This window comes from Oncorhynchus masou, chromosome 1 (genome assembly GCF_036934945.1).
Source record: "Oncorhynchus masou masou isolate Uvic2021 chromosome 1, UVic_Omas_1.1, whole genome shotgun sequence".
NCBI lineage: Eukaryota > Metazoa > Chordata > Actinopteri > Salmoniformes > Salmonidae > Oncorhynchus > Oncorhynchus masou.
This window is the reverse complement of record NC_088212.1, coordinates 74,842,925-74,915,013: the sequence shown is the minus strand read 5'-3', so window position 1 is coordinate 74,915,013 and position 72,089 is coordinate 74,842,925. Positions and strand designations below refer to the sequence as shown.

The 72,089-nt window shown below is 43.3% G+C and overlaps 1 protein-coding gene across 1 annotated transcript; it reads left to right on the top strand.

The window, feature by feature from the left end:
• The first annotated feature begins 16,822 nt into the window (after nt 1-16,822).
• Nucleotides 16,823-42,543, top strand: LOC135550563 (rhombotin-1). Its single transcript, XM_064981497.1, has 5 exons — nt 16,823-17,134; nt 17,543-17,701; nt 34,728-34,941; nt 40,173-40,298; nt 41,994-42,543. Exons 2-5 carry the CDS (start codon nt 17,680-17,682, stop codon nt 42,097-42,099), a joined length of 468 nt encoding a protein of 155 aa, XP_064837569.1. The 5' UTR covers nt 16,823-17,134; nt 17,543-17,679; the 3' UTR covers nt 42,100-42,543.
• Nucleotides 42,544-72,089: the final 29,546 nt, after the last annotated feature.

Below are 72,089 nucleotides of genomic sequence, written 5' to 3'. Positions count from 1 at the left end.
TGAAGTGGAGCAGGTTACTTCAAGTTCCTTGGTGTCCACATCACCAACAAACTAACATGGTCCAAGCACACAGACAGTTGTAAAGCGGGCACGACAAAACCTATTCCCCCTCAGGAGACTTAAAAGATTTGGCATGGGTCCTCATATCCTCAAAAGGTTCTACAGCTGCACCATCGAGAGCATCCTGACTGGTTGCATCACTGCTTGGTATGGCAACTGCTCCTCCTCTGACCGCAAGGCACTACAGAGGGTAGTGCGAACGGCCCAGTTCATCACTGGAGCCAAGCTTCCTGCCATTCAGGACCTCTATACCAGGCGGTGTCAGAGGAAGGCTCTAAAAATTGGCAAAGAGTCCAGCCACCCTAGTCATAGACTGTTCTCTCTGCTACCGTTTGGCAAGCGGTACCGGAGCGCCAAGTCTAGGTCAAAAAGGCTTCTAAACATCTTCTACTTCTAGCCATAAGACTTCTGAACATCTAGCCAAATGGCTACCCCCCCCCTCCCTCTCCACACCACTCTCTGTTGTCATCTATGCATAGTCACTTCAATAACTCTACCTACATGTACATACTACCTCAACTAACCGGTGCCCCGGCACATTGACTCTGTACCGGCACACCCTGTATATACTGTTAATTTTTTCTGCTGCTCTTAAATTACTTGTTACTTTTATCTCTTATTCTTATCTGTATTTTTTTTTCAAGTGCACTGTTGGTTAGGGGCTCGTAAGTAATCATTTCACTGTAAGGTCCACACCTGTTGTATTCGGCGCATGTGACTAATAACATTTGATTTGATTTGAAAGAGAACTGTTAGTGTGTAGATAAAGATGCTCTCAGACCAGGCTAGCTCGTCTTCTTGGGTCTCACGTTTATTCAAATGGAAGGTTCGGAAGATCAAGGTTATTTCCTCTCAGAATAAATCAGAGTGTATTGCACATCCCACTATCTTTGAGAGATACACACACACGTTTATTAGTTGCCAAACACTTGATGCGTCACCCCATCGCCCCGGGCCCTCCAAAGTCCTTGAAACGAGGAGCTGTTAAAAACATACTTTAAGTTTCATCATAGCCACAGTTCAGATGACAATTATGGCAGCCCAGGTTTAATCGTAGCATCAGGTAGTTCATTTTCTCAATGTCAACATGAAGCCCTGTCAAAAAATGAATGCCCTCTTTCTCTGGGCAGATAAGCAAGCTTCAGTACACCAGGCTCATTCAGAGGAAGAAAACATGCAAGTCGCTGCCTTGTGACGGGCAAGTTTTCATTTTTTTTCTCCTCCCCCTCTTCTTTTTTCAGAAAGCCACCCAAGAAGAGATTAATCATGAAGGGAAAACTCAACTTCACCCTCTAGCTGCAGGTCACAGTTCTTATTTCGTGTGGAATTGGCTTTGGGAAAGCAGAAGGCCTGCCGGGGGGCAGGGACCTGATATGAGAGGAATTTGAGAATGAAGCAGAGGGGATTGATTAGCCCACTTCATATCCCACACTCCGTAAGCACACTCCAGCTGCAATCTAACACACCGCTGAGCTGAATAGACAAGAGAAATTGGATTCCTTCCTAATATTTAACCTTCAAGTCAGCTCTAACAGCTGTTGATGGGTTGCTCTCCCAGGTAGTTACAGGAGCACATTTTACACGCCGCATAAGAGAGAGAAAAACAGATATGTGATGACTTTTCTAGAAGTTATTCAATTACAATGGTGCAAAGAGCTGGCATGCGGTGGATACAGGACACCTGCAGATGACTAACTAACAAATTGATGCTCTAAATAATTAATTCCCCTAGACATGTGTGAACGTACGCAGGCATGCATAAACACAGACACACGAGCACAGACATTTCAGTGCGTGTGTAATTAATACCAACAGTTAGGATAAAGGACGGATCTCACATTGCTGTAATGACCCTGGTTTATGTTCTCCGAATGGGCCCATTTTTAGACTGAGCACAATGCTTTAGAAAACATCTACTGTGGCATTCCAACCAATCATCACATTTCACTGACAGATATCAGAACAAAGCATGATGGGATCTCGCCCCTCACTCTTTAGTCTCAAGTGTAACTACTATTTAAGTCTGATTTCCAAAGGCATTGTACATGAATTTGACTTTGCCCAGATAGACTTACCTCATTCATATTTTGATTGATCAGCAGTGCTATTCGTAGGCACATTGACATATGGGGGACAACAATTGAAATCTAGTGACTTCATTTAAAGTTCAAAGAGATGCAGTCTATTCATATCCCCCGTAACGTTCTCTATGGCAGCCTTTAGAATGTGTTGACGGGAGTGGAGGAGGTAATCATGCTCTTTTCTCAGCTCATTAAGTCAAACAGTTTATTCCAAGCAAAGTGTTGCTCATTTGAATGGGCACAAGAGCGGATGTCTTATGATAATTTAGTGCTTAGAATGGCAGAATATTGAAACGGATTCATTAGTGGAGTCACACGCTTTAATATTAGCACCTTCTGTTCTATTACTGCAGTAATGCCAGAAGACATGGAGAGAGAGGCTCTCCTTCTCCTCAACCAACACTGCAGGCCACATAATCGGGGCAGGGATGCAGTACTGCTCTCGGCCTGTGGCACAACATGGATTACCAGAGTGAATTTGAAGTAAATTAGCTATTAACTGACTTTTTAATTCCCTAAAATGAGTTTGTCGTTTCCATTTTTAAAAGCATATTATAAGTGTGAGAAAGTACTTCAATAAAGTGGTCTGGTACAAATCTATACTTAAATGAAGCATTACATTCAATTACAGTTCGGCTTTTATCTTTGCCTTTAGTTGATATAACCAATTAATCATACTGAGATGTTCTTAATTCATTATGGGTTCTCTTCTCTATGTTTGTCAGTGTGTGTATGCGTTCACGTGAGAGAGAGAGAGAGAGAGAGAGAGAGAGAGAGAGAGAAGAGAGAGAGAGAGATATTAAGGCGAAGAAATGGATAATGATCTAAGTTCTGAAAATAAGATGTTGACAACGTGTTGCAAAATTTCTTTCCCTACTTCACCTTTTAACAATGACTCTCACTACATCCATTACTTAATTCTACTGAGTATATCAAATAAATGCTAACTCTATCTTGTAGAGACACTATTAAGGTTTTTAAGGAGGATGCTCATCCAGACATGAGCTGAGTGCATAACAGTAACAAAGCAAAGCCCAACAAACAGTCCCCTTTTCCTGGAGTTTCCAAACAATGACTATCGAGCAAACACACAAACACCAACTCACTGGGGAGCCTGGGCACCAGAAAACTATCTCACAACACAAATTAATTGGAGAAAGAAAATACTAATTCTGACATTCCCTGAAGAGAGTCTTTCATCTTATAAATAGTGGCTGCAGAGTAACACAGCCTAGCAGATGATGGGAGTCATTTCCCTCGGTCCCAGGGGCCCAGCATCACAAAGAACACTTGTTTAGCGACTTGCCGATTGGGTCCCAACACAGGCTGTGACTGTGCCCAACTTCACCTAGAAACCTGCTCTATTTACATTCTGCATCTCCAGACGCCCGCGCCAGGCGCCTTCTGAGGGGATGCTACATCCCAGACATGGCATCAGAAACACACACATAAATTAGTCTCTCTCCCCTATCTCCCCCTCCATCTTTGTCTGCTCCTCTCATCCCTTTAACCCCCTCATTTGTCCCATGGCTTCTTCCTCACATCACAGTTCACGTGGAGGAGAGACTCTGATTCAACTTTTAAGTTTCCATGTTTAATTACTCTCTGTATTTCTATTTCCTCAGGCTGAAGTGTGAGCTATGCTATGTTCTTTTAAGTCCTGAAACTTACGTTTAATTGAGGGTTGGATACGTCATTTTGAATAAAACAAGAGTGTAAAATAAAGTTCACTTGAACTTACACTTGAAATCCCAGAGCTGCATCCATTTTATAAAACGTAGTGATGTTTTGAGTTGACCTTACGTGTGGTATCGTCTCTGACTCTGCTGAGGCGCTCTGTCAACCTAATTTCCCTGTCACATTCATAGCACATGTTTTGGATCTGCTCCTGTGCCTTTCATTCAGTAGACTAGTTGCAGTAGACTGGTTGCAGTAGACTGGTTGCAGTAGACTGAAGTGGAACGGGGCCCAAAAAGAGGAAGAAAAACTGTGCCTCCCAATCTGCTCATCTGTGAGAGGGGAGAAGACATAGCGACACTCCACGGTTGACTCTTTAAACTCTGGCCCCCAACCTCTCCTCTCCTTGTCTGTCCAGACAGTCACACTCCATGCTGGCACATCATTTGCTATCGCTCCAAATGCCCTCATTCATTTATCGTCCCCCGTGAAACCTCATATACCAATCACTGACATTTATTTTATTTTTCTAATTAAATATCATTTTGAAGCTCTTTAAATCCAGCTTCATCCAAATACACTATCATTTTTTTTCATTTGCTTTTGTACATGATATAAGACATCAACTCAATAATTTATTAAATTACTTTTCCCATTCATTTCCTTCTATCTATAATTGATCTCTTCAGTCGAAATTCTGTTGTTCCTCTTACTCAGCCAGTCTGCGGAGAGGCTGCGTGATATCACTGTGAACACTGGACCGCCAGCCCCCCTCCTGTAGCCCCACCTCACACAGAAACACTCCATTATTCTGGACCTCTGTTTGTATGGCAGGGTTAGGGATGGGCCTGGGGCCTGATTTAGACAGGGTGGTCAAATGCAATGGATCTACCCTCTACCAATGTTACTCTTTCGGATATGAAAACACATTGGAAGATATCTTCTATAAAGTCAAATAGTCTGAGGTGTAAATATGGACCAAACCTTGAACTCCAGGAAGAGTAGCTGCTGATTTTTCAGTAGCTAATGGGGATCCTAATAAAATAAATAAAATAATATTATTTTTCAAGCATACTGCAAAATTCCTAAAGAGACACATCATATTAGATACTTTCTCTCCTCTGATTTCACTGGTATTGTCATGCCAACGTATATAAATATGAATAAGGAGTTTTCAATATTGATGTTGCTGCTAGACACTTCTATTAAGTGCTCCCATCCAAAATATGACACACAATTATCTATTTAGGGTTAAGACTCAATCTGGCTGACGGAATAGGAGGGGGGTTGTTATCAACATAGGAGATTTCCACATATCTTCTCCCTCTTTCTCCTCCAATTGAGACCCTTCAGTTGAGAGTGCAACGGAGACAATGTCAGGGAGAAATATCAGGAAATAATAACCTGGGTTGTGAACAACAGCGATGAGTATTAAGCTCTGCCCTGATCCTCTAAGCATTCTCAGCAGCCAGCTTTCAATAGCAGCTGTGTAGAGGAGAGAATTACTATATTACTGAGAGAGAGAGCGAGAGTGAGAGAGAGAGAGAGAGAGGGGGGAGAGAGAGGAGAGAGAGAGAGGGGAGAGAGAGAGAGGGGGAGAGAGAGGGAGAGAGAGAGAAAGGGGAGAGAGAGAGAGAGGGGGAGAGAGAGAGGGGGGAGAGAGAGAGAGAGAGCTAAACAGCCTCTGCAAATTGGGCCATAATTAAATGCTTACAAAATTCCATGCTTAGCTCATTTTAAAATTCAAGTGCTTCTTTGAAGCAATTTCCTTTCTTTAATTACAATTTCCTGTCTAGTTTGACATTTACAATGCAATCTTCTGGAACGTGTTTGTGATTTATTATTCCTGCCTCTATCACAATGTCATTCGGAAGAAATTAGTTTATAAAATAAGAACTCAAATTATTATGGCCTTTGACCAATAAAGCTGGCTCATTATTTCAGGCCGGAGAAAAGATGAACATTTCTGACAACCAAATAGAGGGGGGATCAGTGAGGGAAAGCGATTGTTCAATTTTTCCCCCAAAAAGTGCCTTTTCTAATAAGAAAACGGAAAGTAGGGGATATAAAGCAATCTCTTCCAGGAGAAAAAGAGAGAGTTGTTTGATGGTATCCAAGTTCTCTGAATGTGAATGTCTGTGTGGTTCTCACTACAGCTGGTCCACATTTGAGAATATTCATGTGGTCATGCCTGTAATCTCAGAGAGATCCGACAATGCCTGGATGTTGTGGGAAATGAACACAGAGGTTCTTAGCTCCCCAAAACAATTGGCCCATGTATCCCCCCAGCCAGTGAAACAATGGAGGTTCTTGGGGGATGAAGGCATCTCCCGTTCTCTTGGGTTCAATCTGACTAATACTAATATTTGCCAAGGGTCTGAATATCAAACAATATCTTTGTCTGAGATAATATCCTTCCTTCATCTGAGACTCACTGTGAAGGCCTGAATCAAGGACCAGGGATGATCTCAGCCTTCATCCTCTCTTCACCAGCAACATCAAACCTTCTCCTCAGATAGGCCTAATGACATTCCCTGCCACATTCACTACAGTTGTAAGAGATCTGAGCTCAGCTCCCATAATGTGTTACAAATCTCTTCACAGGTGTTAAATTATATTAAGAAATTTCCTGAAAAATATTAGCTCTTAAATACAGTAAGTGAAGCTTTCCCATAGTGGATATCCATAGGAATAACCCTTTTCAATTAAAGACAATTCCTACTCTAAATAAAGAAGCTTTGCCAGTATTTCCTATTACGTCATGTGGATGTGAACTGCCATCATGCAAAGTGCATGTAAGAAACAAACAGGTGGGCTTATCTTCTTCATACAAATCAATATGGTCTCTCTCTGAGTCGCTCTGGTAGTGCAGTTTCCTGTGGACTTCCTCACTCTGGACTATGGCTCATGTTTTAACGCCACACACATCCATCACCAGCCTAAGAATCATATCAATACTCGCCCATTTTCCCATTTGTAGGAGGATGAGTAGATCAATTCATGTAAAGAGAGCCAGGGCTCGACATCCGTTTTAGAGATTAGAACATATATTGGCTACTTGTCTAATGGAAGGCTGAGGATTCATTAAGTCAATGGAAACCTTAATCAATAGGTAAACTTCAAGTAGCCCTCCTAGTTAGTGCTGGGCCCAGCTGACTTCCTACTGCACATCACAACCATGCAGTGAGACTAAAATGCTCTGCATCTGTCTTACAGCGTGCTCAAAAGTTATTCCTTTAATTTGCCATAATGCACCGATGATGGATTCTGATGTATGATTGTCTCTTGTTTCAACTTCTAGTAGAACAATGTCAACTACCGTTCTCTTTGAAGGACACTGATTCAAAATAGAAACAAAGACAGATACAGAAACATGACAAGTCCTCTCTGTGAAGGATAATGAGAACTGCTGGGTTTCACAGGCCTCAATCAACCTAGTCTATGTTAATCACACAAAATATATTTTCCTTCCATTTCTCCTCTACCACATTCTAACTCAATGCCACATTCCCCCTGTGATTCTTGAGTGTCACTTGTGTCCACCTGAATTATTGTTTGTGTGTAATGCAGAGGAAGGAGCTGCGCTATGCCCAGCATGCAGAGGGAAGTGGCCATGCCCCCCTGATTGATTGTTAAGTGTTGTCCAGGAGCCCATCGCCAGGCTCCACTTAACGGCCTGCACCGCAGAAAGCAATCAGTGGATGTTACTGAGAGTCTCGTGGGGACGGCCTCAGCCATGATTGATCTTCAGCGGACCTCTGTGGATGTCTGAGAGAGCTGGGCTACGCTGCAGCCTGCCGTCCCTCCATCCGGCCACAGTGGGTCCAGAGTAGCACACCCTCAACCAAGTGATAGTACACGGCAGCACAGCATGTCTCCACTGATGCCTGGGATTCCCATACCCTGAATCAGTGTGAATGTCTGTGGTGTCTAAGAGTATTATTGGTCTTGTACTGCCATACTTGTCCTTGTGGACGTATGTCTCCAGGCACTGTACCTGAAGGCACACCTGAGACACACACACAGACACACACCCCAACTCTCCAGCGGAGTGTCACAGTGTGCCATAGTATTCAGTGACCACAACGTGTGGTGTTAGTCTCATTACAGAGAGTGCAAAGGGACATGGGCAGTAGGGACACACTCTGGCCCGCAGAGAAATGGCTCCTCTTCTAATCTCAAAGGTCACGTTTGGTCATTAAAATATAAAACTGCATTACATCACGGCGACCCCTATGACCCTGGGAGATTTCTCCGGCCTGTTGTTTTAGGTTAGGTCACTGTACTATAGTGGGACAGCTAAAGTGAACTAAAGCTTAGTAGAGGACATATCAGACCTGGACCACAAAACATGTGCTTCAGCAATGTCATGCTTGAGAGAAAAGAGAAACATTGTATTAGGTTTGATCATATCTGGGGTTTGACTTCAAAATCAATATACTCCACGTCCATGAGTCGGTAAATTGAAAATGTGGTAACAACATACAGTTGAAGTAGGAAGTTTACATACACTTAGGTTGGAGTCATTAAAACTAGTTTTTCAACCACTCCACAAATGTCTTGTTAGCAATCTATAGTTTTGACAAGCCGGTTAGGACATCTACTTTGTTGTTTACAGACATATTATTTCACTTATAATTCACTGTATCACAATTCCAGTGAGTCAGAAGTTTACATACACTAAGTTGACTGGGCCTTTAAACAGCTTGGAAAATTCCAAAAATGATGTCATGGATTTAGAAGCTTCTGATAGGCTAATTGACATCATTTGAGTCAATTGGAGGTTTACCTGTGGATGTATTTCAAGGCATATCTTCAACCTCAGTGCATCTTTACTTGCCATCATGGGAAAATCAAAAGATATCAGCCAAGACTTCAGAAAAATAATTGTAGACCTCCACAAGTCTGGTTCATCCTTGGGAGCAATTTACAAACACCTGAATGTACCATGTCCATCTGTACAAACAATAGTACGCAGCCATCATACCGCGTAGGAAGGAGATGCGTTCTGTCTCCTAGAGAAGAACGTACTTTGGTGCGAAAAGTGCAAATCAATCCCAGAACAACAACAAAGGACCTTGTGAAGATGCTGGAGGAAACAGGTACAACATTATCTATATCCACAGTAAAACGAGTCCTATATCGACATAACCTGATAGGCTGCTCAGCAAGGAAGAAGCCACTTCTCCAAAACCGCCATAAAAAGCCAGACTACGGTTTGCAACTGTACATGGGGACAAATATCGTACTTTTTGGAGAAACGTCCTCTGGTCTGATGAAACAAAATAGTACTGTTTGGCCATAATGACCATTCTTATGTTTGGAGGAAAAAGGGGAGGCTTGCATGCTGAAGAACAGCATCCCAACTGTGAAGCACGGGGATGGCAGCATCATGGTGTTGGGGTGCTTTGCTGCAGGAGGGACTGGTGCACTTCACAAAATAGATGGCATCATGAGGCAGGAAAATTATGTTGATATATTGAAGCAACATCTCAAGACATCAGTTAAAGCTTGGTCGCAAATGGGTCTTCCAAATGGACAATGACCCCAAGCATACTTTCAAAGATGTGGCAAAATGTCTTAAGGACAACAAAGTCAAGGTATTGGAGTGGCCATCACAAAGCCCTGACCTCAATCCTATAGAACACTTGTGGGAAGAACTGAAAAAGCGTGTGCGAGCAAGGAGGCCTGCAAACCTGACTAATTTAAACCAGTTCTGTCAGGAGGAATGGGCCAAAATTCAACCAACTTATTGTGGGAAGCTTGTGGAAGGCTTCCCAAAATGTTTGGCCCAAGTTAAACAATTTAAAGGCAATGCTACCAAATACTAATTGAGTGCATGTAAACTTCTAACCCACTGGGAATGTGATTAAATAAATTAAAGCTGAAATAAATCATTCTCTCTTGGAATGAGGTCAGCAAACCATAGAGCATGCTCTTTGACTCTCCAAACAGATCATCGCACTGAATTACTCCACTACAAAGTCAACTGCTGTTGGATCACAGGATTTTCTTTGCATGGTTTTATGCTAGCCAAGTGAATGGCTGGTATTTGAGAGGAGAAGTGCAGCATGGTCTTATGCTGCCCAGTTTCTGTGTGCCCTGGAAGGCTACCTAATATACACAACCTCTATCCTAAACAATGGCCCCAGGTCAGAGGTTAAGCAGGGCAGAAGTAGAGGGGACCAGGAACAAGATAAAACCTAGGGACTTCCCCTTCATATGCTTCTTCTAGAATAAGACTGTTAAACAACAAAGAAAGGAACAGAGATGCACCAAAGCATGGGTGATGGTGAACACATTCATGTTGGGGAGAAAACCCATTACATTCACTATGGCAATAACATAGATGACTTTGGGAACCAATTTTGTTTTTAGTTTACAATCATGTGAGAGATCCATTGGATAATAGCACTGGTGGTAATAATAGCAGCAATGCTAACAGCAGTTCCTCAGGATCCCAGCAGCTGTTCTGCACTCTATATTGGCCGGTTCTTCAACGAGAGAGAGAGAGAAAAAACTACCTAGATGAGAATTTTGTGCTTCAGTGGCTATTGAAAGATGAGGCAATAAACTGCTAAACTTGAGTAATCACGCACTCCCCGAGGAATACCTCAAATGGGGATGGTCAAAAACCTTGAAATTCGAGCCCCTCGCACGCGGCCTGGGCTTTAACATTTGATGAGATTCATTATTGTCGGGAGCTGAATACAAGTGTCTTCTCATTACAGAACCCTCCATTAAAAGGTCCCACCAGTGTGCATTTCCATGGTGGAACGTCAATGGGATTAAAATCTCAATTCACCCCAGTCAATTCTCCAGTAACAAGATTTCATTAAATGCAGGCAGGGAGGAAAATGGACTCGAAAGCACTGAAACAGCTGGAGTATAAATTATAAAAATGAGCTTTCTGCTAACTGAACACACCTTCAGCTTGCACATGCATTATTATTTAATGTTCAGAAGAGCTGGTTTTATGTAAATTGGAGTCTTCCTTTCTCTCTTGTCCCCTTCTCAATGCCAGGTACTTTGAAACCATGCACAGGGAGAGATTATGCAAACCAATTAACATATGAAAATAACCTATTAATATACTGTCTGTGAACTGTATCCAATCAGTTCCTTTTCACTGGCGTGTGTACAAAACAATTACAATTAAATTTATACTGCTCTTCCTTAACATATTCTGCAGAAAATGGAATCAGTAAGCAAATGCTGACAAAAGTTTTACAGGCCTGTGTTCTTCCTTAAAGGCACAACGACTATTTACACGAGTCCACGCTAATAAATTCCCCCCTTGTTTCTCCCTAATGATGTGTGCATTTCAAACAAAGCAGTGAGATCCATACAGGTAGCAGGTGTTAATGAATGACTTACATTATGCTGTCCACTAATTATTGACGTACCATAAATAAAACACAAGACAATCAATTAGTGCAGGACTTGTGTTTGTTAGTCATGGGCAGCAAGTTCCTCCAGGCCAAAGCTTTGCTACATGGGGTCTCTTCAGGGTGTAATGTTGAAATGGGCAGAGTGAGTTCAGATAAATCACATTTCGAATGTTGCTACTAAAAGCTCTTCAGGCAATCCGCTTTTACTCACAAGGATTACAAGTAAATTAATACCTATGCAATTTCAACCCGAGAGGAAAGCAAAACATTAGCGTAAAGCTGAAATTCCTTTTCCATGAGCGCATGTTAGACAAAAGAAACAGACAGGCAACCATCACTGCTTTTTAGAAGGACTTTGCAAATAGCCCATCTCTTCCAATTCATACAAAGATCCTCCAGGTTCCCAATCACCAACTGACTGACATATCACACTTGATTTTGACCAGAGTAGGAGAAATCAATGCATTTAACACTGCATGTAGAAGGTACTAACTGAATGATCCTAGCATTATGCGGCCTATGGCCTGGCCCTATCTGCCTAGTTTGATACACAATTACTGCAATTTACATTTTAACACAGGCTCCAAAGTAAACTGATTAGTAGATTGTTATCTGATAATGTACTGAGAAGACCCACATGTCACGTGCATGCAGGCAGAGAGACAGGATTACACATGACAAGGTTGGCCTCCCAGGAACACAGACAGACAGAGAGTCGCCCCAGCCTCAGCATCAGCGCCATCCCTGTAGCCACAGCCCCATGCAGCCCCAGTCTAATGCAGCCCCAGCCCTAGCTCCAGCTGCCTGGTCTGGCCTGCCCAGGAGGATATACACCAGGGAGAGTCCTCCCTTCAGATGTAAATGACTGTCATTCAGGTTTGCCAGTGTAACAATTCTGTCTAACAGGATCCATCTTTATTCTTTAGTTTCAAGGACCTTCAAACAGATCATACAAATAAGAGTAGAAACCTTAATGATAAATCTATGGGGTATAACTAGAGATGGAAGAGGAAGTGAGACATCTCAGTCGCTGTTTTTTTATGGTTCAATGAAAGTCAATGAACTAAGTAGGTCAGACCCAGCTGCTATTGCACTGGTGTCTATCGGAGACACACCCAGTTAAATAGACTGGAATTGACAAACAAAAAAAATTCAATGGTAAACGGCCAGAGAGAACTATCATAATTTATCCACCATCTTTGGTATGACTAAGCCTGCCTGCTTGCCTCCATTTTGTTTTCAGACCTGAGATCACATGGTACATTTCTTCAAGAAAATTAATGAATGCATAAAGTTTTGAGAGCAATTACTCATCAGAGACGTTTTAGCATTCAGTCTGGCATCCAAATAAACATCTTTACAGTATTTCTAGTCCGTCAAATGTCTTTTATCTCCGTCCCGGCAGAGTTCCCTCTTTTTCATGGGACAAATTAGTCCTCCAGAAGATGACAGAAGCCCTTTAAAAAAGTGCAACAGAGTTGCAGTCCCATGATGCAATGCTCCCAGTGGTTACATCTGCTCCATTCTTTCATCTCTCTCTATTGTTAGGCGGGAGCTGTCACATTAGGAGAAGAATCATGGCTCCTTCCCACCCCCAAGTCCCCCTTTTCTCCCATTCCAGCAGTTGGCAGGGTGGCAGGCCCATACAAAGGAGCATGCACCAGGAGCACAGAGGGGAGCACCGTTAGAGGGAAAACAGTTTGGGAATTAAGGTCATTAATTTTCCACTTTCAAGGGCTGCCACACAGACGGAGATAAAGTCAGCATAAATATTCTGCCCAAGTTTCTCCTGTTTTTCTCCTCTCCCCTTTTTCATTGGCAGCCCATTTATCTCCATGCTGTCAATTAGAGGCAAAAGCAAAGAACTAATTAGGAACTGTGCAATTTTAATTAGCTGTTTTGATAATTAAACTAATTGGTTCCCTTGTGTTTCTGCAATGTGCACCGAGTACTTTTTTGATATCTGGGCTGCAGATTTCCCATCCGTTGGTTAATTAGTCACTTTTGCATTAAAAAGGAGCCTTTCTTAATAGCCTTAATTTGCAGTTGAAAAGAGAATCTACCGTCAATAATTTGTGTAATTGGTAACCGTTTGATTGTAATTTAGAGGCACGGCCGGACAGCTCGGCATGTCTAATTCCTAATGACTGGGATTAAAGTTGGATTAAATGTTTGGGAAAGGGATTCTCTCTCCCCTACCCCCACTCCTCAAATGACACCTCATCTATTTTAGATTGGTTCCTAAATTCTAAATGAGTAGGTGTACAGAGGTTTTTACTCACTGTGTATTACTGCTGGCACTGTCAGTGTGAGAGTCACGTTACCACTCAATGTGCCCATACTGTGTAAATTCCTTCCCCGACAATCTTCTCCCAGCTTTTGAGCTCCCAGGACAAAGTGGAATGTGGCTTTAAGCGTTCTCAGGAAACTGCAGAGTGAATTCAAAACATCCTCAAAGACAAGTTTGTGTGTAAGAATCAAGTGACAAAATACAATGTTCAGCCACTAGGAGGAGCTGCACCTTAACTCTCTTCAGAGACCAAAACAAATGTGGGTTATTATGGTTCTGTTAAAACGTTTATTTGAATTACGTACATTTCTAGAACATGACAAAGTATAGCAACTGCAACATACAGTGGCAGTGAACAAATCAGTTCAACATCTCACCAAAACACCCCGTTCACTAACACCTGCTGGAGTAACTAAACCCAGCCTTCCCCTGGAGGCCCCAGGGACAAGGGGATCTATTTACTGCATATGACTTTTGTATTTTATACCTTAAGTGTCTTTCTATGAGTTGATCGAGCATACAACCTCAGCAACATATCAGTAACCAATCCATACGGAGATGATGAGAGCAGAAGGATGATGATCTAAAATGAGGTAGGCCTACAGTAGATTTCACAATCTTCTCCCAATCTTAAACATGATGTAGCTAACCTCTTTACTGCTTTACTGAACAAGAGAAAAACACATTCTGGATGCGCTGGAAGTGTTTTGATTAAAAAACACTGTTCATCCGACCTAGACAATTTCAAATCAAGGGCCGGGCCACACCCCTGAAGCCTTACCCCATCACACATAAAAGGAGAGCACTCTCCATTGAGGCCACCCGGTAAACTAAATACCATGTTTGATATGAGGTTTTAATCTGCTTAGCCATTCTGAACTAGAGAATGGCTCATCCTCTCTCTGAAACCTCCATCCAATGGTGGTGTGCCTGAGGACGAATGGGAACACAACACTGCTCCTCTATCTGATTAGGTGGGGTTAATTACAGAGCAATGTTTTGTAGTGGCTGCATGTGAGCTGCCGGTAAATAGATGGGGCCCGGCTAATGCACATTCAGAAATAAATTTTAATTAACTCTGTATCTGAGAAGCGAGCCACTCAGGGGCTTGTTCCCAGCCATCACTGACCCTGCTGTTGGCGCTGGAGTAGGAAGAGTCTGCACCGTAGCCCCCCCTGTAGCCCCCTGGAACAGAGGAAACAATAGAGTGCTCCATCGCCAGGTGACCATTATTACATGGGGAAACATGATCTGTGTCATAGCACAAATGCAAGTCATTCATAGGAGAGCTTAATCAGGGGAGAGCTGTGGCGTATGGGCCTGTGCCTGACATGTCCTTCATGCCTCCATCACCTGATTAACACCAAAGTGGGAGCTGAAACTACCTGCCAGTCACATATGTCTGTGTCCCAAATGGCACCCTATTCCCTACATAGCGCACTACTTTTCTGGTCAAAAGTTGCACATATAGGGATTATCAAATCAAATCACATTTTATTTGTCACATGCGCTGATAACAACAAGTAGACCTTAATGTGAAATGCTTACTTACAAGCCCTTAACCAACAACGCAGTTTTAAGAAAATAGAATTAAGAAAATATTTACTAAATAAACTAAAGTATAGTGTGCCATTTGGGATGCACTATGGTCTCAGCAGCATCCTCTTTGTCTATCAGTGTATCAGAGTTTTGTTACTTGTCATGTTTTGTTTTTGTGTGGACCCCAGGAAGAATAGTTGCTGCTGCTTCAAAAGCTAATGGGGATCTCAATAAACCAATCCACCTTGGTCAGTCAGTGGGAATAATTTCAGCAGTAGCCTGACCACAACGCTGTGTCGTTACACAGTACAAATATGTTAACATGGAAACCCGTACAGTTAGTGTGACGTGGTAATAGTTGTATCATTCCAGTCTCTTCATCTTTTTCTGTTACACACACATACAGACTAATAACATTCTTCTTTCTCCATCTTTCTGAATGTTCTTTTTATCGTGATGTGTTTCCACATTCAAATGTCAAATGGTTATTTGAAGTCAAACGCTGATGATAGTGAACCATGTTTTTCCTTTCGTTCCCTTTTTGTGTGATTGGATTAATTATGTGTCATTCACTTTTGCTAGAGGTCAGCAAACATACATTCTTGGTCATAAGTCATCAATCTATATGACTGCGAAGATGGAAAGTCAAGCATGTCAACCAGGGAGCCAGTGAGAGAGGGATCAGGCCATTGATTTCAGGGGCAATGCAATATCTCCCCGTGTTCACTACAATCTAGCGCTCTGTGGAGGAAAGCCACTGTAGAATTCATAAGAGCCATGTAATATCTGTAATACATGATTATGTGAGTGAAGTTGATGAAACACAATCCATCTCAAACACACACTTTACAGGATAATTTCCACACAATGCAATTTAAATATAGCTATGGGCTTCCAGTAAAGGTACACACCACAAGCCATCCACTACGTTATCACATTCAACGTGCTTTACCATGTCATTTTCACTGTAGATCACTTCTATTTCACCTATAAGCATATAAGGTACTGTAGGCTTCCCAAATCAGATCAGATACTGCAGGTGGTCAAGCTATAATGGGTATATAATTTCCGATCAGTAATGAATGACATTGTAATAAAACAAAAAGTTAAGGCAGACTGAGCATAAACCGCAGGCAGATTAAGCCTGCTGACAATTCAGTATTGTTTTAGCATACTCCACTCTAAATGACTAATCTTGGTTGGATCGCCCCCTTAATTGGTTACCAGTCTCCGCAATGTAAGTGAAAGTACTGCTATTTAAGGTTCCACCATTAAGCAGTAGCAACACTTTCTTTTTGGCAATAACAGCCAACAATTAAATTAGCGGATTCGAAACTGAACCTCCTATCTACCCACTTATCAAAACGCAGCCCATCTGTTGTGCTGTCTCTTATAAAATGACTGTTTATCTATGTATGATAAGTGGGTCTGGACCACACACTAATCACGCAGTTATATTCCCAGAAATATCCCGATAAATACAATAAGATATGCTATTTCTATTCTATCCTGAAAATAATGGAGAGGGGAAGCAATAAATAATATGCACGTGTAGTGCGCAATATGTAAAACCTTCCATAGTAAAATTGTCTTGTTTGTCTCTGTCTCGCTCTTGCTCTTTCCCGTTCTCTCTCTCAAACACACTCACACACCCGCGCACGCAAGCACGGACATACATAGACACACGCACGCTGGCACCCTCAGTCACACACGCACGCACACTGACGCATGCACACGCACTCATAGACAGACCAATCACATCCGAGCGCGCACACCACACACACCGGGACACACGCACGCACACTTTCCCTTAGCTGTGCTTTTGTGTTTTGTCAGAATTAATGAGAAAAGTTCCCTTGCCCTAGGGGTAATTAGTGTCCTTGGAGTTAAATAAGCTAATACTTAGACACCTCTGGCACAAGCAATTATGTTTGTGTATTGAATAATTGATTCAAAGAGGGGGGAAGGGCTGCTAATCAGATCTGAGCATAATGAATTGATTTAATTAACAGGGGAATCTGAGGGTCTCTGGGAACTGCGCGCACTTTATTCGTAGCAGGAGCGGGCGCAGCACATAAATTGGAGAGAAAGGCAGTGTGAGTATGCTTTTAGCAGTTGTCAGGTCTGGAATTGGATTTCTTGAATATAGTTACAGTTTCGGAGCAAATGAGAACGGGGGGAGAATTTCTCTGTCGTCTAGTCTAAGCGTTTGATACGAGTACAGTTACAGATTCAGTAGATGTTACTGCTTTCCATTCTTTGTTTGCGTATGGAATTTACGAAGACTAACCAACATTGTTTTACGGGTGTAAATTGCAGTTGCAGTTTAGTCCGGAGAGGCAATTTTCTGTGTTTAGCAAGAACAAACTGAGCGCGGGCACCGCTCTTTCTTTCACGGATTCATTATATTATCAATTGCCTAGAATAACATTCAAACGTGTGTTCATGTTACAAAGGTTTCCGTTACTAACGCAGATACAAGCCAAGCGTTCGTGAAATTTCAGCTTGCTGAACACATAAGGACGATTCGGTCGCTGTTTCAAAGCTAATTTCTAAGAGAAGCCTTGCGCACACCGACTGGTGAAGACTGCTGGAGCCGAGAACGGATCGTCTGGACCCGGACTCCTCGTTCCTCAGGACGATGGTGTTGGACAAGGAAGAGAGTGAGTAGCACCCCCGACGATGGGTATTTCATCTGGATGTCTCATTGGAACAGTGTTTGTTTTTGTACTAAGTAGATAACCTAGCCTACCTCAGGATATAAATTAACCCACATTCTCCGTCTACGAAAGACACGTCTCGTAGACTTTATTTGGATACCCGGTGATAATTATTTGTTTTTTTTTGTTGTCTTGAAGAACCTTGCTATTTTACTTCAACATCTATTAGAAGTTCTCATCACGCACATACACATACGCCTATTTATTCACAGACTACACGTCTTCTGCAATTTGGAGCTTTATGTTTATAAATGACTGTTCACATGATGGGCATTTCAACCGTAGCAACACAACGCGGCTGTAACATGGTCCCGCTTTCCCTCTGCCTAAAGTGCTCCTCGCATCCTCTGAAGTTACCGAAGCAGCTATTTGACATCAGCACAGGATGGGAGATGCTTTTAACTTGATTGCAAATTATGGGTAGCACCATGCAATTAGGGATGGCAATTTCCTTTCCTAATGCAATACCTGTCTATTTTGAAATGGGCTATGTAGGTTAATGAGCAAGTAATCCCATACAATTTTACTTTAGAACAAACCTGTCTCTCTTGGCGTCCTATTTTGTGTATAAGTTGATATTTAGTAGTATATTTTATAGAATGCATACAAAAAGATTAAGCTAACCAAAAACCTCAAACTTGGAAGAAATTGTTGTGAAACTGGATCACTTAACTTCTGTCATCAATTTGTGTAGAAAAAACGACTTTGGACAGCACTTATATCACTTGTGTAGCTGATCTATGGTGAGGTCTGTATTCTTAATAGGTAGGCTACTTAATACCTTCCCTCACAGCCTTCTAGGACCTAAAATAGGCTATTCTTGTCATATCTCAGAGAATACAGTCATCACACATTTGGTTTTAGCCAGAGGCTTTCCCCCCAAAAGTAATGGCTTTCATTTGCGACCCATTATTTATGTTTGAAAATTGATATTTCATATCTCTTAGCCGAGCATCCTTTCACTTACCCATCTAAAACCAATAAAGGGATTGCAGTAGAAACATACATTGGTCTGTCTAGCTGAATCCATGTTGTGCTAATGTACCCAGATTAACTCAACTGTAAATTGTCTCCTTTTGATGTCTGTCTTACTAAAAGTTCCTATATGATTCATGATTCAGATGCTTTTAACAGCTATTGGCTAAGCAATATGGTAAATGTACAAGGTGATGCAAATGGCATTAGTGGGAAAGGATGCACAGGAGCATGTAATGCAGTCAATACTACATTAACTACTGATGCCCAATTACAGAACCAGGGAGAGTGGCTTTTAGGAGCATTAGGACTTGCAGAAAAGCTGAGATCACCTGCTGCTCATTGCCTAAAAGCTTCACCCTTTGCTTGCTGGGGCCAACAAACTGCGCTGGCATTTTGGTAGGAATATGGGGGGGGGGGCTGCCTGGATCTGTGCTTTCCCATAGCTAGAACAGGCTGTTAGTGATCCATTGGCTGAGAGACATTGCCTGCATTTTAGTGTCCATACTAAGTATAGAGCCATTTAGCCTACTGTGCATAAGAGACAAGTGTGTGTGGGCTACTTGGCAGTTCAGCATACTTTTTAAATTCTGCATATATTAGCCGACAGTAATGTGATCAGACCACCATGCAGCTTTTAAGATCTTGTTTTTTGCCTTGAATCACATAAATTGGAGACTTATTCTCATGAGGGCAAAATAACACAGATGTAGAGTCTGACAACCTAAGTTTTATTGAAACACTTTGGCTTTAACAGTGCTGAACTTGTGAATATGTGTGAAGTCTCTAGGAGGTCTGATGCCTCACAACGATCTAGGGAAATAACCAGATAGCTCTCTCTCTTCTAGAGAAAAGCTAATCTTGTTTCCAACTTTTGAAATATCTTTTGAGAAAGTAGGATACAAATCAATTCCCTCTCCACCTATTTTTAAACACTTACACATTTTACATTCATGTTTGACCTACTACAAGGCTCAACTTCACATCGACATCCAGCTCCAGTGTAATAACGGGTTACTTAGCGTTGTAATGGAATTGATTGGATTAAAGGTCTTTACCGTGTGTGTGGGGGGGGGGCATTAAATGTGAAAACAGTGATGGACTGGAACCACCTGCTCATATCACTAACATGTATACCAAGTGGGTCATGAATATAAACTAGGCTTTCTGTCCTCCTCAGACATTTTGTTCCTAGCTAACTATACCCCCCCCTCCCTATAAAACTGTATTGACAGATTAACCCAGTCTGAAAATATAGTCCATCTGGTATTCTGATGATGTGTAGTGTGGAAGCACCACATCCTGAAATTACTTAATATGTATGTCTCTAGAAATGAATGGCACCACCTTCCCCAAATATTCCAGGTGAACATTTTATTTTTGCCCTCTAATATAAAGTTCCCAATTGACTTCTAATTCTAGTGGAAAAAAAGCAATTCAGCCAGTTTCTTTCCTTCAAGGTATTAGGAACTATCAGCTGCAGCAGAAATAATTGGGTCCTCATTGTAGACATGTCTTTGGCTGATCATTCGCACCACTGGGCTTTCTAAGAACCTGGGCTGAGGAAGTCCTCCAATCCTAAAACCTGATGATAAATTCTTGGTTACCTTTGCACTTTAATTTACGACCCCGTGAGCAGCCTGTCCAATGAAAGGTGTACATTCATAAAGCAATGTTTTTCAAATGAATACAGAGACGTGATCTGTCGGCTACTGTAATAAAACTTGGGCTTCAGGCACTGATTTTTATTTTGAAATAATAAGAATTGCTTCATTCTTTACCGGAGTTACCATGGTAATTCTGTCTTGTAGCTATGTTATATTGATTTAGAAAGTGGACAGTAATATTTCTTTTCTGTTATTCCCTTTCTGCGGTTTGATTTCTAATTTCCAGTTGGAGATTACTTTCATACATTTCTTAAGTCGTTTTGCTTATTTTTCCTCAAATGTAATTTTCTCTCTTATATTTCCTATATTCTCAGCTTATTGGCTTGTTCTTACTCTAAATTAAACTTGCCAATTTCAAATATTGAAATTGCATCGGTATCCTTTGCCCTAGGCCCTAAACAATGTTACAAGTTATTTCAACATTTCATATTGTGTGGTCACATCTAGTTATTAAGACGGTTTATCATGCCACCTGCTTCCTTATTGGAACACATCTCTCCTCTTTCACTTGAATACCTTCCCAGTCCAGTGGGGATATCACTGACGTATCAGTGGACAACTGTCTGGTAAACCTTGCTTGGTCAAATGTCTTGACATTCTACTATTGTAAACCTGAATGATTCGTCATTATCACTAATGGAAGACATGTTTTGCAATGGCTCATATGGACAAACAGGCCATGTACAGTTTACAAAGGGATATAATATAATTCATACAACAGTTATAACTCAATTATAATGTATGAACTCCAATGTGACATAGGCATGGAAAACACACCACACATTCACACCTCTCACTCACTACTTGTGCCCTCTACGCTCTATGCATACACTGCTATAACTGTTCTCTCGGTCTGTTCAATATGCAACATGACACTTCAACAGAAATATTCACATCCAACATGCTGAATTTGATTTCACCATTTACCATCAGTAAATTAATTTCACCATTTTAAACAGTGAGTGCTTGATTCAGTGTGATCTACTATGATCTTGCATACACACAGTTCTCACCAGACCCAATGATGTATCCCACCCCAAACCAGATCCCTATCAGAATTGAGTGTTTCACATCAGTGACTGTAGAAGATGCATATCATTTCCCATCATTTCAGTGGACTGAGAGACACATGTAAGCAAGATACTAGTGTACCCACCTTCCTCTGGTGCAAATGGCTGCTCTCATCAGAGAGGCACACTAACTCAATGATGCACTTCTGAGCTCTTCGAGCATCCTTTTATCATATCCAGAGGCCACATGCTCTCACGTTATATTACAACTTCTCACAACTAAGATCCATTTTCCCTATGCATCATGGGAGAAAGACTGACAGACTCTGTTTCCGTTGTCATTAGAAATTCTTCTCAACCTGCACTTCACAACATCCACCTGTTTTATTCAAAATAGTGCTTGGTGGGGGGTGCAAAATGAAGTCAGTAAACACGGAATTCTCTAAAGCTCCAAGGATGCCTACTGCTTACTCCAACATTACATAGAAAACCTTTTAGATGAATGATCATTTTAGACCAACTTTTATGACATCTCAAAACAACCTTATCTCTCACCTTGAGACCTGAGATGAATGCAGACATGCTCAGCATTCAGACATAGCCCCTTCTAGTAATTTAATAGGATCTCTGTCATAAGTTCCAGGATGGGGTGAAAATGACAGCCATATTGATCAGGGAGAAATCCAAACCAGTCTAATTAGAATGAAAGCCAGTAGAAGCATAATCCAGATTTTACTTATGCAGGAAAATAAAAGTAAGGCGTGATGTATCAGAAGTTGTGTAATGGAATTATTGTCAACCTAAAATATTGTCATATAATTATGAAGTTTGTATGGGTTTTATACCACATTTCTGTAAAAAAAAAAAAAACCTCTAAAATACAGTGTACAAAACATTAGGAACACCTTCCTAATAGTGCGTTGCACACCCTTTTGCAATCAGCAGCCTCAATTTGTCGGGGCAATGACTTTACAAGGTGTGAAAGCATTTCACTGGGATGCTGGTCTATGTTGACTCCAATGCTTCCCACAGTTGTGTCAAGTTGGCTGGATATCCTCTGGCTGGCGAACATTCTTGATACACACAGGAAACCGTTGAGCGTGAAAAACCCAGCAGCTCTGCAGTTCTTGACACACTCAAACCGGTGAGCCTGGCACCTACCAAAGGCACTTAAATGTTTTGTCTTGCCCATTCACCCTCTGAATGGCACACATACACAATCCATGTCTGAATTGTCTCCAAGTCTTAATGTAATCTGTCTCCTCCCCTTCATCTACACTGATTTGAAGTGTATTTAACAAGTGACATCGATAAGGGATCATAGCTTTCACTTGGATTCACCTTGCCAGTCTCTCATGGAAAAAGTAGATGTTCCTAATGTTTTGTACACTCAAGTGTAAATAGTAACAGACCATAGTTGTCTTTATTTTAGTTTTCCTGGATAGCTGTGAAGGCTATTATATTATACAGTATCAGTACTTGTTTCATTTACATCTTGTCTAAGTCCCACCATCAACTGATTTCAACCAGTGTATGGCTGTGGATTGACTGACTGCATTGTTTTCATGGAATGTTGGCATAATGGCAGTTAATTTGAGAAATGTAAGGAATCATTCCTCTAAAACTGGATGGCTGGCTTGCTAGCTAACAAACATACAGTGCAGATAAATTCATTATTTTACACTATCTTATCACAGCGCTGGCAAACCATGGTTGACCAATTCCCTTACCAAAATGGTTGACCTTTATCCCATCATAAGAAGGTTCATGTCCATTCCGGTATTGTAAATCCTAATTCTAAGACCGAGGTAATGCAGACACGCTCATTGTTCCGAGGTAATGCCCCAGTCATACATGCATTAGAACGGTCTCTCTCTGACTCACACCCATAACCTTAATGACCTTTGATTCATACACAAGTAGTGTTATTCTGCTTCACATTGTGGTCTTTTGAAATCTCCGTGATGGTGTCTCAAGTAGCCCTGCAGCAGGAGCCTAATGGTACATGCTGTGTATGCTCTACTGGGAGAGGCTATACAGTTCCATATTGATGATTTTACAGTTGTTGGTTTTTAATTGGCTTTCTCTGGTCTTAAAAGTATATACTATTCTCCTGACTCGTCTGGTTATAGCAGGAACCACTCCCTTCTCACTGCAAGGCTGAGATGCCTCGTCTGAGGTGGACTGCTCTTGCACAGATACACACGGTCATTGAGACGCATACATACTTCATTAGGAAAACACACATCTCTCTGCCATGCTAAAGCCGGTGGCTACACTAGTCTCCATGACATTACAGCTCTTCTCACATGTATTTATTGACCTATTTGCCTCATCTCCTTTCCCATTCACTCTCTGGTTTCACTTGGTCATTCTGCAGTGTTCATTTCAGGCACTATTTAACTTTGAAAAGACAGCGCCGATATGATCTTGTTTTTTACATTTAAATTAGGCTTTAAAAGAGTTTTTTTTCCGTGAAGCTTGTGATATGTTACCAATACATTGGTTTTGTGTGTTAAGTTTACTGGTAAATGTTGTCTTGTATTGTCACTGCAACAATCTCTCTCCCCCCTGGACTTTACAGTAACAGGTTGTTCGTTCACAACGCAGTGAAAAGGATTCGAAATAGGATTTGAAAGATATTTAGACATACAAAAGGAATGCTGTTTTGTTGAATGTTTAAATGAGCTAGTGATCGCTGTAAAGAATAATTTGTGGGAATTGAATACTGCGGCATAGTTGTACCAGTCTGTTTGTACATGCACGTTTCCATTTTGAAACAAATTGATCTGCCGTTATGCCTATTAACTGCAAGACCTTGTATAATCCCTCCTGAAATAGTCCCCTGATACGTATTGGTTCATGTTGTTTACTTGCTGTAGATGGAAGTGTGTGTGTGTGTTTTGCTCAGTAGGGGTGGAGGCCTTTGGAGGCACTCATTAACTCAAATGTATTTCTCTCTTCCAGGGAGATCTCAGTTTTCCTAGGAAGCTGCTTGGGATTATTGAACCCTGGGTGGAGTGTGTGTTGGTGTTGGCATGTGTGGTGACTCAATTATGGCTCAGGTACTGCTTCGCAGTTGAGGATGTGAGTTCAGTTTGGCATTCTGATGAGGCAGGTGCTTTAATGTTTTGGGACATTTTAGCTTCTGAAAACGGTAACCCTTCAGACGTGCTCCTTTAAAGGTGTTGCTGTACTGATACCATTTTCATAATGAAAGATGCGCAGCACATTTGGCTGCCTCACATTTGAGGTAAATTGTGAAGGATAAGGAGGAGGCATGCAGTGAGTAGAGGACAGGCTAAAGAACAACCACTTCCAACAGAAGTACTTAAGATCTTAAAGGCAGATATCCTTTTATTTTCTGTTCCGGAAACTAAAGCTTTTTCACTTCCAAGTACTCTCAAATAAAGGCTGTGATACTAATTGTTTTAAATGTAAAGCCTATAAGTGACTATTGTTGGCCAACAAATGTCACATAATTGTATTCAGGTCAAGCACATAAACTCTACAGTACACCAGTCTACATAGAAATGGAGGGCAATGCCACTTAAAACACAACAGAGACAAATAGCAAACACTATAGAGTGCTGTCCATTAAATGAGAGGCAACTGAGAACCAACAATCTCCGATTGGTTGACCTTCAATAAATCAAATGTTGAATAACTAATTAAAGGCTGTGATTGCAGGTTTATTTTCCCCTCCTGAAAGCGGGAGATTGGGCAGCGGGTATTGAAGTTGAGGATTTAATCAGCTGCAATGAGTTTGCCTACACAACCACAGTTTGATCCATTTTGAGATTGCACACTTACTATTGTTCGGCTTTAATTGAAATTGGTAACTGAGTGTGGAACAAATAAAGCCCCCTTGAACTTTGCGACTTTTGCCACATTTCAGGCTTCAAACATAAAGATATAAAACTGAAGAATCAACAACAAGGACACAATTATGAAGTGGAATGACATTTATTGGATATTTCAAATTGTTAACAAATCAAAAACTGAAAAATTGTGCAAAATTAAGCCCCCTCAGTAAGTGAATTGTTGGCCAACAAATGTAGCACATAAACTCTACAGTACACCATTGCAGGTTTATTTTCCCTCCTGAAAGCGGGGAGATTGGGCAGCGGGTATTGAAGTTGAGGATTTAATCATGGCTGACAATGAGTTTGCCTACACAACCACAGTTTGATCCATTAGTGGCAGCTGAGATCCATGCACACTTACTATTGTGGTGGCTTTAATTGAAATTGGTAACTGAGAACATACAGTGCCTTGCGAAAGTATTGCCCCCTTGAACTTTGCGACCTTTTGCCACATTTCAGGCTTCAAACATAAAGATATAAAACTGTATTTTTTTGTGAAGAATCAACAACAAGTGGGACACAATTAAAGTGGAATGACATTTATTGGATATTTCAAACTTTTTTAACAAATCAAAAACTGAAAAAGTGCAAAATTATTCAGCCCCTTTACTTTCAGTGCAGCAAACTCTCTCCAGAAGTTCAGTGAGGATCTCTGAATGATCCAATGTTGACCTAAATGACTAATGATGATAAATACTATCCACCTGTGTGTAATCAAGTCTCTGTATAAATGCACCTACACTGTGATAGTCTCAGAGGTCCGTTAAAAGCGCAGAGAGCATCATGAAGAACAAGGAACACACCAGGCAGGTCCGAGATACTGTTGTGAAGAAGTTTAAAGCCAGATTTGGATACAAAAAGATTTCCCAAGCTTTAAACATCCCAAGGAGCACTGTGCAAGCGATAATATTGAAATGGAAGGAGTATCAGACCACTGCAAATCTACCAAGACCTGGCCGTCCCTCTAAACTTTCAGCTCATACAAGGAGAAGACTGATCAGAGATGCAGCCAAGAGGCCCATGATCACTCTGGATGAACTGCAGAGATCTACAGCTGAGGTGGGAGACTCTGTCCATAGGACAACAATCAGTCGTATATTGCACAAATCTGGCCTTTATGGAAGAGTGGCAAGAAGAAAGCCATTTCTTAAAGATATCCATAAAAAGTGTCGTTTAAAGTTTGCCACAAGCCACCTGGGAGACACACCAAACATGTGGAAGAAGGTGCTCTGGTCAGATGAAACCAAAATTGAACTTTTTGGCAACAATGCAAAATGTTATGTTTGGCGTAAAAGCAACACAGCTCATCACAATGATCACACCATCCCCACTGTCAAACATGGTGGTGGCAGCATCATGGTTTGGGCCTGCTTTTCTTCAGCAGGGACAGGGAAGATGGTTGAAATTGATGGGAAGATGGATGGAGCCAAATACAGGACCATTCTGGAAGAAAACCTGATGGAGTCTGCAAAAGACCTGAGACTGAGATGGAGATTTGTCTTCCAACAAGACAATGGTCCAAAACATAAAGCAAAATCTACAATGGAATGGTTCAAAAATAAACATATCCAGGTGTTAGAATGGCCAAGTCAAAGTCCAGACCTGAATCCAATCGAGAATCTGTGGAAAGAACTGAAAACTGCTGTTCACAAATGCTCTCCATCCAACCTCACTGAGCTCGAGCTGTTTTGCAAGGAGGAATGGAAAAAGAAATTCAGTCTCTCGATGTGCAAAACTGATAGAGACATACCCCAAGCGACTTACAGCTGTAATCGCAGCAAAAGGTGGCGCTACAAAGTATTAACTTAAGGGGGCTGAATAATTTTGCACGCCCAATTTTTCAGTTTTTGATTTGTTAAAAAAGTTTGAAATATCCAATAAATGTCGTTCCACTTCATGATTGTGTCCCACTTGTTGTTGATTTTTCACAAAAAAATACAGTTTATATCTTTATGTTTGAAGCCTGAAATGTGGCAAAAGGTCGCAAAGTTCAAGGGGGCCGAATACTTTCGCAAGGCACTGTAATAACCCCCTGCGTCCATTCACGTACACATATACACGCATACGCATGCTCGCGCACACACCCATCCCCTCTTGCAGACAAGGCTTTTCTGTCCCCATCACACCAACATGTGACAGATTCCCCTGGACTAGTCAACCCAATAATGGAATAGCCATTTCATTTAACCCAAGAGCTGTGCTAGGATTTTAAAAATGGCATTGAAGAATAAAGACCAGAATGGCAGGCGTAACACATCTAAGATGTCGACTTTGATGAAACAACATTGCCTATTATAAAGACATCTGGAGAAGCTAATATCTTGACTCAATAACTCCTACAGCATTACAAGCCCGCAAACACACCACCGCAGTAGGTCAAGGGCCCTGCCTAATGCAAACCTCATCATCAGTGTGTGAACTGTCAATGGCGACCACCCTGGCTTGATTCCCCATACAACCCCAGATCCAGGGACCTTTGAGGCCCTACTCTCCTGCCGTGCATCCAACCTGCCGCATTATTGACCCCATAAGGAGACAGAACCATGGTGTAGGAGAGAGTGCTGCCTAAATGTGACGTTGGAGGCCTGTTCCCCCAAACAACTGCCCCCTGTGGCGTATTCGCATTATTCAACATTAAACGCCCCTCATGGCTCACCACAGTGTGGGGTTCTTTTTCCCCTCCGTTTCCGACTCACCGCGGACCCTGAATGGCACACCTGTCTCCTGGCATATCCTTTGAAATAATAAGTGTGCTGTAATTGCAGGGGAGTGGGGATTTCATACATCACTTCCTGACCTTGGGAGTGACACAAACTTTAGAGGCTACATTTATGCCTCCTGAATGCATTTTTAATGTGGGCTAAAATGTGTTTGGGCATTATTCCGTGCCGGATGGCGGAAAGCATCTGTGACAGTGCTAATGGTTACATTTTGCCAGGAATCATGAAGTGGCAGATACGATTGTCCCCTTTATCAAACTCTGAAAAGATCTGGTTGGAGAATAGATGGATTTATCGCCTTATTCAAATGCTAATGCAATCGTGAAAAAATGAATTGAATTCACACATATGAAGATGCATTCATTATCCGGGTTATTGACAGCTTCGCTGGCAGTCACCCTAATGGAACTGTGGTGAAGTAGTTGGCTCAGAGCTAGCCTGAAAGAGGCTCAGTTAGCAGATGAACTTACACTGAGTTAGGCTAGTTCTCTGAATCTGCTAACAGAGGGTGAGTTAGCATGCAAAAAGAAGTTGATTTAGCAGCAGGCTAATCGGGAAAAGGAGGATACCTAGTCAGTTGCACAACTGAATGCATTCAACCAAAAAGTGTCTTCTGCATTTAACCCAACCCCTCTGAATCAGAGAGGTGTGGGCGGGCTGCCTTAATCAACATCCATGTCATCAGCACCTGGGGAACAGTTGTTGGGGGCTAACTGCCTTGCTCAAGGGCAGAACAACAGATTTGTCAACCTTGCCAGCTTAGGGATTCAAACCAGCGACCTTTCAGTTACTGGTCCAATGCTCTTACCACGAGGCTACCTGCTGCCTTTCAGAGGTAGCGTATCAAGGTAGCTTCTAGAGGTTGAGTTAGGCTAGCTCTCTGAGCCTGCTGCTAACTAAGCACTAAAAACAAACTGACACTGCAGGCCCTCAACAGAACCGGCCTAACAGTTTATTGGCTAGATACAAGGTCAGACACATCCCCCTCTTCGCTCTCTCTCCAATTGTTCCCCTGATCTTTCTTCTTCAGAAGTTCTTGGAGCTAACCCTGCATAACGAGGGTTAGGAGCGATGGGCGTTTCTCTATTTTATTCTCGCTCTCTTTTGTGTGAGGGCTGTCGACAGCTCACCTTCCAAAACTGTAATCTCACCATGCTCGTGAACAACCAAGTGTTGGAACAAGTTGGCTTCTGTAATAAGTCGGAAACCCTGCCGGTTTCTCGTCTCAAAATAAGCAGTAATGAATATAATTAGAAAGCTGTTGCATATCTCTGTGATGCATTTCTTTTAATTAACCCCATGTGAATACATTTAAAATAATAGGGGGTGAAAGTGTGGGGAAAAAACACCCTAATGAAGTTCTGTTAATTGGGATTGTTTCTGCAGCCAAACCACAGTGAGTTGGGGCCACCAGGAGCTAACAAATCGTGCTGTAAGCATCCCTGCCTCCACAGAAAAGGGCCCATGCTGACTTCAAGTGTAAGAAATGCACCTCTGACGTGATGGAAATGACCGGCGGCCTGGAGAAAAGGCAGCCCTGTTCCAGGCCGCTCTACTGAGACTCCCCACACCGCGCTTGAAGCCGGGCCAGTGTTATTGCAGCCCTAATGCGGTCGCCTCATTTGGAGCGGATCAGGAGTAATTATGGTGGGGAAAGTGGCTGCTGACCACGGGGGTCAGGACACTTGTAACGTGAAAAGAGCAATTATTTCAGGAGACAAAACTCTCCCTTATCCCGGGCAGGGCCAGGTCAATGCAAGGGACGGCTGGGCTCCGTTTCACCGGGGCTTATTAGCCGCAGCAAGCTGCAAAGTTTGCCAGAGTGCATCTCGTTAATGAACAGTCCCCTCCTCATCGGCACCAGGCCCTGCTCTACCCCACTTACCGGGGCTGTTAATTATGTCATAATCAGAGCATGCAAGCCCAGCAAGCACTTCTCACAGACCCAAGCATTCATAGCACAACCGTCTGGAAATGTGGCTGTACTGTAGTACACTGTAAGAGATCACTCCCAGACAGAACCCACAGGACTAGTCTAAAACATGCTGAATATAAAACCATGTGTCATTGACTGTATTGGCCTGTGAACGACTACTGCATGTGTTTATCCTGTCTTGGAGCGATATGCTCCAACTGCGGGGGGTAATATGAATTCTACAAAGTCTTGATTATGCTTATCATTTTGAATGCACTCATTTGTCTCCTTTCAGCTGGCCTATATCCCAGCTGATATTATGACCAGATGTCTTGTGTTTTGTATTGGCAATAGAGGAGAATTGGTGTCTACAGGCTCAATTACAGTAATGATGTGAGCTGATTGAAAGGGGCTGATTCATGCAGACAATGGCAGGACATCTGCCTGCGATCCCCATTAACCTCCATGGCGGCTGCCTCGGCCCTGTCTGGGACAACATTCTATTCTGGATTGCCATGGCCACAGCGTTTACAGTGAGAGAGGGAACACAAAAGCTTGGGTTTACGGCTTCAGCCTCTTCCAAGCCACTGCAATATTCACCAGAAATTCTACTTGAGCAACGCCACCACTGGTTAAGCAGCTCAAATGGTTAGGCTACACCAACAGGACTGAACATTGCTTTTACCAACACAGAATCTAGGATTTCATTGTGCCCACTCAACATAGTAGAAGGAAATGCCTAGTAATAAACACTAAATTATAATGACTGAATTGAAATACTGTCCAAGAGCGCATGGTTCATTTTCCCATACATCTGTTAGATGATTTCGAAAGCCTATCATATCCTTATTGAGCAATGCTTAAAAGGGAATCCGTGTATAGATTCATAGTGCCTGATTTAATGTGTCTGTCTGTCTTCTGGAGGAGTCAGTGAGTCACAGAGGAGATGATGAACACCGTTGTTTCACTTGAATGCAGTTGTTAGTAATGTAGCATGTCATTTCTCGGGGCATCTCTCAGCGTCTGTCATTGTGGTTACCAGTCTCTTATTTACTGCAGTGAGCTGAGAGCAGTAATTATACGGGCCCCAGAGATGAGGTCCACTCAGCCCAGCCTCCCCCAGAGACAAGACGCTGCCTGAGTGATGCTATTCAATCCCCTTCCCTCCGCAGGAACCGAGGGAGCCTGCGTCACATCAAGGTGTCACTCCACCTAATTGATCACATGTATTTAATTCCAGAGAGCGACCCCACCCACCGGGTAGTGATGTACTGTACACATTTCTATTCAGACGTGCTTATTTAACAGATTAGCATGCAAGCAGATGTATGATAGGAGAAGGAGAAAAGGGGATCGGAGGGCAAATCCTCCCCTCTTTCTCTCTCTCCATCACTCCTTGCCTAATCTGAGGATGTGCCATGCAGATGTGATAATTGCATTTCAATGCTTTAAAATGTTTCCTCGAGTGCACCGAACAGCTTATTTTCCTTTTAAAATGTTAAATACATCAAAAGGGTTACCACATAGATTCTATTTTTAGATAGCGGTAAAAACTGATCTTGAAATGGGCTTACATAGCATCCGATTTCTATCTCTATAATGGAAAGTACATGGTCTGACCGTTTCAATGAAGGGAAAAAAAACATAACTGAGCAATGCTCAACATAACATATTATTAAGAGATAAGGTCTTTAAAAAAGAAGAGGGGTGGAAAAAGACTGAGATGACAGACCTTACACCAAGTATTAATGGCAAATTAATTTATTTCTCAGAGAAAATATTTGGCAAGGCAAGATCCCTCTTTAAAAGACAAAAATGCATTCCCTGTTGGAATATGAATCATGGTCTAGCGAGCTACGCTTTTTGGGACACCAAATGACACGGGAAGGTCAGTGGCACTTGTATCTGTTAAATGGATTGGATTAAGTGGAGGCTGCCTCTTCGGCTGCTACCATTTCCTTTTCTAATGTAACTTTTTGTTCTCGGCAGGTTGGGAAGGCGCTGTTCCACTCAAGAGATTTCACATGGTACTAAGTGTGGTGACAGGTGCAAAAAATTATTCTCCTGGTATTAAGGAAATTGACATGACATGTGTTTTATACAATCATTTATTCTGTCACTACTCTTTGTTTAGGAAATGCCACATTCAGTGTAGCTACTACTGGAGTTTGAGGCAATTTTCCACAGGCTGTTTTGGTAGGTGACATCAAGCATGTGTTTCTTCCCTGAGACAGCAGGATCTGTGCAGTAAGCATCCTGGCTTCCTAATGTATCTGAGGCTTTTCCTCTGTTCAGGCAGCACTCTCAGGCCCATAGAGGGAGCACTGTGTACATGGTGGTGGGGAGGAGTGTCAGACTCACTGCAGTTTCAAGTCTGGGTTAGGGAATAGAACATTGCCACGTTGATGTTTAGGATGCCTCTCTCAACATAGGGAGAGCTCCAAAGAGGCTGGAACAGGGACGTGCTGTACAGCCTTTCCACAGAATGGGTTAAACCCCCTCCTTTGCAGAGTTGATGTAAAGCACACACATGTTATGTAACAGGGTGGGTAAATGGTATGTGGGGGGCGGTGGTCTAAACCAATTATGAGTGGTTCTCTGGAGGTGGGGAACGACCTTTGTATAATTAGTTCTCTTATTTAAAGCAAAGATTTTGAGTAAAATAACTAATTAGCTGTCATAAAAGGCTAATTAAAGATATTTTTGTGATCCCTGAGGGAATTGAGGAAACCCGATTTTGTTTTGCTATGCGCATGCACAAACCACACACACACACACACACACACACACACACACACACACACACACACACACACACACACACACACACACACACACACACACAGCACTCTCTCTCCTCATTAAGACTGTTTTTAGTTCTGTGGAAGGCTGACAGGCGAGCACTGTTGGCATACCTGCAGAGAGCTCCTCTAACAAGCCATGAGATGCAGGTAGAACAGACCACCCTTAGCTAGTGTGGCTTCAATTTGAAGCTTTTTAGCTTCATTTACACAGAACATTGGTATTTATAGCGGGTTTTGTGATCCTAATGCGCCAGCTTCAAGGGGCCCGTTTTGGGGAGGGAGGAGGTGAGGGAGCTGGAGGGTAGGCAGAACACTAATTGATGGTTCCCATCACCAGCGCTGGACCAATTAGCCTCCCCTTTCCACTTGTGATAAAGAAATGGGACGAAGGCTGAATACCACCAGAGCTCTTATTCACATACAAACCACAGCCATCAATTTAACTAACAAGCTCACCCGCTCCCTTTCCCTTCTTTTAAAAGGGGAGATGCTAATTGTATTACATTCACAGTATTACTGATGGTCAGAAATGGCTGAACAAATCTGGATCCAATAAGGCGTGTGTGGGAGACGGAGGGAAAGACAAAGGAATAGAGACAGGAACATGTGCTTTGGTATTCAGCAGAACAAAGTGCTATGGGGTTTTTGTGCAGGGGAAAACAACATGCTCAGAGAGGAGAATCAGGGGCATTGGGTGATACAACTGCCTAGCTAACAGCAGAGGCTCTGTTTATCATGGAAATAACTACTATGGTTCCAGTGAAACTACAGGACATCAACACACACATTAGAGCACTACTCTCCTGTAACTGCCATCTCTCTCAGACAAATATACTGTAGGTCAATAACAACTGCCTTTACTAGAACACAACACCTCAACAACAGATCACACCTCTGAGGATAAAGACAAAACATCTAGAAAATGTACTAAAGTTATATAAATGCTACAGCGGGAAAAAGCTATGAAATTCAAAGAAAGCCTCCCAGCATACCATGTCTTTAAAACATCGGGCATTTGCCGTTTTTATTGGCACCCACATACAAAGCGATGACGCAGGCTGCGTCCGGTTTTTGAGAGAAATGTGTTTTGAAAGCAGAGAGGCGAGCGGTGGCCGTCGTGTGTTCTATTAGACAGATCAATAGCTCAGTGTGTGAGTGTCTTAAGAGCTGCTGTCCTGTGCTTTCAGCTGTGGCAGACCTGTTAGTGCTATGGAGGGGTGCCGCCTGCCACTGCCTCTGTACCAGCAGTGGCCTGAGGGGGGCTTTTAGTCCAAACACAAATGTCAACCACACATAGACTATTAGTGTTTAGTGCAGTTATTAAATGGACTTTATTTGTCCTTTAGGAGGCTAAAAGGCACACTTAAAGGGGACCAGCGTGACAGCGGGGCAATTTGCGGGTTTAGTTACTCAGGCTCGCTCGTTGCTGACACATGAGTACAGATAAGTGTTAAAGAAGGAAAGGCTGTAATGCAGTGAGTGTGTGTCTGTGTGAGTGCGCGCTGAGAGGCACTTAGGCCATAACATATCTCACTGGGGTCTGCGAGCAGCGTTCTTGTGGTCAGAGGCGTTTTAAAAGGTTAATGTTAATCTGTACCAAACAAAGCCCATGAGAAGCTTTTACAGCTGTGGACAGTTCAGAGCAATGAGCACTGATGAAATGGTAGGTGACTAACATAATATACAGCATGCTGTAAATACCACGCTCAGCAATATGAGGTCTGTCTGTGACTCTGTTATGAGTACAGCTTCAAATAATCAGTAGGCCTGCCTGCCTAGTGTGGTTTACTTGGTGTGAATGTAGTCCAATGTGATCTGTGTGCCTATCTGAACGGAAGAGTGTTCATGTTAATGCATATGAGCAGAGGCAGTGCACTGTGGCCCTCTCTCTCGTGAGGCTCTGCTGCCTCCAGACGCTGCAGCAGCAGCCTTATCGAAAAGAGAACATGAAAAGTCACTGGTGTTCCTGGGCAGTGAATCACGCCGCAGCGTTTGTCTCCTTATCGCTACAGGTGTGCCGATGCTCTCCGTCCAGCCCAAAGGGAAACAGAAGGGGTGCGCTGGCTGCAATCGCAAGATTAAAGACCGCTACCTGCTCAAGGCCCTGGACAAGTACTGGCACGAGGACTGTCTGAAATGTGCCTGCTGCGACTGTCGCCTGGGGGAGGTGGGCTCCACCCTCTACACGAAAGCCAACCTCATCCTCTGTCGCAGGGACTACCTGAGGTAAGAGAAGCCACAGTCAGTCGCCCCTCACAGAACAGAAAGGCCACGCCCCACCTAGGGCTGTGTCAGCTCTCTCACTACTGCTAGGGTAACACCACCATGAATGTCTATGAACCTGCCTCTCACTAGAGCTCTCTATTTGGGTCCATTTGTATGTGAACCAGTGTTTTTCTCGAGCTTTTAGAAGACATTTCCTCCCAGGCTGTTTTGGTAGATCAAGCGCCTGTTTGTTCCTCATTATAGGATATCGATGCTGACTAGATGTGTGTCAATTAAGCCTGAATCCCATTATGCTCATGTGTGACTCTCCCCAAGCTCTGATCTGAAGCCTTGGGAAGGCAGAGCGGAAAGTTTCCAATTCCACGTTTGTATGTTTTTAGCTCTCTTAAAAACATTTTTCTGTTTCAATTTTTTTGTTGCTTGTTTACATGAACACAGCGCTCTCTCCCCTCGCGGTACAGACCTGGTTTCAGTAACAGTAGAGATGGGTCATGTTGTGTTCTGGGACGACTCCAGGCAGGCTAGTTTCAACTTTAGTGTCTGTGGCTCAATGTTTTCCCCCTGTACCCTGCCATCTGTTTCCTAAATTAAACATAATAATTTCCTGGGCGTTAAGTCACATTCCCTGGGGCTTCCGAATGAGATCCTACCATTTATCCCTGAGACCATCCCCTGGGGGCCAGCCTAGAGACCTTGCTGCCCCTGTCTTTCCCCTCCCTCTCCCACCCTGCCCTACCAGCAGGTCCCAACCGAGAGGGGCTTAGGGACCGGGCGTTGAGAGGAGCCATTACCATCCATCAGCTCCCACCAAGAGTTAATGCTGTTAAGATGCAGTGAGAGAGGTTCACTAAACCGCTGCTGCCCCCGGAAGGGGCAGATGGTGCAGATGAAGTCATAATAAAAGGAGCAAATGACAAGAGAAGGCAAAAATTATTAAGCCAAGAGTGGCGCTTTTGACATGGTTACATATGATCCCTTAAAAGGGCCGGCTTCTCCCTCCCTCTATCTGATTGATTTCTCCCTCATTATGAAGGCCTTATCGTGGACATCAGCTCCCTGATGAAAATGTGTTCCTATGGGCTAACTGGCATGACAGGCAGCTCTGCAGAAAGCAAACTCAAAGCAAGACTAGGGCAGAGGGGTGAGAGAGGAGGGAAGAAAATGAGGGGCAGAGGGGGCTAGAGTGAGAGGGAAGAAGCAAGAGAGCGAAACGTAAAGCAGGAGAGGCGAGGGAGAGATGGGCTTTCTGTGTTTCTGCCTGGGCCATGATGGCCTAATGAAATCCAGCCCACTCGTCTGCTCTTCAGCCTGAGACAAATGCCTGCCACTTAATGGCTGGAGATGTTTGAGATGAATTCTATTATGGAACAAATTAAAAACGTTCCCTTTCTCAGCAGCGAGGGAAGAGACAGTTTTAGAGCTTATAGTTTTAAAGTAGGTGACGTAGGCTCCATACGGCCTCGTAATCCCCTCACAGAGCCCCCGTCCTGCACGGAGAGGAACGCTTCCCTCACCTCCATTAATGAAGTGGAATCCTCCTGTATGGAACTGCAGTTCATTAGGGACATGCAGCCAGGGTGGATCAAACACACTTTATTTCCCTGGGTTTGGAGCCCTGCCATGCGCACATTAATTATTATAGGAGCTCCGTCTGTGTTCGTCCTTCAGGAGCTCAGGAGCACCGGTAACATCTTGTGCACCCCCCCCCCCAGCCCCCCACTCTCCCCTGGCTGGCCTGCCAGCAGCGTCTTCTAAAACCTCAGATCAGAAGTTTCTGAATCCACTTGACATTCTATTCCCTCTGTTGTAAAAGGCTGGGTTGGTTTATTAGCAGTTTTACCACACTTTCATTATCACGCAGAACAATAGATTAATTAGGTGTTTCATTTTTGTCTGGGACTCAGGATCTGGCGACCTCGCCAAAGAAGGTTGACAAGCCAGTCATGCTTTTGATCGCCCGAACCCCAAGCCTGACATCGTTTTATCTTCTAACTGACAAATATTTTAAGGGGAACATACTGTATCAGTCATCTTTTTATCAAAGTAGAGTGCCTTTATTTGAAGTTTAAAGCACTTTTTCCCCAAAGCTAATGGACATTGTAAGTTACGCAGTACCGTCAGCACTGCAATGGAAGTAGATATTAAACTGTAATTAAAACATCTTATTATCTGTGGATGTATTAATGTATGTCAAACGTCTCTGCCACCCACTGGAGATAAAACATTAAATAAAAACTATAATAAGACAGTTACTTCTTTCCTCAAATAAAGTAGAAAACATTTTCTGGCAACATTTTGAAATATATATTATAGCAAGCTTTACACCTTCAAAGACACAACTGTTGAGGAAGGTCAAAACACGCCTGACATGAATTAATACAGTAGCTCTCCTTTCTATGAAATCGAACAAACTGTAAATGGAGCGGGTGAATCTGAGCTTAGAACAGAGTAGAAGACTTGAAGAGCTCAAGTCCAATCTCAATGAAACAGAAGACATGCAGATGATGCTGGCATGCAGGGGGAGATTCTGAAGTTAGCGAAGCAGCAAGTTCAAACAGCTAAAGAAAGCACAGCTGTCTCTCCAGATCCACGCTAAATCTCACAATAACTGAAGGAGTGGAACAATGGAGGAGAGGCTCTTTAACTTTAATGGCAGTTCATTTTGTTTCAACCAGCCAATATCAGTGGAGGAAAATGACTTCCAGTATAAACTATTTTGTTTTCTCTCAACGCTGCAGTGTTTATATATTTTATCTCAATCTTGGCAGTGAACAGTTCACGGCATGCTAAATCTGACTTTTTGGTAATGCGCATTCATTTTTTCATGGCATTCTGTTGAATATCATGTTTAAAATTTCAGTTAATGTTTCAATTCTACAAGCACACTATGCTATGTTGTTACTGTAGACAGTATGGATTGAATAGACATGCTGTGACAGTTCATTTCACAACTACGAAAGTCCTTCAGCACCCTCACTGGAAAGTCCCACTAACCGGCCTCACCATGGTAATGGCTGGTTTCACTTTATCTTACATTATATAGCTTCAAAATCCATCCCATTGTCTCAGTTTGAGGGTGACCTTCCAAAAGAGTACTTGTAACCTTCTAATCCACTTAAATTAACCACTATTTTAAGCTGGGCCCTTTCTGTGCTTCAAACCCTGCCTAAAGAATTGACTTCTTAACAAAGTAGGATTGGCAGCGGTCTGCAGTGAGGGGCAATGTATTCTGCCCTCAAATTTTCCACAGCATTCATTCTCCACTTCAATGGGACAAAAAAATCGTATGTATGTCGAAATAATTAGTACACCAGTTGTGAGGATACTTTTCTTAATCCTAACAGACAAAATGTAACTGCATCATGAGCTACTGCATGATTGTACCAGTCACACAGCACAGTATGCCATTACAATATGTGGGAATTTAAAGAAAATAGTCTTATGATTTGTAATCATTCTTAAAAGAACTCAAATCTCTACTGTATGGTGAATCGCAATTAAGATGTTGTGATCCTCATTCCCACCCAGCTCTCCCTAGTGCTATGCATGCTGGTCTTTGTAGTCCCAATTCCACAGTGCCCTCCCACTAAATGGTCAGCATAGTGTCTCGGGCTATTACTCAAAGTGCGCTGCAGTCCCTATATCAACCACAGAGCCCAGGGCCCACACTGTCATAACACTGAAACATAACCTACATGATGGCTTTACATCACTGACATGTCCCCTGGGAAGCATACAATACTGCATCTAATAAAGCATCCATATTCACAGGGCCAGTCAAGTAGCAGGTCAGCACACACACAGAAGGACAGACTAGGTCTGAGTCAGACCACAGAGATAACAGCCTGGTTTAGTTTGAGCTAGAACTGATGCAGATGCTGATATTAACAGAATCAATCCAGAATAGAATATCGTGTCATTTTCATCTGTTTTTTTTTAAAGAGAAAAGAAATCACTAATATAACATTAATATATCTAAAAGCCTGACAATCATTTTACCAAGTGGGTTTGAGCAGCAGCACCTCGTCCGGGTGGCATAGAAAGCTCAGCGGTCAGAGATCTATATCCAGAGGTCTATATCAACACACTTTACTGGAACAGTAACCAGTTCGAACAATGACTTTGTTCAACACTTCGTATCTATTAGAACCAAACAGCTGTGTCTCGCTCTCTTTCACCTAGTCTAAGGCACCAGCAGCAGTCCTCTCCTCTGGGGCAGTGTGCTCTAATTAGACCCTGGGTCTGCTGGAGGGATATATGTTTTCTGTGACAAGGGGAGAGCAACCGACAGAGACTAATATGGAGAGGGGATACCAACTTTTGACTATTCTCTCCGCCTGAGTCTCCTGAGCCCACAACTTTGGGAACGTGTTTGCCACTGACAGTATGTTAATCTGCTATTGCCTGCCTGATCCCCTTTCGCAAAGCTGTGGCGCTGTCCCCTTTTCCTGCCTGCAGAATGTGCAAGTCTATCTGTGATTCAAAATCTTCAAATTAAACATAAGGCCAGGCGCTTGGAAAATGTAAATGGGACTGGGGGCTCCGGAGTGGAGTTGCCTTTGCTTTGAGGAGAAAGATCTACACCAGTGCCTCTTGCTCTGCTTGTGACCTTCATCGTTTGCCTCCTATCTAATAAGCTTAAACAAACAGCAGTGAAATGTGAGTTGTGCGTCTGTTCAGTGTACTGCCGAACATCTAGTTCCCTCTCCAAGGTCTCTCCGCCATTCTCCCAGGCAGTCTCTGAATGAAACAGGGGGGGATCGAGGCAGTATCCTTGCAACAGGAATCTTTTGAACGTTTGACTACATTATAGAATTTAGCCTCTTGTGTAAAATCCAGCTGGCTTTGGTTGGAGCAAGTCTCATTAGGTACTTTGGTTTTAAAATTTGAAAACTTTCAACAGTTCAATTGGTTGCCTCAGATCTGTTTTTATTGCTTTCGCTATGTGCTTGGAGAAAGGCTTTGAAGAAGGGGATTAGAACCATGTGATCATTTTAATTAGATCATTAGCAAAGAATTAACATCTAGGTTTGTAGCCCTCATTAACAAAAAATACCAAGTGTGTGCCAAGATAGATTTGTGTATTAAATGGGATGTTTTCGGATTTGTCTGTTTTTCACCATTCTTTCTGGGGGTTTTTTCTTCTTGGCTTTACTTTTTGTTCGCTCCTCTGTTGCATGAAGGCTAAGGAAGGTACGTTAATCTCTGTTTGTATTCTCTCTCTCTTCCAGGCTCTTTGGTACAACAGGGAACTGCGCTGCCTGCAGTAAACTGATCCCAGCCTTTGAAATGGTGATGAGAGCCAGAGATAATGTTTACCATTTGGACTGTTTTGCCTGTCAGCTTTGTAACCAGAGGTAAGGACAGAGAGAGCTCACAACTGTGTCGTGAGACTGCCTTTTTGAAATATGTAATGCTGTTCTGAAATGGCCATTAGCTCAAACTAGTTAGCCATTTAACAACAACAAAAAACTGCCTCTTGAGGTGCAACAGATCTGTTTTGGGGTCAGTAAAACTAAACCCAGACTGTCTGTGTAAATACAGATTTTGTTGTTGTCCGTCTTCCCATTTTGAAAGCACACGCGTGTTGCATTGCATTAGCAACATTGTTCCTTCTTTTCTATGTTAACCCTGCCATTAGTTTGTCCTTGTTTGTGTTTTGTGACTAGAAACAACTGGGATTATAAACTTGAGGGGAACCAAATTAGCTCATGTATCAAGTGATACAGCTGCCAGACCAATGCCAACACTCACAATGCTTTAGTTGAAAGGTTCACTTTAAGCCACAGCAATACACCTCCAAGAGGCCACTCTACGGGAACATGCCTTACAAGTTTGGGACCACACTACAGGGTAGTGGAAATAAACAGATTAAAAAATATATTTAAATACTGTATGCTATTCAGTCCAGGAATGTTAACTATGTTAACTAGACACCTTGGTGACCCACATGGGCCAAAGCCTTGCTCACTCTATCGTAGGTCCTGACCGCTCCTCACCTCTGTGCTCTACACTATTACATCCATACATACTCTCCTCACAATACAATGCAACAATCCCATAACAGTGCCGCACAGAGAACACTCTGCTAATCATGGGGTATTGTGACCCTCTCCATCCATACAGCACAGGCACATTAACCTTCCACAGGGATGAGTCAGTAACCATGGTGAGCACCTGGCTGGGGTATGGGAATGCTGGTTGCAGCCACTCATGGGGCCAGGTTTTACTGGCTCCCTGATACCACAGCCATTGCCCCTCTGCCAGCCCTCAGCCTGCCCAACACATTACTGTGGCCCAGCCTGATAAGCAGCCCTTCCATCAGTACGGCTGCTCTTATCTTCACTCATTCTGTCTATGAAGCTGTGTGTCGTACAGTCCATAAGCACCGCCATTTAAAAGGATGCCCCTGAACAAGGCAGTTAACCCACTGTTCCCCGGTAGGCCGTCATTGTAAATAGGAATTTGTTCTTAACTCTCTTGCCTGGTTAAATAAAGGTTAAACAAAAAAATCAATGGGCCTACTTGGGGGTGTGTTTTTTTTTCTTCAATTAACTCGAAACCTAGCGAAACATTCATACACGTTGGCACCCAAACTGGCGTATGGAAAGCTTGCCCTGTTGCAAGGTTTCCTTGGAAACCGGTGTGGTGCTTTTCTTGTTTGCCAAGCCTGGGGGGGAGGGGGGTGCTTTCATTGGGCGCCAGTCCATTTGTCTGCACGTTTTGAAATGATATATATTTTTTATCTACTTGTATTTAAAGCCACACCTTCAGTGAACATCAGAGGGGCCTTTGAATCACACACAAGGAACAATGGCATTTGCAAACAAGCGACGTCGCCAAACGGGTACAATCAAAGCCCAGAGAGCAGCAATGGCCATCGCATTTAACAGCTGATCTCAATCAACCACATTCTTCTCCTAGAGCAATGCTATCATTATCAGCCTGTCAACACAAATAACTGTCATATTGTCCTCTACTAATCTCCTTTGTCTCCCCACGTTGTCCTCCTTTTTATTAATGCTTTGCCTTTGTGTTTTCCTGGCTGGCAGGTTTTGTGTGGGGGACAAGTTTTTCCTTAAGAACAACATGATTCTGTGTCAGATGGACTATGAGGAGGGTCAGCTGAATGGCAGCTTTGAGACGCAGGTTCAATAGCCGGGCCTAGTGGCAGCGACCAGGACCCTCGGCCCGCCGTACTTACACATGATGCCATGGATGTTCTGCTGCACTTGGGAAGAGGAGCGTCTGTCTGCTTGCCTGCAATACTTTTTAAATAGCCCTTTATCAGTCCATAAGGACTCTATTGTAAATGTACTACTTTTTGCCCCTCCCTTTCCCATCCTTGCCCCTCCCCTTCCCACCCCAACACTGAGCAGTTACAAGTTTTGATGTACAGTTGTGCCTGCTTAGCTGAGCACTGTATTGCTTGTATGTTTTTGTGACGTTTGTTTTGGGTTTGTTTATTCTTTTCCCCTTTCGGGAACGTTTCCTTGGAGGGTATGTACAGTCTGTTTTCTCTGTATATATAAACTGGAACATTTATTTTATGAAATGTAATGCAATTTTATTACTAGTGTGAATTAAAGATTCTTAAATGTTCTTAGTGAGTTTTTTTTTGTTTGTATACCAAAACCAAAGTTGTTTGAGGAGGCTGGCCCATGTGTTATCATTATTATCTCTCAAACCACAGAGCTGTAAAAAAGCCTTGCGAGGGGAAAACAATCTTTTTTAAAAAGCAGTGGAGAAAAAAGGAAGTTTTATTACATTTTGCAAAGAGTGCTGATGGAATTAGAAATGCTGTCTCAAATGAACTAAATAAGATTTTATTTGGAATAAAATAATGACTTCTCCAGACTGTGTTGTTGTACTGAGCGTGCAGGTGTCATGAAAGAAGCAGTGTTTGGATGAGAACGCAGAGAGAGAGCGAAAGAGAGTCTGCACCCACTGAATCATGCCTCGCTAATTGCCATCTGATTATGAGTGTGAATTGGCTGGGAAATGAAATGCACCAGCAAATAACAAATTAGATAATAAATACTCATTGCATTTGAGTTTATTCTAACTAGATGTGGAGCTTCAATAACCAATTTAGGTTGGTGGCACCGTCAATTTAGCTGAGGGGAGAAGGCAAGGAGCTAAACTCAAGACTTTGTTATACATCTTATTATGAAATAGAATTGTATGTACAATGTGGTATACTGGAATGATATAGTTTTATTAGTTAATACTGTATTAGCAAAAAATAACTTGAAACTGTATCAGAAAGTAACAAAAAATGTGAGACATTGCATAGGATGCAATGTTTAAGACCTAAAATAAGGCACTGTCCACTTTAAGAGAGAATTATGAGTAAAAGCAAAGCTTGCCTTGAACATATGGGGTATTAAAAGAGAGCGGAACATATTCAACAGATCTGAATAGCTTTTATGTACAAAGGCATTGCAATTAAGGGATTGCTACTTAGGTGACACTATCCTTTGTCGTACTACTTTTGATTTTCATCGGTTGGTGGTAATTCTTGTTTCTATGGGCTCAGAGCCACAGGAGACCTGCTTTGCAGCGTTTCTGCCATTTAAAGCAATTAGCTTCATTCATCCTGAGCAAAAATTGTGAGGAAACCAGTTGGGGTCTTTGAGCATATTGAAATTTCATTTTTAGCATGTCTAACACCTTGGGTAAGAAAAAATATATAAAACAAACTTCTAAGTTTCTCTAAATGGACCCTTTAATGTTACTTACCGCAAAAACCTTTAACAATGTTTTTCAAAAGTTAAAAGGACACAGGTAATTAAAGAGAACAAACATCCGTCTTTCTTTTTGCTGTAAAGGCATGTATTAAAAACTTGCCAAATAAAATGCTATGTATTCATATTTTTTGTAGACCTATACTTTAAATGTACAGCGTTAAAAAATAGATTCCTTTTGAGTGTTCAAATCTGGCCCTCAGTCAGTCGCCTTGGATTACTGTGCCACAATGACATCACATGTTTTGATAGTGTCAGAGCTCTCAGCCCAGAGTGAACACCACTCCTGTAATTAACAGACTTAACAAGTCTGGAACACGTTATAGCATATAGCCTCACTTTCTAGTTCCTACCGTGACAACAGTACTATACATACAGATTACATAAAACCTGTGCTCCCCAAACATTCACACAATCAAGTGTCAGATAAACAAACGTGATACCTCAACACAAACCCAGAACTAAGATCCCTCTGCACAGTCACAAGGCATAGAGCTGGGCCGTGTCTGGTCGGTGCAACACCCAAATGGAGCAATCAGTGTAATCATAATAAAGGAGGTAAGGCTTTTAATGGCAGTAATTAACATGCTGGAGGTTTTTACAGGTGCACCCAGAGAGCACTGTGTGTTAGGGGTATACATGAGGGTGACTGTGGGCAAGACAGCGTGTGACTGGAACTGTCTGTCAAGGTTATGGGAAAGGCAGAGAACAATTGCCAAATGATCATAAACTTCTAATGTTTCTCCTCCACCTGCATAGCTGTGGCATTTCCAGCTGGACGTGGGGAACACATGTTAACTGAACTTTCCAGTTTCTGCAGGATGCACACAACTCCTATTCAGCACACCCCTGGTCTTCAATTTCCTCTCTGCTTATGTGGCTGGCTGTACCTCAGATTCTGGGCAATGTGTGACATTCTGGAAGCACTTTATTCCAGCAGAAAGCAGACCAGCGACATCATTTGCTAACAAATACATTAAGTGTGGAATGTGCATTAATTAGACATTCATAAAACATCCAGACTCACCGGCAGGTGTGCAAATAAAGGATTAGCAAGACATCAATTACACCACATAAGAGTACCTTTTAATTGCAGCTCCTGGATTGATTTACAGAGGGAGACAATCAGGTTCTGTGCAAGACGGCTGATTGCTCTTTTTCTGGAAAAATAATGAGAAGATAATAATAATCTCACCAGGTTACACTGTGTCCTCAGCTGCATGCGTGCACACAGACAGACAGACAGACAGACAGACAGACAGACAGACAGACAGACATTTCTGGTCTGCATTCCCATCTGCCTATGTTGGTGGAGAAGTTATTAAGCATGTTGAACAGTTATGACTCAAGCCTATGAATTCATAATCCAGTTTCCCTCCACTGTATTCCTGATTACTGCATTATGGCATCTGCTTAATTAGCTGGGCTTGTGCACAGAGGGAGGTGGAGAAATGCCCTTCACTCCAGCTCAGTTAGTATACCTGCCTTCCTCACTCCATATGATCTTCAATACCTTCTCCTGTGTTACATTAGATCTCACTTTTACATTTTGCATACAGTAGTTTGTTCCATACTGTCACGCCCTGGTCGAAGTATTTTGTTTTTGTCTTTATTTATTTGGTCAGGCCAGGGTGTGGCATGGGTTTTTGTATGTGGTGTGTTTGTATTGGGATTGTAGCTTAGTGGGGTGTTCTAGATAAGTCTATGGCTGTCTGAAGTGGTTCTCAATCAGAGGCAGGTGTTTATCGTTGTCTCTGATTGGGAACCATATTTAGGCAGCCATATTCTTTGAGTGTTTCGTGGGTGATTGTTCCTGTCTCTGTGTTTGTTGTCACCAGATAGGCTGTTTAGGTTTTCACGTTACGTCTGTTGTTTTGTATTGTTCGTGTTTATTTGTTCATTAAACATGTATGAAAATTACCACGCCGCATTTTGGTCCGATCCTTGCTACACCTCTTCGTCAGAGGAGGAGTTAGAAGAAAACCGTAACAGAATCACCCACCACAACAGGACCAAGCGGCGTGGTAAGAGGCAACAGCAACAGCGAGGTCAGGATTTCGGGACATGGGAACAGAATCTGGACTACACAACTTGGGAGGAGATAGACAGGTGGGCGGTCGACCCAGGGAGAGTGCCGGAGCCCGCCTGGGATTCGATGGAGCAGTGTGCGGAAGGTTACGAGAGAATGAGGTTGGCGAAGCAAGCACGGCGGCGCGGAAGGAAGCCCGGGAGTCAGCCCCAAAAAATTATTGGGGGGGCTCACAGGGAGTATGGCGACTACGCCAACTTCCTGTGGTTACCGGGGGGCTAGAGAGACCGGGCAGGCACCGTGTTATGCTGTGGTGCGCACGGTGTCTCCAGTGCGGGTGCATAGCCCGGTGCGGTATCTTCCAGCTCCGCGTATCGGCCGGGCTAGATTGAGCGTCGAGCCAAATGCCATGAAGCCGGCTCTACGCATCTGGTCCCCAGTGCGTCTCCTAGGGCCGGCTTACATGGCATCAGCCTTGCGCACGGTGTCCCCGGTTCGCCTGCATAGCCCAGTGCGGGCTATTCCACCTCGCCGCACTGGCAGAGTGACCGGGAGTATTCAACCAGGTAAGGATGGGCAGGCTCGGTGCTCAAGAGCTCCAGTGCGCCTGCACGGTCCGGTCTACCCTGTACCACCTCCACACACCAGCCCTCCGGTGGCAGCTCCCCGCACCAGGCTTCCTGTGCGTGTCCTCGACCCAATACCACCAGTGCCAGCACCACGCATCAGGCCTACAGTGCGCCTCGCCTCTCCAGCGCTGCCCGAGCCTTCCTCCTCTCCTGCGCTGCCGGACTCCCCCGCCTGTTTAGCGCTGCCAAAGCCTTCCGCCTCTACAGCGCTGCCGGAGTCTCCCGCCTGTTTAGCGCTGCCAGAGCCTTCCCCCTCTACAGTGCTGCTGGAGTCTCCTGCATGTTCTGCGCAGCCAGAGCTGCCAGCCTGCATGGAGCAGCCAGAGCTGCCAGTCTGCATGGAGCAGCCAAAGCTGCCAGTCTGTATGGAGCAGCCAGAGCTGCCAGTCTGCATGGAGCAGCCAGAGCTGCCAGTCTGCATGGAGCAGCCAGAGCTGCCAGTCTGCATGGAGCAGCCAGAGCTGCCAGTCTGCATGGAGCAGCAGGAGCTGCCGGTCTGCAGGGAGCAGCCAGAGCTGCCAGTATGTATGGAGCAGCTAGAGATGCCAGTCTGCAAGGAGCTGCCAGAGCTGCCAGTCTGCATGGAGCAGCCAGAGCTGCCGGTCTGCAGGGAGCAGCCAGAGCTGCCAGTATGTATGGAGCAGCTAGAGATGCCAGTCTGCAAGGAGCTGCCAGTCTGCAAGGAGCTGCCAGTCTGCAAGGAGCTGCCAGAGCCGCCAGTCTGCAAGAAGCCGCTAGAGCCGCCAGTCTGCATGGAGCAGCCAGAGCTGTCAGTCAGTATGGAGCAGCCAGAGCCGCCAGTCAGCATGGAGCAGCCAGAGCCGCCAGTCAGCATGGAGCAGCCAGAGCCGCCAGTCAGCATGGAGCAGCCAGAGCCGCCAGTCAGCATGGAGCAGCCAGATCCGTCAGTCTGCCTGGATCCGCCAGTCAGCCGGACTCTTCAAGATCTGCCAGTCAGCCAGACTCTTCCAGATCCGCCAGTCAGCCAGACTCTTCCAGATCTGCCAGTCAGCCAGACTCTTCCAGATCTGCCAGTCAGCCAGACTCTTCCAGATCCGTCAGTCTGCCAGGATCTGCCAGAACCGCCAGCCAGCCAGGATCTGCCAGATCCAACTACCTGCCTGAGCTTCCTCTCATTGCTGAGCTTCCTCTCAGTGCCGAGCTTCCCCTCAGTCCCGAGCTTCCCCTCAGTTTGAGCTTCTCCTCAGTCCCGAGCTACCCCTCAGTCCCCAGCTACCCCGCAGTCCCGAGCTGCCCCTCAGTCCAGTGGGGTTCTGGGTGAGGACTACTAGGCCATGGTCGGCAGCGAGGGTGGACTATCCAAGGACGCGAGGAGGAGGGACTAAGAGATTGATAGAGTGGGGTCCACGTCCCGGGGGGGGGGTTCTGTCACGCTCTGGTCGAAGTATTTTGTGTTTGTCTTCATTTATTTGGTCAGGCCAGGGTGTGGCATGGGTTTTTGTATGTGGTGTGTTTGTATTGGGATTGTAGCTTAGTGGGGTGTTCTAGATAAGTCTATGGCTGTCTGAAGTGGTTCTCAATCAGAGGCAGGTGTTTATCGTTGTCTCTGATTGGGAACCATATTTAGGCAGCCATATTCTTTGAGTGTTTCGTGGGTGATTGTTCCTGTCTCTGTGTTTGTTGTCACCAGATAGGCTGTTTAGGTTTTCACGTTACGTTTGTTGTTTTGTATTGTTCGTGTTTATTCGTTCATTAAACATGTATGAAAATTACCACGCCGCATTTTGGTCCGATCCTTGCTACACCTCTTTGTCAGAGGAGGAGTTAGAAGAAAACCGTAACACATACATTAATCTATAAAGGGTTTCTCTCACTCTATACATAAACTAAGCCAAATGAACTGTCATTGTTAGGTTCCAAAATCCTCTCCATGACTATTTGAAAAGAGTTGGCTTTTCACTATGGTACGTTAGTCTAATATGATGCTCTTTGTCACAAGGTGTCTGTCTATCCATGTGACCAGTGTGAAAGCCCTCCCTATGTGTTAGGACAGGAGTGGCCTGGGCCTCTGTCTTTCTGCAGCTCATTCCCTGGGCCTGGACTATGTTCACCAAATGAGCTGCCTGCCACTGGCATTACCACCACTCTGATGGGTCTCTCATTACAGACGTCTAAGCACAACTGATGGACCAACAAAGAAACACAGAGCCAGGAGACTGCTCTGTGTGTGTGTGTGTGTGTGTGTGTGTGTGTGTGTGTGTGTGTGTGTGTGTGTGTGTGTGTGTGTGTGCGTGCGCGTGCGCGTGCGTGCGTGTGTGTCTCAGTGAGTCTGTTCCAGTCAAGAAGGATGTTGTGTAAGGGTATAACACTCAAATAGCACATTTAACAAAATATTTATATCATAATGTATACACACTTTCATACAAAGCAACTTACAGTCACGTATGTGTGGTCCAACTATGCTTCATGTACAGTCACATACAGTGGGGCAAAAAAGTATTTAGTCAGCCACCAATTGTGCAAGTTCTCCCACTTAAAAAGATGAGAGAGGCCTGTAATTGTCATCATAGGTACACTTCAACTATGACAGACAAAATGAGAAACAAAATCCAGAAAATCACATTGTAGGATTTTTAATTAATTTATTTGCAAATTATGGTGGAAAATAAGGATTTGGTCACCTACAAACAAGATTTCTGGCTCTCACAGACCTGTAACTTCTTCTTTAAGAGGCTCCTCTGTCCTCCACTGTCCTCCACTCGTTACCTGTATTAATGGCACCTGTTTGAACTTGTTATCAGTATAAAAGACACCTGTCCACAACCTCAAACAGTCACACTCCAAACTCCACTATGGCCAAGACCAAAAAGCTGTCAAAGGACACCAGAAACAAAATTGTAGACCTGCACCAGGCTGGGAAGACTGAATCTGCAATAGGTAAGCAGCTTGGTTTGAAGAAATCGATTGTGGGAGCAATTATTCGGAAATGGAAGACATACAAGACCACTGATAATCTCCCTCGATCTGGGGCTCCACGCAAGATCTCACCCCGTGGGGTCAAAATGATCACAAGAACGATGAGCAAAAATCCCAGAACGACACGGGGGGACATAGTGAATGACCTGCAGAGAGCTGGGACAAAAGTAACAAAGCCTACCATCAGTAACACACTACGCTGCCAGGGACTCAAATCCTGCAGTGCCAGACGTGTCCCCCTGCTTAAGCCAGTACATGTCCAGGCCCGTCTGAAGTTTGCTAGAGAGCATTTGGATGATCCAGAAGAAGATTGGGATAATGTCATATGGTCAGATGAAACCAAAATATAACTTTTTGGTAAAAACTCAACTCGTCGTGTTTGGAGGACAAAGAATGCTGAGTTGCATCCAAAGAACACCATACCTACTGTGAAGCATGGGGGTGGAAACATCATGCTTTGGGGCTGTTTTTCTGCAAAGGGACCAGGACAACTGATCCGTGTAAAGGAAAGAATGAATGGGGCCATGTATCGTGAGATTTTGAGTGAAAACCTCCTTCCATCAGCAAGGGCATTGAAGATGAAACGTGGCTGGGTCTTTCAGCATGACAATGATCCCAAACACACCGCCTGGGCAACGAAGGAGTGGCTTCGTAAGAAGCATTTCAAGGTCCTGGAGTGGCCTAGCCAGTCTCCAGATCTCAACCCCATATAAAATCTTTGGAGGGAGTTGCATAGCGACAGCAACAGCCCCAAAACATCACTGCTCTAGAGGAGATCTGCATGGAGGAATGGGCCAAAATACCAGCAACAGTGTGTGAAAACCTTGTGAAGACTTACAGAAAACATTTGACCTCTGTCATTGTCAACAAAGGGTATATAACAAAGTTTTGAGATAAACTTTTGTTATTGACCAAATACTTATTTTCCACCATTTTCAAATAATTCATTTAAAATCCTACAATGTGATTTTCTGGATTTTTTTTCTCATTTTGTCTGTTGTAGTTGAAGTGTACCTATGATGAAGATTACAGGCCTCTCTCATCTTTTTAAGGGGGAGAACTTGCACAATTGGTGGCTGACTAAATACTTTTTTGCCACACTGTATATAAATAAGGTATTTCAAAAAAACTGTTTTTGCTTTGTCATAATATAGTATTGTGTGTAGATTGATGAGGATTTGTTTTATTTAATCTATTTTACAATGAGGCTGTAAGGTAACAAAATGTGTCTAAATACTTTCCGAATGGACTGTATTACAGTATCCTTGGCAAACATTACTCATGTTCTACATACAAACAGCCTGTGCCAAGAAATGTATATAAAACTGAAATAAATGGCTTCAGATGCGTAAACTCGCCCTGATAGAAGTTTACTTATTCTGTGATCTCATTCTTAAATGAAACCAATTTGCCTAGAAATTGGTTCAAAGGTCTACATGAAGAGTTCTGTACATCAGCCCTGCCACACACACACGCACACACACACTTGACAAACACACACATACACTTTCACAGTCACACTGCCTCCCACCCTTCCCTCGCTGCAAATCATGTTTGACTTTGAAGTGCTAATTTTGGAAGTTTAGCCAATTTTTATTTGCTGCTTTGAAATGTATCCTCTAAGCTGCTTCACCAGCAATGAAATATACAGACCTTTACAATGAGGGATAAGTGACCAAAATGAGAAGCGCCTGGTTTTCTCCTCCACATTATATAACTGTGAATAATCTGCACATTGCATTTGCTCCTATGGCATTACTAAATTACTGACTCAATTTATTTCCCCAAATATTATGCAGACACTCACTTCTTCCTCATTTGATAAGCTACCTTCCTCCAGAGCTCACTGCAGGAACTCTATGATGCTTATGACAAACAAAATGATTTATATGTAAGAAATGTAAAGTACTAAACCTAGACTTACAGTACCAGTCAAAATTTTGGACCCACCTACTCATTCACGTTTGTTTGTTTTTAAAAATATTTTCTATATTGTAGAATAATAGTAAAAACATCAAAACTATGAAATAACACATATGGAATCATGTAGTATCCAAAAATGTGTTAAATAAATTAAAATATATGTTATATTTGAGATTCTTCAAAGTAGCCACCCTTTGCCTTGATGAAAGCTTTGTACACGCTTGGCATTCTCTCAACCAGCTTTATGAAGTAGTCACCTGGAATGCATTTCAATTAACAGGTGTGCCTTGTTAAAAGTTCATTTGTGGGATTTGCTTTCCTTCTTAATGTGTTTGAGCTAATCAGTTGTGTTGTGACAAGGTAGGGGTGGTATACAGAAGATAGCCCTACTAGGAAAAAGGCCATATTACGCCAAGAACAGTTCAAATAAGCAAAGAGAAACAACATTTCATCATTACTTTAAGACATGAAGGTCAGTCAACACAGAACATTTCAAGAACTTTGAAAGTTTCTTCAAGTGCAGTCGCAAAAACAAAACGCTATGATGAAACTGGCTCTCATGAGGACCGCCACAGGAAAGAAAGACCCAGGGTAACTTTTGCTGCAGAGAATACATTTATTAGAGTTACCTGCACCTCATAAATTGCAGCCTAAATAAATGCTTCACAGCGTTCAAGTAACAGACACATCGCAACATCAACTGTTCAGAGGAGACAGCAGGAATCAGGCCTTCATGGTCTAATTGCTGCAAAGAAACCACTACTAAAGGACACCAATACGAAGAAGAGACTTGCTTGGGCCAAGAAATACGAGCAATGGACATTAGAACGGTGGAAATCTGTACCAAGAAGCGGAGTGATGGAGTGTTTCATCAGATGACCTGGCCTCCACAATCACCCGACCTCAACCCAATTGAGATGGTTTGGGATGAGTTGGACCACAGAGTGAAGAAAATGCAGCCAACCAGTGCTCAGCATATGTGGGAACTCCTTCAAGACTGTTGGAAAATAATTCCAGGTGAAGCTGGTTGAGAGAATGTCAAGAGTGTGCAAAGCTGTCATCAAGGCAAAGGGTGGCTACTTTGAAGAATCTCAAATATAACATATATTTTGATTTATTTAACACTGTTCTGGTTACTATATGATTCCATATATGTTATTTCATAGCTTTGACGTCTTCACTATTATTCTACAATGGAGAAAATAGTAAAAATAAAGAAAAACCCTTGAATGAGTAGGCGGGTTCAAACGTTTGAATGGTACTGTGTAATACATGAGATGAAAAGCTTGATCACTAGAAAAACAAAGCAATATAAAATTATTGTTTAGCACTTTTTGTGTGCAAATGAGCATAACAGAATAATATGATACAGCAGTAATTCGGAGACAATCTGTCTAAACCCTCAGGGGGAACCTTTGTGCTGCAGGGCCAAGGGACAGGTGAGTGTTATTCAGTGGCGGACACTAGGGTGCCTCTATTCCAATCGGGAACATCAGCACTATTGTGGTTGAGAAATGTCATTACTGTAATCAGCCTTGAGGTGCAGGCCTCTGTTGTGTGGAAAACAGATCCGCACAATGAAAATAGACCTTGGTAATGGAGGAGCCTTGAATTCCACTTCATTTACCCCACTAATGGATGTATTGACAACCTCAATCACAATCCTTTTTTAACCATTTTCTCTAGGAGACGGGGCATTATGTGGTAAAATAAGTTGATCAGATTGGCTCCTCACAAAACAGCCCAGCTAATCACACGGCAGGCAAAAAGCTGGAAGGAGAAGAGATCTGGAATGTGCCCCCCTTCCCAGCCCCCTTTTCTGCTTTGCCACGGCTCTGGACTTGGCAATAAATTGCTTCGGTAATCAGCTTTTTGAAAAGCTTATTTACTGCTTGTTCTCTGTTTATTGTGGTTCTCAGAATGAAATATAAAATTGGATTTCATTAGATGTGCAATTTTCTATTCTCATAAAGAAAGGACGAGAGGGGGGGGGAGAGAGAGAGAGGGGGGGGAGAGAGAGAGAGAGAGAGAGAGAGAGAGAGAGAGCACATCACCTTGTTGAGTATAGAGAATGGATCCAGACAGAGTGTATATTATTGTTGATTGAGTCACTCTCTGTTTTGATTCAGTCTCCTGCTCTCACTGGGAACACAGTCCAGAGAGCCAGGAGAGGAAATCCCAGGACTAAAAGGTAGGCAACAGTACTGTATGTGTGGTTCTGGGGCAGTCTCCTGTGTGTGAAAGCCTCAGACAGATAGTCTGTGAGGGGTGTGAGTGTCTCTGTCTGGCTCTCAGCCTGTATGAATAAAGTGCGGGTGCACAGAATAATTGCGTGCTCATTGACTGAGCACAGCTCTGATGCAACGTTCATTTAACCACAACTGTACTTAACTAATGCACAAACAATGTACTTAATCATATTGGAGTCTTGTGAGTTACGCAGCGTTAGTTAGGAGCACTTCTGCATAGACTACTGTGTGAGCCTCCAGGGCTTTTATTTTTTAAAATGTTTTAGTCTGGTTCATTTCTGGTCCTATGAAGAGAAATAGCTATACGTCTCAATGGTTCTAGGCCGCAGGAATGAATAGGAGAGGATGCAAACATTAAAAAAAGACTAGAAACCAAAATTGAGTGGTCAAAACAATTTGTGTGGATGACCAATTTTTTTTCAGTGTAACATGTTTATTCCGAGTGTTATTTCCAAGGTCTGTAGTAACATCATACATCATCACAAAGCCGATGTCTATGGTCAATATCCTATGATGTATTACTTTGTAGATGAGATGGATCATTAAGTAGTATCCAATAGTATGACAATAATAACAGTTTAGTGCAGCCATACATTTTAAAACAGCACCATCTGCAGGCTAGAGGGAGGTAGCATCATGGTCCTACTGAGGGAGAGACGGAGGACAGTGAACTGTCTAGTCCTGCGGATACACCATCCATGGACTACATGACCATGTCACATGCTTCTGACCTCTCAGGACCCTAAAATCAGTAACAGCCTCTTGTTCACCTCAAATGACAAAGGAGATGATGGTGGACTACATGAAAAGGAGGATGACCCTATTCTCATCGATGGGGCTGTAGTAGAGCAGGTTGAGAGCTTCAAGTACTTTGGCGTCCACATCACAAACTAACATGGTCCAAGCACACCAAGACAGTCGTGAAGAAGGCACGACAAAACCTATTCACCCTTAGGACACTGAAAAGATTTAGTATGGGTCCTCAGATCCTCAAAAGGTTCTACAGCTGCACCATCGAGAGCATCCTGGTGGGTTGCATCACTCCCTGGAATGGCAACTGCTCGGCCTCCGACCGCAAGGAACTACAGAGGGTAGCGCGTACGGCCTAGTACATCACTGGGGCCAAGCTTCCTGCCATCCAGGACCTCTATACCAGGCGGTGTCCGAGGAAGGCCCTAAAAATTGTCAAAGATTCCAGCCAACCTAGTCATAGACTGATCTCTCTGCTACCGCAACGGCAAGCGGTAGCGCCTAGGTCCAAGAGGCTTCTAAACAGCTTCTACCCCCAAGCCATTAGACTCCGGGACAGCTAATCAAATGGCTACCCAGACTATTTGCATTGCCACCCCCACCCCATTTTACACTGCTGCTACTCCCTGTTATTATCTATGCATATTCACGTTAATAACCCTAACTACATTATTTATTTTTTTCATCTTTATTTAACCAGGTAAGCTAGTTGAGAACAAGTTCTCATTTACAACTGCGACCTGGCCAAGATAAAGCAAAGCAGTGCAACACAAACAAACGGCCCCCCTGCCCACATTCTTACCCAACCCCCTTCTTTATAATCCTTTAAACATGCTTCATGCAGCTTTCCTGGAAATGTAATTATGTTTACAAGGTGACAAGACTTTCCAATGTTGTATGATTACCTGGGTTGAACATGCTGCCTACTCAGCCAAACTCACACAACAGACCAAAGGCTAGGATTGCAACACCGTCGTCTTTGGCTGAGAGAGTCTGGTCTATCTATTTTGACTGTCACTTATCACCATCTTTACATCAAGTAAGATTCGGGGAAAAGAACAAGAGACTTTTCATTTCATGACTCAAATACAAAGCTGTTAATATTTGGGGGAAGTTGAAGGGGGGCAGCTATTTACCCCCTACCTGCACAATGCATCTAACTCCCAAAGAGCACTTGAGGAAAACAGGTCAATACAAGCTACAACACACATTTTTAGAGAGTTGACATGGCTGTAGGTGTAATTTGTGAGGCTCGTCTCCTCTCAAAAGATCTTGGATGCTTACAAACCTCTCACAAACTCATGAAGCCAAACTATGTTGACAGGCAGCTTTTCATTGATGTTTTTTGCCGTCAGTGAAACTTAAAAGCTAATTATAAAGTAATTTCACTTTGAAGCAGATGTGCCTTTCATTTCTACAAAGACCTGCACACAATATGCATATCTCACTGTTTATATACCCCCAGGTATACAACTAAGAGCCCACTCATAATACCCCCAGAATAGGCATCAGTTACACTGTTGAAAGAGTACAAAGACAGTGAGGAGCCTGTCATTTAGGCACAACCAGAATAAGTTAGGCCTAGCCAAACAGCACCTACGCTTTACAGTTCAAAGTTTATAACACAGTATGTCCAGCAGCTCTCTACAGGCTCAACTTATTCATATTCAGCTATTATTCTGGTGGCAAGTAGCTACAATGAAATCCAAATGAGATCTCGGTAGCACTGACATAATTTTAGCTAGCAGGTACAGGATGCCTCCTATATGATTAATTAATTGCGGCAGCTTGCCATCTGTGTTTTAACTGATTAAATAGCTCACAAAGTGGGATGCACCTTTTGATGTGAACCTTCGGGGAACAGGCTCACTCTTTGTATTTCTACCTTGATGAACCACAACACTCCTGCACTTCCCCCATCCCTCAATTTCAAAGTCTCTTTAATTTGGGAGGAAAGGACACAATGGCATTTGGGGTGCTTTATAACCCTGCCCATCTCCAGCAGCAGTCTGGGGGCTCTCACTCTCTCTCCTCTCTCTCCATAAAGTGAATGTTTCACACGGAGCTGAGCACAGTGCAGTCAGCAAGCATCCAGCCTTCGGATAAAAATTGATTCCAGTAAATTCTCACCTGAGATCCATCACGTAGAAAGGCTGTAAAAGGTCACACATGTAATAAGTTCCTATGGTCTCAGTCACTCCAATAATGGGCCTTTAGTCTGCTGTGGAAGACTGGTATATAGAAATAATTGAGTAATCTGTGGACCATTCAATTCAATAGTGGGACTGGGGGACAGTGCAGGGGCTGGTGGGGTGCTGAGAGGTTGAACTGGGGAGTCACTGTACCGAGGGAAACAGTTTGTCCCTGGAAGCCATGCACCTCTATTCCATCTCAGGCAACACCTGTCATGACTTCCGTCAAAGTTGGCTCCCCTGCCTGTTCGGGCGGTGCTCGGCGGTCGTCGTCGTCGTCGTCGGCCTGCTAGCCGCCACCGTTCCCTTTTTCCTTTTGTTTGTTTTGCCTTATTAGTTGCACCTGTGTCTATTTGTGTTTGCCTGATGGACTTCCTTATTTAAAGCTAGTATACCCACCCTTGTTTTGTGCGGGATTATTCTTGTGTTACGTGTGTGTGCTATTAGGTGTGTTCGTGCTCCGGACCTGGTACCCTGTGTTTTGGGTTGGTCCATATTTTTTGCGCCCTGTGTTTTGGGCATTGCTTTTGGTGCCATATTAAAGTGCACTTCTTCCTGTGGAAGTCTCTGCTCTCTGCGCCTGATTCTTCCCTCACACACCTAGTCCCCCGTGACACCACTACTGTGGATCACTGACATTTAAAGGCTCTTTCAAAGGCCTTAAATGCACTGAATGGTGTCAGTATTTCAGATAAGAAAAAATACATATTACAACTATTCTCAATACCATTTAGCATTTTAATTAGATATAGAAGTGATATTTTCAAATATATTTTTCATGTGAAAAATACAAATGTGATAAACATAAGGGATGGAGTGTAACAAGTTTCTTCTAACTCCTCTGACGAAGAGGTGGAACAAGGATCGGACCAAAATGCAGCGTGGTAGTTAGATACATCTTTAATGAAGGTGAAACACGAACAATACAAAACAACAAACGTGGAAAACCGAAACAGCCCTATCTGGTGCAACAAACACAGAGGCAGGAACAATCACCCACAAACACACAGTGAAACCCAGGCCAACTAAATATGGTTCCCAATCAGAGACAATGACTAACACCTGCCTCTGATTGAGAACCATATCAGGCCAGAAATAGAAATAGACAAACAAGACATCGAGCATAGAATGCCCACTCAGATCACACCCTGACCAACCAAAACATAGAAACATACAAATAAACTAGTACCCCCCCCCAAGGTGCGGACTCCGGCCGCAAAACCTGAACCTATCGGGGAGGGTCTGGGTGGGCATCTGTCCGCGGTGGCGGCTCCGGTGCTGGACGTGGCCCCCACTTCACCGTAGTCCTCCCCCACCTTGTCCGCTTCCGTGACCTCCTAGCCACGGCAACCCTACTAAATAACACGGGACAGAGGGGCAGCTCGGCACTGAGGGGCAGCTCGGCACTGAGGGGCAGCTCGGCACTGAGGGGAAGCTCGGCACTGAGGGGAAGCTCGGCACTGAGGGGAAGCTCGGCACTGAGGGGAAGCTCGGCCAGGTAGTTGAATCCAGCAGATCCTGGCTGGCTGGCGGTTCTGGCAGATCCTGGCTGACTGACGGTTCTGGAAGAGTCTGGCTGACTGGCAGATCTGGAAGAGTCTGGCAGATCTGGAAGAGTCTGGCTGACAGGCAGATCTGGAAGAGTCTGGCTGACAGGCAGATCTGGAAGAGTCGGATCCTCACCTCCTTGTCAGCTTCTATTTTCCTAATTTCAAGTTCAAAATTTGTCTCTATCTTTTTGCTCCATTTCTAACCGAGCCAGCCTCACCTTCAGCCTAGCAGTCCCATCTGAACGACCCGAAGCAGAAGATAAAGGATCAAATCGGGCAATGTAAAAGGCGTACGAGGAACCCCTCCCTCCGCCCTGTCCTCCGACTTGGCATGAGATGGTCTACCCGTCTCCTCTCCTTGCAATGAGAGAATCCGTTCTCTCACTAAACCTTCCCTGACTGGCACCAAAAGCTCAGCCTTTAGGGCTTTCTCAGGGACAACAAATCCATAATGGTCAGCTATAGCTATAAGGTCTACTTTACGAAACCTCACCAAACAATCAATAGAGGGCGCTTCAAAAAACTTGGAGATGGCTGAGGCAGCCATCTTATACAATGCTGTCTCCTGAACACACTACCTAAACAAGTCATCCAAACTCACAACCTACCATCACACCTCAATCACTAACCACAGAGAGCTCAGAGCAGCAGGGTCCGGTGGGTTTAATGGAAAAATCCCGGATGAGCCCCCATTATGTTACGCACGCCTCTATGAAGAGGGAACGCAACACCCTGCTACAACTAAACTCTCCGTGAAGTGAAAAAGGTATGGACTGTAGGTGCAAGAAAGAATGACAACAGGCAGAATGTGGTACCGTTTACCAGGACTTTATTCCTTCACACTGTAATATGGGGAAAAGGGGCTGGACAGAACCAAAGCAAAGAAAGTAAATCTCAAAGCCCCCCCTCTTTTATCTTACCTGCCTACCCACTACTTACCTAATTTAGCACCACCTGGTGCCCTAACCAAAATACAAGGGGGTGGTCCGCCTAGGTCTTACCTAGTGTGCCTAGACAGCGAATATGCTACGGGTATATGTATGACCGCGGGCCTCTTGCCTAAGCACTCCCTAGGTGCCTTCCCCTTCCCCCCTGGGAACAAATGAAACAGAATATTAAACAATTTCACAAAGAAACTAAGAAACAAAGGACATCAAATAAGCTCTATCTGAGCAACAAACTCACAAAACATACCAACTCTCAGCCCAGCAAAATCTCTCTAGCAAAAGCTCTCTAGCAAAATCTCTGTAATGACCTAGCAAAATCTCTGCAATGACCTCCCAGCAAATCTCTCCCTCCTGAACAGAACACTGGCATTTATATAGCTTCAGAATGAATGGGTAATTGGAGACAGCTGCGTCTTGACGAGGGGGCGGGGTCAGCTCTCCAATTAACCATGGAGTCGACCAATCAGCTGCTTGAGGGATTTCAGGAAGCCATTTCCTGAAATAAACACATGCAAATACACAAACTACAACACATAAACTGGGGAACGTAACACTTGTTCCACCTCTTCGTCAGAGGAGGAGTTGGAAGAAACCCGTTACATGGAGACATAAAACCTACATAAACAGATACAACTCGTGTAACTATACAGATATAAATTGTTTAGGGAACTAACACAAGTAAATGCATATAAACTCCCAAGTGTAATTTGAAATGTAAAATAATAAACAGTTGATAATATGCAATAAAAGTCCCCAATGAGTTCAGAATCATACAGAATGGCATTTGAATAATAATTTCATAATGCTGCGGCCCAATATGAGCACATGCTCTTAAAGTAAGGCCCCTGTGTGAACCATATCACTCAGCACCCCATCTCTACAGCAATTTCTACAGATTACAGTCCTGAGATAGCTAACTGGCTGAGGACAAGCCACAGTCCCCCGGAATTATGGAATTTAATATAGTGTGTGGAAAACATTGTAAATGTATAATTTATGCTTGATGCATTCCACAGGCAGCAGCCTGTATCCTCTCTACCTTCTATTATTACCATCCTCAGATGAGCCAGACACTCTGTGGCCTTCTGATTCTGGGAACACGAGGGACAAGCCTGCTGCTTTTGCCAAGCCAATCCAAATGCTTATCACTCAAACGAGCTGGAGCATTCCAACGATTGTTACTGTTTCAAGTAGAGCTAAACGTAGAAACCTCAGTATTGAATACAGCAATGCTGATTTGTCTGACTTTCCTTATCCTTTTATATTAGTTTGTTCAAATGTTCAACGTATTGTAAAAAAACAAACAGTTGGCATTTAAGTAGCCTCTGTCTAGTAGCTGAATACTAACACCACTCAGTTATATAGACAACGACAATCAGTCCACTGTTTGATGCCTTACTGCTTGTTCATTCCACCTCCATTAGCATACCCATATAGAGCATACTACAACATGATGCGACAGCTCATTCCACCATTTTGTTTTCAGCCAAACTCTCCTCTACCCCATCAAGGAAGTTCTCTCCACACACAAAATATGATGAATTTGGAAATATGACTTAAACCAGAACAGATGGCCTAAAAAGTACAACACAGTAACTCAATCTGGATAATGGAAGGCTAACCACAAACTGCTCCGTTCTCATTTCTCTGACTGTGAAACTCTCAGCTGAATTGCCATTTGGACTTTGATGCTCAACCTCTCCATCATAGTGTGTTTCTATGTTCCTCATGCATATTATAAGATGTTTAAAAGGAAAATAGTGTATATTTACTAGACAGGCCTCACAACGTGCCCATAGAGGAGCCATTAGGGCCCAGACAAAAAAGGAAATGTATTGTAATTGATTGTTATCAAAGATTTCCCCTTCTCAAGAAAGCATCTAGCCATTTCAGGATCACATTTGATGGCTAAAAGCACTGTGCAAAATAAAGAAGCTCTTTCGGCATCACACATTCATGCTGACATGCAGCTTACAAAACAATTACCGCACTTTGTTGCTTTGCCTCAAAACCTGACTAGCCGAGTTCCTGCTTTGGATCTTTCTTCATAAGTGTGAGCACAGTCGTTTCCCTGCCATGCAAGTCCTGTGGCAATTATGTGGCTGAATCTATTGACGCTTCCTTCAAGGGATCTCCCGTCAACAGCAGATGCATTGCACGTTCCCTAAAGATATACGACAAACTGTCAAGACGAGAGCAGCTTGCTACATGAAAATTAAGCAATTAAAATAATTCTGCATTATGTTTCTGTCGAATAGTGGCATCTGTTTGTATGAGATCAGATCTTACCATCATTCACCTAAAACAATGAGACTAGAAATGATTGAGGTTGAAGTCATTGTTTAATACATCATTTAGATGTGCTATATTCAAAAACTTGATGTGACACTGTACCATGCAGTGACTATACAGAATGCGTTGAGACCACTGGAGACATGCCGAACAAGCAAGTCACAGTAAAGTTTTGCAGGAAGCCAAGGAGGTTGAGTGAACCATATACAGTACACTCCTTGCTCACACACACTTTTTCAGTTCTGCCCACAAATGTTCTATAGGATTGAGGTCAGGGCTTGTGAAGGCCACTCCAATACCTTGACATGTGTTGTCCTTAAGCCATTTTGCCACAAGGTTGGAAGTATGTTTGGGGTCATTGTCCATTTGGAAGACCCATTTGCGACCAAGCTTTAACTTCCTGACTGATGTCTTGAGATGTTGCTTCAATATATCCACATAATTTTCCTTTCTCATGATGCCATCTATTTTGTGAAGTGCACCAGTCCCTCCTACAGCAAAGCACCCCCACAATATGATGCTGCCACCCCCATGCTTCACGGTTGGGATGGTGTTCTTCGTCTTGCAAGTCTTCCCCCTTTTTCCTCCAAACATAACGATGGTCATTATGGCCAAACAGTTTGTTTCATCAGACCAGCAGACATTTCTCCAAAAAGTATGATATTTGTCCCCATGTTCAGTTGCAAACCGTAGTCTGGCTTTTTATGGCGGTTTTAGAGCAGTGGCTTCTTCCTTGCTGAGCGGCCTTTCAGGTTATGTCGATATTGGACTCGTTTTACGGTGGATATAGATACTTTTGTACCTGTTTCTTCCAGCATCTTCACAAGGTCTTTTGCTGTTGTTCTGGGATTGATTTGCACTTTTCGCACCAAAGTACACTCATTTCTAGGAGACAGAATGCATCTCCTTCCTTAGCGGTATGATGGCTGCGTGGTACCATGGTGTTTATACTTGTGTACTATTGTTTGTACAGATGAACGTAGTACCTTCAGGCATTTGGAAATTGTTTTTTTTTCTGAGGTTTTGTCTGATTTCTTTTGATTTTCCCATGATGTCAAGCAAAGAGGCACTGAGTTTGAAGGTAGGCCTTGAAACACATCCACAGGTACATCTCCAATTGACTCAAATGATGTCAATTAGCCTATCAGAAGCTTCTAAAGCCATGGCATCATTTTCTGGATTTCTCCAAGCTGTTTAAAGGCACAGTCAACTTTGTGCATGTAAATTTCTGACCCACTGGAATTTTGATACAGATATAAGTGAATAATCTGTCTGTAAACATATTACTTGTGTCATGCACAAAGTAGATGTCCTAACCGACTTGCCAAAACTATAGTGTGTTCACAAGACATTTGTGGAGTGGTTGAAAAACGAGTTTTAATGACTCCAACCTAAGCGTATGTGAACTTTCGACTTCAACTGTACATATCGTAATGACAGAATATTGCAGGGCCTGTATTTGATTCTGTTTCTGTATGTTTATGAAAAGATATCCAGTAACAGCCAGATTATTCTCTTATGAGGTCTCCCTAATTATCCACCGAATCGGAATATAGTATTCAACTCCATAAACAGAAAGATTCCACAGTCAATAAAGAACCTCCAGCAGACTGAAACAGTTGATTTGAAGGGAAAGGCATCTGTGTCCATTTAAGGATAGTGTGGCAGTGTGTCTAAATAGGCGAAACACAGAATCTTGAAAATCCCCAACTAACAGAAAATTGGTTTCTCTGTGGCTGCAATATAGCTGAGGCATTAATATTCAGCCCTTTGGAGGAAATATATTAACCTGGTGGGCCACGTGCTGAAACTCTCTAACCTTTTTGTTGACAGGTTTTATGAACCTAATGCACTTTGTGATGTATAGCATAATAACAGTTTATGACTGTAGGGGCTTGCTCTTAATATCGGCTGGCTGGTGTATCAGGCAAAATTATTGTAATGAGACCAAATTTCCATACAACAGCAAAATGAGTTCATTACTCTAAGTTATATTGGTGAAGTAACCAAAAGAAATTGATGCTTTTATTTGGCTGGAATTGGATTTCAGACATAAATAGAATTAGGTAAACTTGCAGATAGCAAAATGTAAGAATTACATTTCAGTTATCGAAAAGGTTATCACAATGCCCCCCACCACTCTTTAATCACTGCTTTCAGACAGAGGTGCACTTTATGCGCTGGGATAATTCCAATTTCCTTGGCCTAAACTTGTTGATTGAAATTCAGTGGCATGTCCAAATTGACAGTTGGACATTACACTGTCTCAAAACACTACAGGAATGCACTGTTTCCAATCATGTTAAACTTTTCTTACAGGCTTCCTTCTCAGTCAGATAGTCTTGCATATTTACGATTCAAAGACTGAGTTCACACTGTACATTGACAAGTTCCCTCTCTAAAATGCCTTAGATTATTGCATTGCTGATAAGGAGTAAGTACATTAACAGGAGACTAGTCTAGCATGGCTCTGAACTTGATGTTTGGGAATATTTGGGCTCCTGTCAAGGCTACAGCACAGATATGATGTACACTACAGCAAGTTATCCCAAATAAATATTCCTTATGCAATTTATTCATTGCTTGCTTCACTGTCAAGGCTACAGTGAAGCAAGGTGGAGAGCAAGGTGGAGAGGCTTGTTCCGAGTTTAAAACTGAGATATAGTTGGATTGGCAGGCGGTCTCTTAGGGCCCAATAGTTTTTGACTCTGTGCTTCAATACAGTGAGCAGTAAAGGTACACGACAAGGATGTCCCAGCTACCATATATCAAAGTGTGTCTTTACACCATCACCACATTAATATCCCAATACAATGATCATATACTGTGGAATAAATAGAATACCACTTTAAACTGCAGTACAGTATGTAGAGAGAGTTGTTGGCACAATTAATGTGAATGTGCTAACTAATGCAATGATTATCAATAATTATAGGCCTGTGTAGGTACTGTATTATATAACAAGGTGCACTGTAGTTACACTGTGCCTTCCTATATATCCAAGTGTTCATGTAATACAAGAACAATTCAGAAACACTTAGCCTAAAGCTGAACTGAAAGCTACATTCCCCTGTTTATCCTATAGATTTATCAAACCCATTAGAAATTGCATTCAGTCCTTTCAAGGTTACCTTAACAACATCCTCATCTCTCACAGTAGCCTAGCTGCACTATTCAGTGGTCTGTCCATTCAGTGTGTATCCTCTTCATCAGCTGATTATACTATCTATCAGTCCCAGCTGTCGCTGGCCATTTAAACCTTTGTCAAGTCCTCCATGTAATGCAACCACCTGGAACCCAGTTGATTGCTGTTTTGTAACCAACACCTCCAACATGCCTCACCCTTTCTCAACATAATATACATGATTTTTTATAAAACCTGAAATCTAAAAATAGATGCTGTATAGGAACGCTTTAAAATGAAACATTTGGGTTCAGCTGTTTTGATAAAGGAGGGGGGAAATCATATTAACAAACAAATTGCCATAAAAAAACATTGTTTAGTTTTTCTCTGTTTACAAAGTTGAAATGAAAGGAGAAAAAAACATGCCAAATGCTTTTCCTCGTTGCCAAGGCACGCACAGGATGCTGGCAGCTACAAAGATTCAATTATACAAAGTGCAGAAAATAATTAGAAAAAATAATAGCACTTGAAAAAAATTGCCCCTCCAGAAATTGCGTAGAACAATAAATCTGTTAATTAGCTCATTAATATTCAATTGGGGTCAGTGGACTTAATGGAACCTTTTTCATGGGCCAAAGAAATGTTTAACACTCAGTTTTTTCTCTGCCGGTTCTTATTATCAACTATGCACAGCCAGGCCTTATCAGTCCTCCAGATGGCGAGGAACAATGCAGTGCCATTATCATTTTACAGCAGCGTGTGTGCCTTGTAACCGGTGTGTGCCTGGGACAGTGAAGTATAGATACTGAGGCGTTTAGTGTAATTGATATGTGGTATATATCGTATTGTTTAGGCATGTTTGTTTGCTCTGCTGGTATTCAAGGCGAAAGGAGAGGCGAAGATTGATTTTCACTGCAGTCGTTCCTGCTCTCTCCACAGGTCACAGATAAGTTGTCAACGAAGGGTTGGGTCCGGTGTAAAATGCATCAAGACTAAACTCTCGGCCATTCCGGAAGAGAGCGGGTTTCATCTCGACAAACAGCAGCACAGTGCCTGCCATTTCCTTCTGCTATGAGTCCAATGTTTTTTTTTATTCAACATGTTCAGGGGGCTGAGAAGGGAGCTGTCCAGCCATAGAGAGCAGGACAGTCTTTAGCTTCTTGGTTTTGTTATGCTCCTCTTCAAACCATTCATAGCCAAATGAACAGGACAGTTTTCAGCCTGTCACATTCCATTCCAATATAAGGTTATTATCTTCTATGCTTTATGTAGGGATAAAACTTGAAATCAAATATTCAAACTGAGTGAAACCAGGCATAGGATACAGCTGCTTAGGCTACAGTTGCTGTTGCGCAGCAACTCACTGCCTTCCTGAAGACAAACAATGTATACGAAATGCTTCAGTCTGGTTTTAGACCGCATCATAGCACTGAGACAGCACTTGTGAAGGTGGTAAATTACATTTTAATGGCATCGGACCGAGGCTCTGCATCTGTCCTCGTGCTCCTAGACCTTAGTGCTGCTTTTGATACCATCGATCACCACATTCATTTGGAGAGATTGGAAACCCAAATTGGTCTACACGGACAAGTTCTGGCCTGGTTTAGATCTTATCTGTCGGAAAGATATCAGTTTGTCTCTGTGAATGGTTTGTCCTCTGACAAATCAACTGTAAATTTCGGTGTTCCTCAAGGTTCCGTTTTAGGACCACTATTGTTTTCACTATATATTTTACCTCTTGGGGATGTTATTCGAAAACATAATGTTAACTTTCACTGCTATGCGGATGACACACAGCTGTACATTTCAATTTCACATGGCGAAGCCCCCAAATTGCCCTTGCTAGAAGCATGTGTTTCAGACATAAGAAAGTGGATGGCTCCAAACTTTCTACTTTTAAACTCGGACAAAACAGAGATGCTTGTTCTAGGTCCCAAGAAACAAAGAGATCTTCTGTTGAATCTGACAATTAATCTTAATGGTTGTACAGTCGTCTCAAATAAAACTGCGAAGGACCTCGGCGTTACTCTGGACCCTGATCTCTCTTTTGAAGAACATATCAAGACCATTTCAAGGACAGCTTTTTTCCATCTACGTAACATTGCAAAAATCAGAATCTTTCTGTCCAAAAATGATGCAGAAAAATTAATCCATGCTTTTGTCACTTCTAGGTTAGACTACTGCAATGCTCTACTCTCCGGCTACCCAAATAAAGCACTAAATAAACTTCAGTTAGTGCTAAATACGGCTGCTAGAATCCTGACTAGAACCAAAACATTTAATCATATTACTCCAGTGCTAGCCTTCCTACACTGGCTTCCTGTAAAAGCAAGGGCTGATTTCAAGGTTTTACTGCTAACCTACAAAGCATTACATGGGCTTGCTCCTACCTATCTCTCTGATTTGGTCCTGCCGTACATACCTACACGTACGCTATGGTCACAAAACGCAGGCCTCCCAATTGTCCCTAGAATTTCTAAGCAAACAGCTGGAGGCAGGGCTTTCTCCTATAGAGCTCCATTTTTATGGAACGGTCTGCCTACCCATGTCAGAGACGCAAACTCGGTCTCAACCTTCAAGTCTTTACTGAAGACTCATCTCTTCAGTGGGTCATATGATTGAGTGTAGTCTGGCCCATGAGTGGGAAGGTGAACGGAAAGGCTCTGGAGCAATGAACCGCCCTTGCTGTCTCTGCCTGGCCGGTTCCCCTCTCTCCATGGGATTCTCTGCCTCTAACCCTATTACAGGGGCTGAGTCACTGGCTTACGGGGCTCTCTCATGCCGTCCCTGGAAGGGGTGCGTCACCTGAGTGGGTTGATTCACTGATGTGGTCATCCTGTCTGGGTTGGCGCCCCCCCTTGGGTTGTGCCATGGCGGAGATCTTTGTGGGCTATACTCGGTCTTGTCTCAGGATGGTAAGTTGGTGGTTGAAGATATCCCTCTAGTGGTGTGGGGGCTGTGCTTTGGCAAAGTGGGTGAGGTTATATCCTTCCTGTTTGGCCCTGTCTGGGGGTGTCCTCGGATGGGGCCACAGTGTCTCCTGACCCCTCCTGTCTCAGCCTCCAGTATTCATGCTGCAGTAGTTTATGTGTCGGGGGGCTAGGGTCAGTTTGTTATATCTGGATTACTTCTCCTGTCCTATTCGGTGTCCTGTGTGAATCTAAGTGTGCGTTCTCTAATTCTCTCCTTCTCTCTTTCTTTCTCTCTCTCGGAGGACCTGAACCCTAAGACCATGCCCCAGGTCTACCTGACATGATGACTCCCAGTCCACCTGACCGTGCTGCTGCTCCAGTTTCAACTGTTCTGCCTTATTATTATTCGACCATGCTGGTCATTTATGAACATTTGAACATCTTGGCCATGTTCTGTTATAATCTCCACCCGGCACAGCCAGAAGAGGACTGGCCACCCCACATAGCCTGGTTCCTCTCTAGGTTTCTTCCTAGGTTTTGGCCTTCCTAGGGAGTTTTTCCTAGCCACCGTGCTTCTACACCTGCATTGCTTGCTGTTGGGGTTTTAGGCTGGGTTTCTGTACAGCACTTTGAGATATCAGCTGATGTAGGAAGGGCTATATAAATAAATTTGATTTGATTTGATTTAGAACTCATAGATACAGTACACAAACCAATTAAATAAAATGTATAGGCTCTGACTCAGTTTGGGTAGCAGTTCGTACAGATACTGTGCTGCATTACACCTACTGTACAAAATACCCTTAATGATCTACTATTGTTCATCTCATTATCCAGGAAGTGGCCTTGTAGTTTTGTAGACCTGTTGAATGGTCTTCAGCGCAAAAACTTAATAAAAGGCATCAAGCAGAAGTAAATTAATCCAAAAAACAAAATCTAATTTTATATATCTGTGTTTTCACTGATGTTATAATATAATCGTCAAGCCCATTCAAAATTAGGGGAAGGCTCTGTCGCAGCCGGCCGCAACCGGGAGGTCCATGGGGCGACGCACAATTGGCCTAGGGTCGTCCGGGTTTGGCCAGTAAGGATATCCTTGTCTCATTGCGCACTAGCAACTCCTGTGGCGGGCCGGGCGCAGTGCACGCTGACCAGGTCGCTAGGTGTACGGTGTTCCCTCAAACACATTGGTGCGACTGGCTTCCGTGTTGGATGCGCGCTGTGTTAAGAAGCATTGTGGCTTGGTTGGGTTGTGTTTCGGAGGACGCATGACTTTCGACCTTCGACTCTCCCGAGCCTGTACGGGAGTTGTAGTGATACGACAAGATAGTAACTACTAACAATTGGATACCACGAAATTGGGGAGAAAAAGGAGGTAAAAAAATACACTGCTCAAAAAAATAAAGGGAACACTAAAATAACACATCCTAGATCTGAATTAATTAAATATTCTTATTAAATTCTTTCTTTACATAGTTGAATGTGCTGACAACAAAATCACACAAAAATGATCAATGGAAATCAAATTTATCAACCCATGGATGTCTGGATTTGGAGTCACACTCAAAATTAAAGTGGAAAACCACACTACAGGCTTATCCAACTTTGATGTAATATCCTTAAAACAAGTCAAAATGAGGCTCAGTAGTGTGTGTGTCCTCCACGTGCCTGTATGACCTCCCTACAACGCCTGGGCATGCTCCTGATGAGGTGGCGGATGGTCTCCTGAGGGATCTCCTCCCAGACCTGGACTAAAGCATCCACCAACTCCTGGACAGTTTGTGGTGCAACGTGGCATTGGTGGATGGAGCGAGACATGATGTCCCAGATGTGCTCAATTGGATTCAGGTCTAGTGAACGGGTTTTCCAGTCCATAGCATCAATGCCTTCCTCTTGCAGGAACTGCTGACACACTCCAGCCACATGAGGTCAAGCATTGTCTTGCATTAGGAGGAACCCAGGGCCAACCGCACCAGCATATGGTCTCACAAGGGGTCTGAGGATCTCATCTCGGTACCTAATGGCAGTCAGGCTACTTCTGGCGAGCACATAGAGGGCTGTGCGGCCCCCCAAAGAAATGCCACCCCACACCATGACTGACCCACCACCAAACCGGTCATGCTGGAAGATGTTGCAGGTAGCAGAACGTTCTCCACGGCGTCTCCAGACTGTCACGTCTGTCACATGTGCTCGGTGTGAACCTGCATTCATCTGTGAGGAGCACAGGGCGCCAGTGGAGAATTTGCCAATCTTGGTGTTCTCTGGCCAATGCCAAACGTCCTGTACGGTGTTGGGCTGTAAACACAACCCCCACCTGTGGACGTCGGGCCCTCATACCACCCTCATGGAGTCTGTTTCTGACCGTTTGAGCAGACACATGCACATTTGTGGCCTGCTGGAGGTCATTTTGCAGGGCTCTGGCAGTGCTCCTCCTGCTCCTCCTTGCACAAAGTCGGAGGTAGCGCTCCTGCTGCTGGGTTGTTGCCCTCCTACGGCCTCCTCCACGTCTCCTGATGTACTGGCCTGTCTCCTGGTAGTGCCTCCATGCTCTGGACACTACACTGACAGACACAGCAAACCATCTTGCCACAGCTCGCATTGATGTTCCATCCTGGATGAGCAGCACTACCTGAGCCACTTGTATGGTTGTAGACTCCGTCTCATGCTTCCACTAGAGTGAAAGCCACCACCAGCATTCAAAAGTGACCAAAACATCAGCCAGGAAGCATAGGAACTGAGAAGTGGTCTGTGGTCACCACCTATAGAACCACTCCTTTATTGAGGGTGTCTTGCTAATTGCCTATAATTTCTACCTGTTGTCTATTCCATTTGCACAACAGCATGTGAAATGTATTGTCAATCAGTGTTGCTTCCTAAGTGGACAGTTTGATTTCACAGAAGTGTGATTGACTTGGAGCTACATTGTGTTGTTTAAGTGTTCCCTTTATTTTTTTGAGCAGTGTATATACAGCATATATATATATATATTAGGGGACATGATACGAAAGTAAAGTGGAAGAGGGGGTTACTTTCACAGAGTATAACGTTCTGTAGCCTAACAAACATATGTGCTTTACTACATTGGCTCTTTCCCAGGTATGGCATCCTGTTCCTATGTAGATCCATACAGTGGCGAACTACACATGATGGTTCTTATGAGCCAATTGATGAGTACATGAAAGCCAGCTCCCCCAAAAGTCCCTGCAGTACAGCCAGTGTATATTTCATCAGTTATCTTATATAAGCATTTCTTTTTTCATACTCCTTGCATATTGAGCAAAAAAGAGGAGAGATCCTCCATGCCGGAGCAAGAAAAAGTCATCTTTATGATCCTATCTCCAACTTCAAAAACAGGGGCTCAATCATGGAATCTTCAGTCACGCCACCAAAAACTGGAGGCGGGTAACCAATCTTTGATTAAGCTTCTCTTAGTGTCACAGAGGTTCTGTGAACTTGCCGGGACCCTGGCTTTGCTCTCACTTATTAAGCTCCTCAAAGATTCAGATTACCTCAAGCCATTTTCACTGGCATACGACTTCAGCCAGCGTCTCATCAGAGAGCAGATTGAGACCAAATCACTCATACATACACGCTTGGCTAGGAAATGGTAAGGTCAAAGACTATGGTTAAGCCAAGTATAATTAATGCAGACATATAGATTAAAAGCCAGGTTGTCACTGTGGGGACGTTATTAATGCCATGATCTACACAGTACATAGCTTTTGGTAGGATATCGCTCTCACAGAGAGGAAAACAGGCCACTGAGGATTTTCATGATCTCAAATTTTTAGAGGAATAAAATCAGCTCAAGCAATCTTATTTTACTGACAGTCAAAGGGGAAATAGTGTTTCTTGCTCAGTGTTTCGTTTTTATCAATATTTCCCACAACACTGTGGATTAACATAGCTTGATTCAAAATATGAACCATGACGGTGTCATTTTCCATTAGCTTATTCCATCTCCTGTATTCATCATTACGTCTACAACTGCTAAATGTCAACCTTTGAAAGTCATCCTCTCCAATCCCATGCAGGGTCTTGCCTCACTGAAAAATATGGCACAACATAAAAATGAATAGAATGTGTTTCTTTCTCTGGTTGAGGTAAAGACTTTATGGATTTTTGCTGAGATAAAAGCTGCCACTTTTGTTCTAAACATGTTTGTTTACTGACACCATTCTGAGAGCACAGGGAGATTATTTCAAATCGCAATATCTTTTAGTCAGTGGTAAAAATGTTGCTTTAGGTTCATCAGCACATGAAAGATGTCTGACTGTTGGGCTGGCCATGGGGGACTTACAGGAGATTTCCCTTCACAGTCTTGCCCAGGCAACTTAAAACAGAGTGATATGAAACAGTACGAGGAATCAACATTGGCGTTGGAGACCAACGATAGAGCCTCTCAACAGATATCTAACAGTAGAATACAAAGCAATTGCCTTTGAAGCTGTGGAAGTCAACAGACCACAGTACTGAATGTGCAACAGCAGGCCTATGGATCTCAGCAACCAGAGGTTATCCCAGATCATGTGTTTAAAGGTTGAAAGCTTCAGAGCCTAGGTGTCATGGATAATACCTACTCAGATATCTTTAGGAGCCTCTTCTATCTCTCCCCTTCTCTCTGTCCTGGCTTAACTTCACCTCTGTCTGACAGTGGAGCTGCCATACTATCGATCCTCCCACACCCCCACCTCAGGCCCAGACGGCAGGCACAAGGGCAGCCACTAAACCTGTGGGCAAAGAGAAAGAGGACCCCCCTGCTGAATGCAATTGGGATTTGAGAAAGTTAAACACTTCTCAAGCACAAAATTCCAGCCTGGGCAGCAGAGAGGGGATTCTCTCTCCAGGCTGTGGATGCTCCCCATCA

Coding starts and splice junctions, on each gene's coding strand:
- LOC135550563 (XM_064981497.1), top strand. CDS start 17,680: ATGGTGTTGGACAAGGAAGAGA. Junction 17,702..34,727: donor GGTGTTGGACAAGGAAGAGA/GTGAGTAGCACC, acceptor TTATCGCTACAG/GTGTGCCGATGCTCTCCGTC. Junction 40,299..41,993: donor TGTCAGCTTTGTAACCAGAG/GTAAGGACAGAG, acceptor CCTGGCTGGCAG/GTTTTGTGTGGGGGACAAGT.